Raw genomic sequence first — 72089 nt, 5'->3', positions numbered from 1 at the left:
AGATAGATCTATAAGCACATATCTATATCTTAACACTTGTTCCCGTTTATTCTCCCACATTAAGTGATCAATTTAATATGAGAAAATCATTTGGGTTGGTTAGATATTAGATTTTATGACATTACCTCTTTTTTGAAATCATAGTTGTCCTCGACTATGAGGTAGAAGAGATAAAGCCTTAGTAATTAGTCAATCTTACTTAGCGGGTAGAGGATCCCTTTTTACCCTACGGCATCTTTCCAAGATGGATGACTAGCTAATCCATTTGGTGCTTGGGAGACATAGCTTCCGCAAGAATGTCTGCTCTTTAGTCCATTTCATTCTCCCAAAGTAGAGTGACAAATTCTACTTGGTGTTTGAGAGACGTCATCATCACAAACATGATTCTAATCATGCATATTAGTTAAATTTGTGCACAATTAAAAAGAGGACTAGTATTATAAGACAAAAACATGAGTCATTTAAAAGAAATTTGTACATTTGCTTACTCTAATGTATCATTGTAAGCATTGACAAGGTTCATACTATCCTTAAGTTGTACTCCTTGCATCCATCTAGCATCTTCAAAAGGATAATTTTTGAACTTAATAAGATACCATCGGATAATCTTACCATGTCGTAGTCCCTTGTCTTCATGTCGAAGGACAGCTTCGGGTTGTAGCACCTCTTCTTGGTCTTCAACTTCGGGAGGGTCTTCAATGATTGGTTCAATTGGTGGCTCTCCTTTGTAGGGATTAAGTAGGCTTACATGAAAGGCATTGTGTATGAGCCAATGGTTGGGCAACTTGAGTTGATAAGCCGTCGCATTGATGGGCTTCAAGATTTGGAAAGGACCATAGTATCTTTTTGCTAGTTTAGCATAATACTTTTGATGGCCCGTAGGATTTTTGCCCATCGTTTGCCTTAATCGAGCCTTAGGAAACTTGAGTAAGACCCAATCATTTTCTTTGAACATTAAGGCTTTTCTGTGCTTATCAGCAGCATCTTTTTGCCTTTGTTGAGAGATGGATATAGCCTCCCTAATCTTTTAAAAAGATTCTTGTAAGTCACGGCTATACTCATCGGCGGCGAAGATCTTCCCATGTACTTTGAGTAGCAAGGGACTTTTAGGTCTTCCCTCAATGATATCAAAAGGTGCTTTTCCCGTAGAAGTATGTACAGCATTATTGTAGGCATACTCTACAAGAGGTAAGTAATTTTCCCATTGTGAGCGTTGATCTACTTTGGTAACATAAGTGTTGAGTAGATTGAGTATTGTAAGATTGGCTATCTCACTTTGGCCATCCATTTGTGGGTGGTAGGCCGAAGAGAAATTCAATCTTGTTCCTAGATTTTCAAAGATACCTTTCCAGAAATTACTGGTCATTCTAGGATCTCTATCTGACACGATGGATGTGGGTAATCCATGGTGCTTGAAAATCTGAGATATGAAGAGAGTTGCCATTTGATGTGCCTTAATAGTCTTTTTGACAGGAATAAAATGTGCTTGCTTGCTAAACCTATCGACTATTGTCCATATTCCTGTATTCCCATGGATAGACTTGGGTAATCCAAAGATGACATCCATGGATATACTCTCCCATGATGAATTTGGAATAGGCAATGGTTGGAGTAAGTGGCTTCCCTCTATCATACTTGGTCTTTTGGCATACTACACATGGATATAATTGGTCTTTTATCATGAAATCCATGGATATACTCTCCCATGGTGAATTTGGAATAGGCAATGGCTGAAGTAATCCAGGTGGCTTCCCTCTATCATACTTGGTCTTTTGGCATACTACACATTTTGATACATACTCTTCTATGTCCACTTTCATGGTAGGCCAATAGAAGTACGTCTCTACTCCTGGGAGAGTAGTTTGAATACCTCTATGCCCCGCATATGGAGGAGCATGGGATTCATACATAACTTTCTCACAAAGGGAATGGGTAACACATAGCCTATTGCCGTGGAGAAGATAACCATCCTGCAAGGTGAATGGTTCCTCTTTCTTCCCCAAAGCAAGGGCTGACATTATGTCTCTAAAGTCAGGGTTAGTAGCATACTCATCTATCATAGAGGATAGATCATTGTGAGTAGCTATAGACACCGCATTAACTTTTGGTCGTCGTGAAAGTGCATCGGCAACTTGATTGTGCTTACCAGCTATGTGAGCAATATGGAAATTAAATTGCAAAAGAAACTATGCCCACCTCATTTGTTTGTCGGAAATCTTGGTTTGCGTCATGAAATACTTGAGACTTTGGTGGTCGGTTCGTAGGATAAATGGAGTCCCCAATAGGTAGTGCTTCCATGTGTCTAGGGCATGTAGAACATCTAAAAGCTCTTTCTCATAAATGCCCAAGACTCGCTCATCAATATTGAGCCTTCGGCTCTCATATGCTATGGCATGCCCTTCTTGAAGCAAAACTGATCGAAGGCAATCACCACAAGCATCGCATTGGACCTCAAATGGCTTTGAGAGATCCGGAAGCACGAGGACTGGTTGGGAAGTAAGTTTCTCTTAGAGCTTTTCAAAAGCATTTTGCTCCTTAGTAGTCCATACAAACTTAACGTTCTTCTTAGTTAAGTCGTGTAGTGGTCCTGCTACTTGAGAGAATTTTTCTATCAAGCGTCGATAGTATGCACACATACCAACAAAGCTTCTTCGCTCATGTAGATTTCTTGGGTTAGGCCATACTTTTATTACCTCTAACTTTGATGGATCCATTTGGATACCATCTTTAGAGATAATATGACCTAGGTATTGAATCTTTGGAAGGAAGAATTCGCTTTGCTTTTGGTTGAGACAAAGCTTGTTCTCCCTCAATGCTTGAAAAATCACTTGGAGATGTTGCTTATGTTCCTCCAAAGACTTGGAGTAGATGATGATATCATCAAAGAACACTCCAGTGAATCTACGATATGGTCTAAAAATTTTCTCCATCAAATGATTGAACGTAGCTGGTGCATTAGTCAAGCCAAAAGGCATGACTACATATTCATAAAGACCAAACGTTGTGCAAAACGCGGTCTTTAAGATATCTTCATCCACTATCCTTATTTGATGATAGCCACTCTTAAGGTCAATCCTACTCAAGTAGGTAGAGCCTTGTAGCTTATCAAACAGATCTTCTACCCGAGGTACGGGAAATCTGTTTTTGATAGTGATATGGCTTAGTGCTCGATAGTCCACACACATACGGTATGTACCATCTTTCTTTTGCACTAAAAGGACTGGAGAACAAAAGGGAGAGGAACTAGGCCTCACCATCCCTTTGTCTACCAGTTCTTGTACTTGCCTCATGATCTCCTCTTGTTGAGCTTGTGAGACTCGATAAGGAGGCTTGTTAGGTGGTCAGCTTCCGGGAAGGAGCTCAATGCGATGGTCATCATCCCCTCGTTTTGGAGGTAAGTCCATAGGGATATCATCGATGAACACATCTTGGAATCCTTTTAGAAAATTAGACAAGTCTAACTCTTCTTGATTCCCATTATTTACCTTTGATGAAACATTAGTATCTTTTAGAGACTCTTTGACAAAAATCATGTACGCAGAAACTGAGCTCTTCATTGACTTATCAAAAGCAAGAGGATTTACAAGTGGAATAGTGCGACCACGCTCACTAGCATCTATATACATGTTCTTTCCCCTGTAGGTGAAGTAGATTTTCCTTTCAGGGAACTTCATGTTGGCAGCCATGCGATTAGACCATGGTGCCCCTAGGATAACATCCTCATGTTGGAGAGGAGAGATGAAGAAGTCTTCTTTGTCGACATAGCTTTTGACATGAAGCCTCAACTTCCCAATCAAGGGAGTAACGGAGGCTTGTTGTCCCTTGAAAGCTGCATCAGCCACTACTATATCTCCCATCTCAAAAGCTTGAATGCCCAACTTGGTGGCCAACTCTATTGATATGAAGTTGAGAGTAGATCCAAGGTCAAACAAGATAAAGGCATCATGCTCTCTTACCTTTCCCCAAGCATAAGAAAGTGATGATCCTTTGCAATGAGCATTCTCTTTTGGAGCTTCGATGGTAGAATCTCTAGGAGTCTCATTGCGAGCATTCTTCTTGGGGCAAGAACGATAGCCATGTCCTTGCTCGCCACACTTGAAACACTTATGGTCCTTGCGAAAAGCTTCAAGCTCTTCAGGAGAGAGTTTGTTTTTACCTTTGTAAACTCCCTTCTCTTTGGACCGATTGTTGTTGTTGTTGGAATTGTCTTGGGAAGTATTTTGAACATTGGTTTTTCCCTTTGCATCATTTTTATGTTTGTTTTCCATGGGCTTGACATTACGTCTAGCCCCTTGATGGAAATTGATGCGTAAAGAAACCATGGTGTGATGGATTACTTCGCTAATAGTACCAGGCCGTTGAGAGTTGATGTATTCGGCCATCTCTTCAGGTAATCCCGCACAGAATTGCTGCCTTTGCTCAGAGTCTATCTTTAGAAAGACAGTAGCCTTGAGATGTAAATCCCAAAACTTGTCTACATATTTGTGGATAGACTCATGGGAGAGGAGCTTCAAGATGCGCCATTCGGTAAGCACTTTGTCCTTTGCATCGCTTGCAAGGAATTGATTCATGATGGAAACTCGTAGAGTTTTCCATGTCTTTGGGGCTTCACCATTTCCACGAAGGCTAGCCCACCATTAACGAGCTGATTTTTGGAAGTGCATAACTACATGGCGTAGCTTGGAGGACTCTGTGAAGCCCTCATCTCCAAAGGCCGCATCAAATTGCTGGATGAAGGCCAACACTTTGTCCGTAGCACCAAAGGTGCCATCATAGGTGAGAAAAGAGATACTCTTTCCTCCCTCCTTGAACTTCTTTATCTTTTGTGACCTTCGCCATGCAAGAAATGATTTTCGATGTCCTCCCGTCTTGTATTCTCTAGGAGAATAGCCATAACTTTCATCGGAAGAGGAGGAAGGTGAAGAAGAAGGAGAAGAGGGTGACCTCTTCCTAGCCCTTTTCTTCCTTTGTTTCCTCTCTTGCCTTTCAGAGTGATGAGGAGAAGGACTATGTGTTGATCTTTTACTCTTGGGAGGAGTAGGCGATCGTCTAGACCGTCGTCTTCGTGGAGCCACATCTTCAGAGGAACTTAAGCTTTCCTTGCTTTCTTGCTCTTTGGATTCCTCCTCTCGAATGGGAGAGAGTCTTCTTTTTGCGGTCTCTTCAACAGGCCTCCTAAGTTCTCTCTCCTCTCGGAGAGGAAGGGAAATTCCATAAGCACGAAGTTGTTGAGTAACTTCGGCTTGCAAAGCAGGGTTGCCCATAGCTTGCTGCAACCTAGTGACGAGATAATTGACAAACATGGGAGCATCATCATTAGCAATGTTCATTCTACTCTCTTGATTATTGTCAGCCATGTTAACAAAATTTATGTATGTACTTAGTATATGCTTTGGCAATTCAAAACCTTAGTTTCCACTCCACTTAGCCTTTGAAAATCGGCTCTTAAGTATCTACACGCACGGCTCGAAGTGGTTAATTATAGAGAGTAGAGGAGTAGGTCTAACATAGCAGAGCTGCCAAGGGCTATCTCCTTTCGGACTTCTTATGGCTCAATAATGGTAAAGCCGTAGGAAAGTCTAAAAAGACTCCGTTATTAAGTCCAAAGCTCCCGAGGTGTGCACCATCCCCCACATAGTGGGCTCAACAAAACCGATAATAGATCCTAGTTCCACTTACCCTGTTATAATTAACAACATCAACCATTTATAGGCTACTTAAGGACCTCTCTTCTTAAGCAAGAAAAGAGAAACCAAATGCTCTGATACCAATGTAATGGAATTGGCCTATTTAACTTGAGAGTAGCGGAAATTAATGAGAGTACTTTTGAGAAATAACTTTGTGAGCATAACGGGTAAACATAATTAAAGATAGCGACATAATCATAGCAATTATTTAACTTGGCATGAACAATACTTTTGCAAGAGAGAGAATTTAGAGAACATGACAATAGTTGAGGACCGGATTTATGTGGAGCCGGTCCCCCCTCCAATAGGCATTTGTATTCTGATTTCTCCCATTACGAGAGACTTGTTACAATACAGTCTTTGTGTTCTTTGTGACCTAGGTGATGCAATGAATATGAAAAGCTTCATGCATCACAAACATAACATAAACTTGAAGAAAGCTCTAGCTATCCCAAGACCTCAAACACCTTTGAAGGTGGAGAGAGCTAGCAGGGAATGAGGGTAGGAAAGACGAAGAAGAAACATTTCGTAGGAGAAAGAATTAGTTCCTCACTTATCATAACTCTTGTTGCTAGCATACATAATAGCATAGTAATGAAGAACAAGGAGATGGAAAGCTTAAGCATTGAAGCATGGCTCTTGGTTGGATTTGCACTCCATAGCCAAGAGTGTTGGTGTAGGCTCTCAACCTCTACTTTCTGGGAGAGGGAGTTCTTGCACTTTGCATAGCAGACAATGAGAATGTTTGTGAGTGTGTGTGGGTGAGTACACCCCCTAAGAAACCCCCTAGCTTGCTTGGGTCAACCCCCCCTTGTAGCTCATGCTTGAAGCTCATTGGACCCCTCCAGGCCTAGCCAATCATAAGCAGGAGTCATTACAAGCAGTAGGGGTAGCCTTGAGACAAGTGTCCCCCTTTCCCCTTTGAGAGAGAGGGCTAGATAAATGCTAAATCAATTACTTAAATCTCCTAAATTACTATTGCACCCCTTGGGTGGCCAACCAATAGGCTTCAGGCATCTCATGAAGGTAACATAGGTAGGGGCCTGACATGTGTCCCTGCTGCCTCTTCAAGCTTGGGCCTTCCTTGTGTGTGTGAGTGTGTGTTCTCTCTCTATACCCTAGGAAAAGGGCTCGCCCCCCCTCTTGTAGGGATACTTTTTGACTTTTGGTGCTCAACCACCTTAGTCATCAAGCATGACAATGCACTTGAACTAGAGGTGTTCCCACAAGCATCTCAGGCAAGCATGTCAAAGCACCTCGAGCACCTTAATCAAGGAGCAAGTCAAGCACCTCAAGTATGTAGCAGGTCAAGCACCTTAATCAAGCACCTCAAGCATGACAAACACCTCAAGCACGACAAGCACCTCAAGCACAACAAGCACCTCGAGCTTGGGCCGGGTTTCCGCCTCAAGCTCAGCCCTAGCTTACCTAAGGTCAAAGGACTTTTACACACATTATTGGAGGTCTTCAATGAAGCTAACCCTAAGGTCTTATGCTCCATTGATTAGCCTTGCTCTCTTATAGACCATCTCTCATTTGGGCCCCTTTACCATTGGCCCCGGGGTGAGATAGATCTATAAGCACATATCTATATCTTAACACTTGTTCCCGTTTATTCTCCCACATTAAGTGATCAATTTAATATGAGAAAATCATTTGGGTTGGTTAGATATTAGATTTTATGACAAATTCAGCCCCCTCTCTCTCTTGGTCGACCCCTCATGCTATTTCCTCTTTCTCACTGCCCATTAGACCCCTGCAAGCTTAGCCAATAAAAATTAAGTAGCATAAGTGATAGCCTTATGACATGTGTCCCCCTTTCTCCTTTTTTGAGAGCTTCAGGTAATTAATTAATGCAACTAAACTCTCATTGGATGTCTTTGTCTCCTGGCCAATAGGAATGAGGCAAGCCATTGGGCTGTTGAATGCTCATTGGACCCCTTGAGAGACTGTCCAATAGTCTTCTAGAGAGCTTAATTATTGGTTCTTTTATCAAGTGTTTTTAAATGAAGTAAACTTGATTTACTCTAGTCTAATTGTCATTCGTCCACCTCCATGGCCATTCAACAGGATTCAGTGCACCTTGTGGGCATCTGGGCTAGGGAGCTGACATGTGTCCCTCAATCCCTTTGTGTAAAGGAAGCTTGTAAGTGTGTGTGTGTGTATTTCTCTCTCATCCCCTACTTGCAAGGATCGCCCCCTCCTTTGTAGGAATTTTGATGACTTTTTGGTACACACAGAAAGCATCCAATTTTCCTAGTGTTTGACCTTTGGACACAACCTTTGAATTTTGGAACCTTAGCATTTTGGAAGTCTTAATGGACTGAACCTTAGGGTCTTTAAAGCCCATTGTTGCACATTGCTCTTTTTTAGATGGCCCCCCCTTTGGATCCCTATTTTCCCTCCTTTAGATCCCTACTATGGCTAGTCTGCCAGCTTAACCAATATGCTAGCTTTTTCTCCCCTGGCACTTCCCCATATTAAATGATCAGTTTAACATGAGAAAATCATCTAGAGAATTAGATATTAGTTATTATGACAATGTTGTCCTCATAAGGTGCATAAAGCCTATTGATTGGACTCTCAAGGGGTCCAATGATAATTTAGCTAATTAAATTAATTGTTGTTAATGCATTTATCAAGTCCTCTCTCAAAGGGTAAAGGGGGACACTTGTCCCAAGGCTAGCATGGTTGCTTGATATACACTATGCATGTGATTGGCTAGGCTTGTAGGGGTCCAATCAACTTCTAGCATGAGCTACAAGGGGGGTCGACCAAAGAAAGATGGGGGTGTCCTTGGGGGGTATACTCGAGCTCTCACACACACTCACATGCTCATTCTTGCTTGGCAAAGTGCAAGGGCTCCATCTCCTTCTCAAAGCTTGTTGAGAAGTTGAGAGTCTACACCAACACTCTTGGCTATGGAATGCAAATCCAACCAAGAGCCATGCTTCAATGCTTAAGCTTTCCATATTCTTCATCATCATTATTATGCTATTATGCTATGCTATGCAAGAAGAGTGATGATAAGTGATGAACTATCTCTTTCTCATATGTTACTTCTTCTTCCTCTTCCCTATCCTCATTCTCCGCTAGCTCTCTCCACCTTCGAAGGTGTTTGAGGCCTTGGGGCTGAGGCCGGGGATGGTTAATGCTTTTAACAAAGTTTATGCTGTGCTCATGATGCATGAAGTTTTCCATCTTCATTGCATCACCTAGGTACTTCACAAGGAACACAAAGATTGTATTGTACCAAGTATCTATTTATGGAAGAATCTACAATACAGAAGCCTATTGGAGGGGGGACCAGCTCCACATAAATCCAGGCATCAATTGTTGTCATGTTCTCTAATTCTCTCTCTTGCAAAAGTATTGTCATGCCAGGTTAATTAAGTATAATGGTTGCATGTGTTGCTACCGCTAATTAAGTTCATCCTCTATGTTCTCAAAGTAGTCTCATAAAAATGCTCACTATAATTCTCTAATTAATTCCACTATTCTTAAAGTTCATAGGCCATTTCCATCACATTCTAACTAGCATACAAACTATGCTAACCACCATGCCCACTATGCTAACTAGCATACACAATATGCTAACTAGCATTCACAATATGCTAACTAAAACTCATAGTATGCTAACTAGCTTACCAATATTTTCTTGTTATGTTCGTTTACTGATTAACATGCTGCCATTTATGATTATTTTATCAAAGTTTGGTGTGATTGGATGTCCTTGCCCTGTGAGCTTGCAACACAATTTTGTTGGTATCCTTTGTTGGAAGGTGGAAGCTCTACATTTGGTCCCAGGGAGCAAGTAGCAGCAAAGCAGAGAAGATGATAGCTATGGGCATAGGGTAGCTAAATTGTTGTACGTAGTAGTTTCTTGTACTTCTAGTGCAGTGTTCGGGAAAAACCATTTTCCCAAACATACAAAATGCCTTTCCTTGAATTTTCCAAGAGGAAAATTTAGAAAATTAGGTTACTTTTTTAGGTTTTTACACTATTTTTACCTGTTTTGGGGCGGAATTTCTCCTTTTCCCCTTGCGTTCAACCGGCATTTTGGAAATTGAAAACGGCACGATATTAAGCTGAGACACATTTTTCCCGAACACTGTTCTAGTGGCAGACCATAGTCAGTACACTGGTTGATCATCGTCCCATCACATATCCCTCCTATCCTTTCCATAAAAGTGTCCATAGCTAATTTATGGAGTGAGTGGGGAAAAAGGAGTCTTGTAGCATCTTGCTAGTGTGCACAACAGGAGGTGCCGACGTGGCTTTTGTATGTGGTAGGGGAGGGGGAAAAATTATTTAGGGAGTATCTTTAATTTATGTGAGGCCTTGTTTACATTTGCAGAGGAGTGTGCCGGTCTTGACTTTAAGAGGGGGATAATCGGGCAATATCTAATAGCAAATTGAATTTCTTTATTAGTGAACCATAAATGTATGAACCACAAAAAAGGAAAAATGATTCCTCAATAGATTCTCTCTCTCTCTCTCTCTCTCTCTCTCTCTCTCTCTCTCTCTCTCGATTGGAGCCTTCTCTTCTCTATTCCTAGCACCCACTCTCCCTCTCTTTTGGAAGTGGACACACTCTCCCTCTTTTGGAAGTGGACACACTCTCTCTCTCTCTCTCTCCCTCTCTTCTGGCGCAATCGACAACGTGACTGCTCTCTCTCTCTCTCTCGGCGTGAAGTGGGCTCAGGAAAGAGAAGTGCCCCCCCCCCCCCCCCCCTCTCTCTCTCTCTCTCTCTCTCATGCACTTGAAGAAGCTGCGAGGCTCTGCTCGCGATGAGATGACATCGACCGCCATAGCTTAAGGCCAGAACTTTTTTGGGTTATCAAGCATGTGCAACCATGTCGTTTTGAAGTCATCATCATGTGCATAAGTGTCAGGCATAGTGTCAAATGAAGTTCCCGTAATGGTTGATAGATGATTAAGTGAGGGTCTTCTACTCAAAGCATCAGCTACAACGTTTTCTTTACCAGGTTGGTATTGAATGTTGGGCTGAAAGCTTTGAATAAAAGCGGCCCACTTAATATGTTTATCATCTATTAAGGGTTGAGAACGTAAATATTTGATACTTTGTTGATCAGTTTTAATGATCAAGTCAGTACCCATTACATAGTGTTTCCAAATTTTCAATGCATGTACCACAGCAGTTAACTCTTTATCATAAGTACTGAACTTTGTTTCAGACGGTTTGAATTTACAACTTTCGAAAGCAATGGGATGGTTATCTTGCATAAGGACTGCACCGATACCTTTACCACTAGCATCAGTGACTACCACAAAGAATGGTCGTTCAAAATCAGGCAATTGCAATACAGGTGCATCAGTCAAAGCATGTTTAAGTGCATTAAATGAGCTTTCTTGCAAATCAGTTCATTTATAAGGCGTGTTTTTCTTCAACAAGAGAGTCAAATAATGTGCTTTGTAAGCAAAATTGCGAACAAATTTCCTGTAATAGCTGCAAAGACCAATAAAAGATCGTAGCTCATGCAAGTTTTTGGGTCTAGGCCAGGATTGAATGGCTTCAATTTTCTTTGGATCGACATGAATTCCTTTACCCGATACAATATGTCCCAAGTATTCAATTTCAGACTGGAAAAATGAACTCTTTTCAGGATTCAAATACAAGTGATTTTGTGCAAGCAGATCAAATACACATGTTAAATGTTGCTTATGGTCTTCTTCAAATTTACTGAATACCAAAATGTCATCAAAAAATACAATCACAAAATCTTGATGGTCAATGAAAATTCAATTCATCATGCGTGTGAAAGTAGCTGGTGCATTTGTCAAACCAAATGGCATGACAAGAAATTCATAGTGTCCAGTTTGTGTTCTGAAAGCAGTTTTGTAGACATCATGTTCAAACATTTTGACTTGGTGATATCCTGATTTAAGGTCAATTTTGCTAAAGATGTTTGCCCCTTTCAGTTTGTCTAGTAGATCATCCACTCTAGGAATAGGAAACCTATTCTTAATGGTGATCTTGTTTAAAGCCCTGTAGTCGATACACATACGAAAGGTTCCATTTTTCTTCTTGACAAGAAGTACTGGAGCTCCGTATGGTGAACTACTAGGTCGGATTAGGCCTCGGTCAAGTAAATCAATTATTTGAGTTTGTATTTCCCTGTGTGCGGTAGGATTTACACGATAAGGTGCTCTACAAGGAGGTTCACTATCCGGTATGATGTCAATTTTGTGGTCTTCTGGGCGTGATGGTGGAATTCCAGGTGGTAGATCATGCATGAAACAATCTTTAAATTGTGAGAGAAATTCATCGTGTGTGGAGTTACGTGAAGTTTCAGTTTCAACAGAAATTTGATTTACCAATACTAGATATGTTCTCCCCCGTTTTCGAATTGCTCGTTTGGCTTGAGTGTGAGAGAGGAGTGGAAATTTTTGATGTGCTAGTGTTGCTTGGATGGAGAATTTTTTTATATTATGAGTGAGAGACATTGTACGTGTTTTATAATTAATCAACGGGTCAAATTCATGACGAAATGGCATTCCCAAAATCATATCGAGTCCATGCAATGGTGCTACCAAAAATGTACGTGCTTGTGTGAATTCACCAATGCAAACTTCAACAGTGACTTGAGTTTTACAATTAAAACGTTAATTATTAAAAACAGTTTTGATCTTATGAGGTGATGAAATTTCAGAGAGTGATAGTTGCTGTGCCAATCGTGTGGAAATGAAATCATGGCTACTACCATCATCTAGCAGAATGGTGACATTTTCACCCTTAACAGTGCCTTGCACTTTAAACAAGGTGTGAGGAGATATAGGAGTACCTGAGGATGGGTTGTCATCGTTATCATAATCAGGGTCATATCCCTCACCGTAGTTAACTTCCACTTCATTGTCGTCGGGTGTAGCATCTTCGATGAGGTTAAGAGTAGCTCCGTTGGGGCGGTTGTTGTTGAAGGGTTTTTGACTTGAATTCCTGTTGACTCCATTTGAATGGCCATTGGATTGACCATTGCCCTTAGCAGGACCATTTGGGCACTTATCTGCATAGTGACCATACTGAAAGCATTTAAAACACTTCACCTTTTTGTTACCATTAGAATTTGGAGGAAAAAGCTGGTTGAAAGGATGTTGGTCGCCTCGTTGCTGAGTGTTGTTGTGGTTGTTGCTCGTATGAGGTTGAGCAGTGGCAGGAGGATTGTCAAATCTTTGTCTTTTGAAAAAAGTACGGCTTTGGTGTTTACTTCTATCAGAGTTAGGAGAGAAAGGAGGTCTCTTGTTGCGGTTAGTGTTAGCAGGTTGATCAGTGTGAGAGGAATGTCCACTTTTCTTCTTTTCTGCGTTGAGAGCCAAATTAATGGCCTTTGACAGAGAATCAGGTTCGAACATATCTACTTCAGCACTAATTTGTAGTGCCAAGCCTGATATGTACTTTCGCTTCAACTTCCTGCGACTAACATGTTCAATAGCTTGCAATTGAATTAGACAATTCCAAAAATGGTCAGTGTAACCCTGTACATCTTCATTTCTACCCTGTCAAATTAAATCCCATTGACGTCGTGCTTTAGCTTTGTACTGTGTTGGCAAAAATTGGGGTAAAAACACTTTTTTGAATGCATGCCAGGTGCGTGGTCTTCTACCGTGTTGTTTGGTTGCGTTCCACCACAATGCAGCGCTACTAGTGAGATGATTTGATGCACACTTTACCATTTCACGCTCGGGAAAGTCTTCATCATGAAAATAGTCATCTTACTGACTAACCCATGCTAGAACCGTGCTAGCATCTTTAGTGCCATCAAAATCCTTGAAAGTGAAGGCTTTTCTGCTAATTTTGTTTTTCTTGGATGCTGGTGCAGATTCGGTGCGTGCAGAATGCAATAATTTATCTTCAAGTTCTTGCCTTTGCATGCGTTCATATATGAGTGACTGCTGCAAATTTTGAAGTTGCTCTGCAATCGTAGGTGCATGAGGAAGATGTGCCATGATTGTGTGCTTTTTATGTTTTTCTCTTCTTCTTTTTCTTTTTTTCTTTTTTATTTAAATAAATTTTTAAATAGTAATGCTTAAAAAGGCTATTTGGTGATATTCACAGATGCAATATACGAAATAAAATTAATTAAATAACAGAAATGTAATGTACTTAGCTGAGAAATAGTGGTGGCGTCCAATCCGGAATGGCGATGCGCCAGGAAATTGGTAGAGAAGTGGACGGTCCGACGGTGCGTCACCGAGCCAGTTGAATTTTGTAGCGCCCGATCTCCCTTACCCCAAAATGATAATAAAACTGACAATTTTACGGTATGGTTACCGCTCGATCCATGCCCTGTGTTGTAGCAAAGAGTTACTAATGATGCACGGCCTTTGTGGCTTCCAATTTATCACCGCCTGCTTCAATCTCTCGATGTGAGTCCTGGGAGACGAAGAAATGAAAGCGACCAAAAATCGGCCATAGGTTGTGATGAGTGGGCCATATCGCGTGCGGCTGGTATTCCAAGCAAAAAATAATTTGTATATGAAAATCTTCGGCTTCTGCTGGCTTCTTTGACTATTCGACGGCCGATCGGTGGGGGGGGGTATGACCACTCTCCTTAAGCTATATAGGAGTTTAAGTTATAAGGAAAGAAGGGCTTAATGGCCTGCCGGTTAAATCAAAAAGGAAACTTGGGGTTGTCACTACTTTTTAAAAAGTAGTGTGAAGTTGAATGCATGGGAAATTGAAGAGGCAGCGAGCTCACAGAGAGGGAGGTTGCGCCTAGAGAAAGAAATGGTGATGGTGACCTAAGAGGGCATTTTCGGCCCGAGTGCAAGAAAGCAAAAAGACTCAGACGACTAGGGCGCTCAGTTTGATGGTAATCCCGAGTATTTTAGAGGTGGTCGACAAAGAAGCTCTTCGACGGCAAAGGTTCCTTCCCGCGCAGACTCGAATAAAGGCAGATTTCAAGAGTGGTGTTAAGAGCAAGTTTTTGGGCTAAACTCTTTTGTCTATTCCCTTGCGTGCTTGTCGACTTGCTTCTTCTTCCACTTTCCCTTCTTTGAAATCCTCACAATTTCGTCGTAGCTTACGAATTCGATGACGTTGAAAAAGACATATCCGACCTTGATCGCCAAATTCTTTTTTTTGAAACCAAGACTCTTCCGAATCTTCAAGCTCTTCGATTTTCTTCAACTCTTGCTCCCTTTCTTGCCTTCACCATCCGCACGATTTGTTGCCGATTCACCGCCGATTAGCGACCGAGCAAATTTGAACGATTAAGCTTTGAATTTCCACGAATCCTTGAGTCTTTGTATTGCAGATTTGATCAATTGCAATTCGGAGATTGTCAATTTAAGGGATTCCGTCTTGAGATTGAAATCGGGTACCAATTTTTCCTTGAACTTGATGCTCTGATACCATTGTTGGGAGAAGAGGGGGAGATCGACCGCTTAAACTATTCAACACAAGCTTCCAAGCAATCACCATCAACCTGTCCACCTCTTCTTCCAATTTCCAAGCACACACACTCACACCTAAACTATGAGACACACACACACAGTAAACATAAAATTGACATAGACATGATTGTAAGAGAGTGTAAGAGATGTGTAAGAGATGGAGACTAGATTAGAGAGTACACAGCAAATAACCATAGCATAAGAGAGTAGAGAAGAGAATCTGCAAGAGAAAGGCCTAAATCTAGCCCCAAACTCCACGGCACCTCTCTTGTGGAGTTGGTATTTAATATATTATTTTGAGTTTAAGGTGCCAAAAATTGAGGCCCCTCTTTTACAACCACTTCACTTTTGTAAATGAGTGAAGCTCATTAGTTCTTGCATGACCCATAAGGGGAGTTCCCACTACAACTATTTACAGAGCCATAGTGGCTTATTGAAACGATGTTCTAAGATACTGTGCAAATATAAAATGGCCAAGAGTAATTGCCGTCGCCTCTTCATCAACTCCCCGCATTCCACTCTACAAAATCATCATCAACTCAATTAGTAAAATAAATAGACAGCACATATATAACCATTACGCCCAGCTATCCCAATTGCAGCTAACCACTACAACAGGAGGGTGCCCAGTCTCGTAACAAATATGTTATCTTTCTCTCTCTCCTCTCTCTAGAAAACATGTATTTCTCTCTCTCCTCTCTCTAGAAAACATGTATTTCTCTCTCTCTCTCTCTCTATCTATCTATCTGTGTATCTTGCTATCTCTCTCTTGAAAATACATGCTCATGTATGTGTGCATCTGTGTTATCTATGCGTATGTATGTATATTTGTGTTATTTCATTGTAATACTCATACATAATGCAGATACACAATTACACTTAATTACGATATGCAAACATAGTATATATACATACATAAATATCACAAATAACTAACACATTGTAATACTAGTAAACTTGAATGGAATACTTACTTGCGTGATCTGTTAAAGTCGATTCTTGTAGCGAGTTCTGGATGTGTTCTGAGCTGATTTTCCTCTAATCCATTTGTAGATATGATTGTAACTTTTGTTTCTCAACAAAATTAGTGTTGTTTAGTGATACACCTAATGGACATAAATGGTTGAAACTAGGACATGTAGACAAAAAATACGTGTATTTCTTTGGATGAATATATACACTTTTTGGTGACCCTTACCACAAGTGGTGTACCTTGAGACCAGTGGACTATAAGGACCACCAAACAATACCTTGTACACTCAATCCTTCTTGGTATCTAGGTTGGACAAGTGGTGGACCTTGTTAAAATTTTCTAATCACTCTCTCTAACATGGTGACATAATTTAGGTTTGATAAATTCATATCTATGCAAACTAATATCAGTTTAGGCTTGTTAATTTGAATTTGTTTGAATTTATGTACAATATAATGATTTGAGGTTTGCATATTTGAATTTAGGTGGGATAATGATATCTTTTTGTGGTAAACTTGAATTTAAAATCAATTTCGAATGGAATATTTTAAATTTAAGTGGTAAAATTTAAATTCTACAAAAAAGTTTGAATTTTAAAATTTGGACGGGATATTTTAAAATTTATGCGGGATATTTATAATTTGGGAGGGATATTTTAAATTTAGGCGATAAGATTTTGAATTTTAAATTTAGGCGGGTAGGATTTGAATTTATAGCAAGATCTCCCTTACATAAGAGAGTATAGGTTGGACAAGTGGTGGACCTTAAAGCCAGAGCATCCATGCTACTGGACATGATAGGTAGGAAATCTAGTTGAATATTGTATGTATAATATATATGTAATAGATCTAGCTTGGAGAAGTGGTGGACCTTGGAATAAAACCCCATGTAAAACATATCATGCACATTCCAAGTGGTGAGAAAAAATATCATTTAAGATATAGCCTGATAGGTTGGACAAGTGGTGGACCTTAACACCCAAACCTTCTTAATATAACGACATAGAGTAGAAAAGTGGTGAATCTTCAGACCAAACCACTCATGCTACTAAGGATAATAGGTTGGACAAGTGGTGGACCTTGAATGTATTTCAATGGATCCTAGCATCTTGGAGACATGGTGCAGCTTGCTTCTTGTCATGTTTCAATGGAGCCTATCTTGGACAAATGGTGGAGCATCCTTCTCTCCATGTTTCAATGGAGCCTAGCTTGGACAAGTGGTGGACCTTTGCTTCTCTCTATGTTTCAATAGAGTTAGCTTGGACAAGTGGTGGACCCTGGAACTAAACCCCCATGTAAAACCTATCATGGTCACCCCAAGTGGTCCGAAAGAATAACCTTTACGATATAGCCTTATAGGTTGGACAAGTGGTGGACCTTAACACCCAGATATTCTTAATATAATGACATAGAGTGGAAAAGTGGTGAATCTTGAGACCAAACAACTCGATCATGCTACTAGCGATAATAGGTTGGACAAGTGGTGGACCTTGAATGTAAACCCCCCATGTACGAAATATCATGGGTTTAAGGTATTTCAATGGAGCCTAGAATCTTGGAGACATGGTGCATCTTGCTTCTCTTCATGTTTCAATACAGTTAGCTTCGAAAAATGGTGGAGGATCCTTCTCTACATGTTTCAATGGAGCCTAGCTTGGACAAGTGGTGGACCTTTGCTTCTCTCTATCTTTCAATAGATTTAGCTTGGACAAGTGGTGGACCTTGGAACCAAACCCCCATGTAAAACCTATCATGGTCACTCCAAGTGGTGAGAAAGAATAACCCTTAAGATATATCCTTATAGGTTGGACAAGTGGTGGACCTTAACACCCAGATATTCTTAATATAATGACATAGAGTGAAAAAGTGGTGAATCTTGAGACCAAACCACTCATGCTACTAGCGTTAATAGGTTGGACCAGTGATGGACCTTGAATGTAAACCCCCCATGTTTCAATAGAGTTAGCTTCGACAAATGGTAGAGCATCCTTCTCTACATGTTTCAATGGAGCCTAGCTTGGACAAGTGGTGGACCTTGGAACCAAACCCCCATGTAAAACCTATCATGGTCACTCCAAGTGGTCAGAAAGAATAACCTTTAAGATATAGTCTTATAGGTTGGACAAGTGGTGAACCTTAACACCTAGATACTCTTAATATAATGACATAGAGTGGAAAAGTGGTGAATCTTGAGAGCAAACCACTCATGCTACTAGCGATAATAGGTTGGACAAGTGGTGGACCCTGACTGTAAACTCTCCATGTACAAAATAACATGGGTTTAAGGTATTTCGATGGAGGGTAGCATCTTGGAGACATGGTGCAGCTTGCTTCTTTTCATGTTTCAATGGAGTCTATCTTGAACAAATAATGGAACATCCTTCTCTCCATGTTTCAATGGAGCCTAGCTTGGACAAGTGGTGAAAGTTTGCTTCTCTCTATGTTTTTATAGAGTTAGCTTGGACAAGTGGTGGACCTTGGAACCAAACCCCATGTAAAACCTATCATTGTCCCTCCAAGTGGTGAGAAAGAATAACCCTTAAGCACTACAAGAGGTTGTGTGCTCTTGTGACGCTGTTAGCGACGGAAATACACTGGGTTTTTATAACCCCCGGCGTCGCTAGAACCGTCGCTAATAGCGTCGCTATAAGCGTCGCTATATAGCGACGCTCATAGCGACGGTTATAGCGACGTTTACACAGAAGTCTATAGCGACGCTCATAGCGACGCTACAGAGCCATAAATAGCGACGGTTATAGCGACGCCCGAGAGAATTTTTTTTTGGTGACAGGGCATTGAATGCCTTGCCACCCATCAACCATATTGTACTTGATTCACTTTTTAAAAAAAGTGCAAGGGTAGATAATAGACCCAAAATAGTCACCCACAAGACGGATTGTTTGCAAAATTGACAAGCGTAAAATTGACAATTGTACACATCATAGGCAAAATGAATTGATTGGCAAATGTAATAATGACAATTGTACAACATCATAGGCATAAAGAATTGATTGGCAAAATGAACTGCGGTGACAAATGTAATAATATACATGGTTCAAAAAGACGTATAAAATCCGTCTCATGATACATAAGCTATGAGAAACCCTAAACTAATGCTATCTAGCTACGGCTAAACTGACGTCGTCTAGTCAGACGTCTCATCGCGTCCAAGCGGTGTATCTGTCGGATTCTGCAAAAAAAGACAATAAGACAGCTTTCAGTAAGGATAAACATATAACAACATTTATAAAACAATACAAAAAATAGAAAAGAGTAAACCCTAATACTAACCATGCCGCCGCGAGAACTGAGAATGTCCATCATGGCGTTTAAGCCCTTCCTGCCTGCGTACTCGCGCTCGTACGGTGTGGGATCACGTCCTGTCATCGACCACTGTCAAAACATACAAAGAATTCATTATGTTAGAATAAAAAAACTCATAAACCCTAAACTATCGAACATAAAGAGCAATGAGAAAACACTTACAAAATCGGCCTCAAATGATGCCCATCCACCGCTCCCCAAGTGGTGCGAGCTCCCTGCCTCTACTCGCGCTCTGGCTGCATCCTTTTGTTGCTTCCACTTGTCAGGATTCTCGCGCGCTGCTTTCTTCGCATTCTTCCAATCTTCTTTGGCCAGCCAATCTGGCATGTTCCACCCATGCTTGATTGCTTTTTGCACTTCGGAACGCTTCTGTTTGCAGTATTCGCGCATTTGAATCTTCATCAGGTCTTCATTGAAGCGTTGATCCCGTGTTGGAACGGGAAACTCATCATGAAGTATGCTGATGACTCTGTTTTTTAAATTACTTGGTACTTCACTCCATTTTATTAGTATGTAGTGTCTAAACAGCTGAGAGCAAAGACCACGCATGCGCGAGATCACCTTCTTGCCGTCATCATCCATGATGATGCCGCCGCTGAAGTCGACAGAGTAAGGCAAGCCCTTTGGCCGGTGACGCGTGAACCTGGGTGTCCCGACAGGGGTCTCTAGCGGCGTGTCGATGGGGGTACGGACGTCAGGTGTCTCCACCGGCGTCTGGGCCCCGAAGCGAGGAGTGTCGAGTGGGGTGGCTCCTGGCGGAGTAGGTAGAGGTGTGTAGCTTCTAGGAACAGTCAGCCGTGCAAAACCTGGCGTAGATGGCAATGCTGTGGCTGGTGTGGGGGCGGGCAAAGAAGGGGAGGGTAAAGAGCCTCGTCGAACACGAGGCGGTGTGGAGGCATCGGTGGCGGAATCCCCACAACAACCACCACCGCCACCACTAGAGCGCCGGTGTCTAGACGAGTGTCAAGCTCGTCTCGTTGACGCCGAAGCTTCGGAGTGCGCCGAATGTTCCGAAATAGAGGGAGATGCGGATAGAGTAGGAACGCGCGATGATGCGCCAGAGCGATGACGCTCCATATACCACTGTCTCTGCTGCGGTGACAAAGAAGAAAGAAACTCCTCATCATCCATATCTGCATTAAACACACGAATATTTAAACTTAATATTGAATGAATAGAGTAGAAAATGACGCAAAGACCATTAAATACAATGACGTAATGACGCATATAAATACAATGACGCAATGAATTGAGTGATAGAAGAGGCAAGTCAAAAACTCAGAATTTTCAATCAAAAGATGTGAGCGCGAGTAGAAAACGGTGTTATACACCATGGAAGGTACTTAGAGAGCCAGAGCTTTTACAACACAGAGCAAAATTGTTCAAATACAATATTTGTGGCTTTAAGAGATCTCTCTCTCATCCTCGCATAACTCAGCATAACTTCCTATATCTATATAGAGCTCTCCGTTTAAACACATATCCTCTGTTTCATTTGAGCATCTTCTCTGATCTCCTCCGTTGATGCCGTTGTGATTGGCACATGGTAGCCTTCATACGTCCTTGCACTACGAGGGGCTACCTCTATGACGTACCACCAATTTGATGTAGACTTTGTAGGATGAAATATTACCTGCCAGAGCCACATACCTTACATGAGAGCTTTCTAGCACATAACTTGTAAAAGCGGGATGTTAACTATTTACATACTTACTTGTTCACAATGCTCGGGTAGTACGAAAGTGTCTCTTAGGTCAGTCCATTTCTTAGTAGAATCCACCTCAAGAAAAACAGACTCTCCTCTATGCACAGTAGCGTTGCGACCGTCCATGATTATCTTGAACCATTGCACGTTGAACAAGTCGACAAAAACTCCTCTGTAATCGATCCTCCAAATCTCTTGCAGCGTGCCGAAGTAAGTGAGTTCCGCCACCACAGGATCTGCATCAGAGGAACGTCGTCGACTAGACTGTTCAAATTTTGCCATGATTCCACAATCTTGAGTAAAACGCTTTTTGTCGATTCGTTCCACCCTAAAATGTCGACCTTTACACCATGATGTTGTGTATGACTTATACTACTACGAACAAAGATTATGAGTGGCCGTTCAAACGTTTAGAAATAAAGTCACTAGCTAGTCGTACATTGCAAACTTACCTTGGTCGCGCAACCCCGAGAGTACTCCCACTCTTCCTCAGTCACTTCGTCACCGCATTGTGCGCTTTTCAATTGGTTGTGCAACCATCTTAAGCTCATGAAGGTTGGTAGGCTCTCCAGAACCGTCGGATAGTGCATCGGTGGTCGTCTTCCCCGTCTCCACTCGATTCGTGCCCTTTGTCGCTCTTGCTTTGCATCCTCATATTGTGAAATCCACTTTTGCATCACTGGATTGTGAAGCATGCAAAATCGGTTGATTTTAGCCTCTAGATCTTCCGTCATCTTCTTCTCAACACCAAGATTGCACATGACAATCCCAGATATGCGCTCATCATCTATGGTTCGCCATAGCGTGTCTCGGGCTTTATCAAATCCGTGTAGCCACTCTCCAATGCACACTAGGGACTCTGATACCAACCAACCTTCAACCATGCTACCCTCCGGACGTGCCTTTTGACGCACATATCCCTTAAGCGTTTTCATGAAACGTTCTAAGAAGAACATCCATCTGGAATGAACTGTGCCAGCTATTTCCACCTCATCAACTTTGTGAACAAGAAGATGCACCTGAATGGTTAGCATGGTAGTAGGAAAATGTTTCTCAAACATGCACACAAGCTCCGCAGCATTTAGTTTGGTGAATGGTATGGAGTCTACGTTGATCTCCTTTTGTGAGATCCATTGCACCAGCTTTACAAGTTTGTAGATTGTGTTACGGATGTCAAAAGACAAACATCCCTCAATGGCAACCGGTAAAATAAACTATAAAGTATGTGCAGCAATGATATTAAAGTCCACATTTTATGCAATGATATTAGAGTCCACTATGAACGTACCTGACACATTTTATGCCAATCGTGTGACTTCAAACCGGTAAGCTTTCCTTCTTTAGTAAAACACGTTCGGAGCGAGTGCATTACGCCAGTGGGGGTCCGCACAGATCGAATGGTCTCTTTTACTTTGCGTTCTTGGGCTCCTGTGAAAATCCATGGTGCTTTAGGGAGTTTTATCGATCCATCAGACGCTGTTTGCGGCCAATATTGCTCCATACGATCCACATTTCTAAGGTCAACTCTGGCTCCCAAAGTATCTTTCTTACCGGTCAGATGGTCCCATAGTAGATTACCCACATTCTTGAATATGTTCATTGGATCGAGCAAGTGATTGATCATGAGTAGGGGCCAGTATGGTAACTCGTACCATAGAGATAGTCTCTTCATCCCTGGAGGCAATCCGTCATCGCACATCTCCTTCTGCTCTAACCATGCTTGTGCAGACATCCTTGGTGGCTCTCTTCCCAAAAAGCCGTCGCGTAACACATGATTCTTTGGAAGATACGCTTGATGACCTTCGTAGATTTGCTTCTTCAGTGAGGGCGCCCTACGTGCATTCAGTCTAGGTCCACATGTGACACATGCTCTGTATCCGCTTGTTTGAAGCCCTGCATGTATACACATGATAATAGATCAACTATGGGAAAAAACAAGATTTACAGTGTCTGAGTGAGGAGATAGATCACCTGAGCATTCTATTAGCCCGGGATAGTCATACATGTGACACATGCTCTGTATCCGCTTGTTTGAAGCCCTGCATGTATACACATGATAATAGATCAACTATGGGAAAAAACAAGATTTACAGTGTCAAAGTGAGGAGATAGATCACCTGAGCATTTTGTTAGCCCGGGATAGTCATGCATGGTCCACATTAGAATGCCTCTGATCAAAGCATTCCGTCGTCCTGTGTGTCGGCTCATATCCACCACCTCTATGCCAATCCACAATTGTTGTAGCTCTTCCAATAGTGGACAAAGATACACATCCATATTCCCCACTTTATATCGCCCTGGCACAATCAAGCTTAGCCATAGGTGCCCCTTCTTCGTAGTCAACCACGGGGGAATGTTGTAGTTGACGATGACAACGGGCCATACACTGTAAGATGTTGATCTTTGACCAAATGGATTTACACCATCCGCAGCCAGGCCTAAGCGCAAATTTCGAGCTTCCCTGGCAAAATCCGACCATGTTCCATCTATATGTTTCCAGGCCGCGCAATCTGCAGGAATTCGTAGCACACCATCCGAAGATTTATTCTCCTCATGCCATGATGCTAGGGCGGCCATGGACTTACATTCGAAGAAATGCTTGATGCGAGGAAGCAGAGGAAAATGTCGCAAAACCTTTTGTGGAATTTTTGTCCCGTGGAGATCTACTCGATATCTTTCGGAATCACATTTTGGACACTTCTCCATGTCTATGTATTCCCCTCTGAAAAGAATGCAGTCATTAGGACAAGCGTGGATAGAATTGTAATCCATCCCCAAGTTTCGCAAAATCTTTCTTGCTTCATCTCGGGAATCTGGCATCACATTGTCAGCTGGTAGTATGTGCTCTTTAAGCAATCTACACAACATAAAAATACGATACAGTCGTGTAAAAATGTATCAGATCATTATACATTTAGAGTTTTATTAAAGTAAACTAATTGTAATAGATCACCTGAAAAGTGCTGTGACGCTAGTGTCACTCCATCCAAACTTTGCCTGCATGTTGAGAAGAACCAGGAGTGCTTTCAATCTAGACATACGTGCTCCATTATACAATGGCGTATCGGCTTCACTTTTCATATCATCATAGATAAGCCTTTCTGAATCCATGATCGTCTCGATCATTTCATCAATCTCGGGCTCAAACATTGCCTCGTTGGGAATGTGCTCTGCATGATCATCCCCCGAGCTGTCAGAGGCTACATCTTGTGGCCTCACATATGCTGCTTGACCAAAGCGCCTGCGAACACGTCTATTGGGTTGCAAGATTGCTGCTTGTTGGCCAGCGTCAGAGTCCGACGAGTTATAATTGGCAACAACTCGATCTATAATAGATGGATCGAACTCTCAAAATTCGCGAACGTGCTGCAAAGAAACACGTCTTGTCCGTCGGACAGCATGCTTGCATTGATTACAAGGACATAAGACCCTCGTTGAGAGATAGGTGTTTCGGTTGGACGGTCCCACATCCTCGTCACTACTCATAATGAGGATAAAAATCTTATAACCTGGACAACAAATTTAATATTCTATTGGCATTCTTCGTCTTATCTCTCTCTCTCTCTCTCTCTCTCTCTCTCTCTCTCTCTTTACCTCACATTCTATAGTCATGTCCAATCCCCGCACACCTCGGTCTAGAGGTGCACGGAGATCAGAACCACCGGGTTATAATCTCGTCTTTATTGGTCAATACCTATATTTGTGGGTACAAGAAATCTACAGACCCACGTCTACATGATACTGCATGTAGTGGATAAAACCCCTTTGCCTCTTCTCTAGCTGTAGCACTTCACAGCATCTTAACATCTTTTCACTGTTCGTCTAACTCTAAACCCTAAACCGTAAGTAATTCTTGCGTGAACTCGATCTAACGTAAATAAGCGTAAATCTAACTAAAAATAAACCTAAATCTAATTTAACGTAAGTTTACATCTAACCTAATCTTTAACGTCTTTTGGGATAGTTTCCTACGACGTTAAAACTCTCTTCTTCTTGTGTGTGTGTGTGTGTGTGTGTGTGTGTGTATGTGTGTGGGTAAACCTAAATAAACCTAAATAAACCTAAATAAACCTAAATAAACCTAAGTCTAATCTAATATAACATAAATCTAAATCTAACGTAAATTATGTTATATTAAAAACAAAGAACTAAACTAACAGGGATTATAAGAACCTTAAAACTGATTTAACACATAATTTTTCACATAACTCGGCAAGAGTTGGCATTCTCATCACTAAAGATGTGAGAGTTAACTTCCGGCGGTGACGCTGCCTCATCTCCATCCACATCTGACGACAGCAATTGGCCCTTTAGACCGTTCTTGCTCTTGTTACTAACTTTGAAGTTGCTGTTGAATGACTAGAGGTTGTCTAGATGGTCATTGTGTCGGGGATGTAGTGACTCTTGCCGCCCTGAAGATCCACCTTCTTCCCTATCTTCTGAAGACATTTCACCAGTAATTTTGGATCGACGGAGCCCACCATGAGTGAAGGCAGCAATACCCTATATTCCATTGAGGGCTTTCTTCACCCGCTTCATGCAGGCATCGCAGTCTATGGAGACCTAAATCTAATCTAATATAACGTAAATCTAAATCTAGCGTAAATAAACGTAAATCTAATTAAAAATAAACCTAAATCTAATCTAATTTAACTTAAATAAACCTAAATCTAATTTAACGTAAGTCTACATCTAACCTAATCTTTAACGTCTTTTAGGATAGTTTCTTACAACGTTATAACTCTCTTCTTCTTGTGTGTGTGCGCGTGTGTGGATGTGTGTGCCAATAAAAAGAGATAAATGGTATAACATTTCTATCAACCATGCCAAGTATGATAGATTGGTTATGCCATTTCCCTCTTGAATAATAGGTCTTGAGTTCAACTCCTCGTCGGCTAGATCTTTAGGTCTTTTAATTTTAATTAGTTTCCTACGACGTTAAATTAGTTTCTCTCTCTTTCTCTCTCAATGTGTGTGCGTTTTTTTGTTTATGCATGTTTTCTCTCTCTTTTCCTCTCTCAATGTGTGCGTTTTTTGTTTATGCATGTTCTCTCTCTCTTTTCCTCTCTCAATGTGTGCGTTTTTTGTTTATGCATGCTCTCTCTCTCTTTTCCTCTCTCAATGTGTGTGTACATTCTTTGTTTATGTATGTGTGTGTGCATTTTTGTTTATGTTTGTACTCTCTCTCTCTCTCTCTCTCTCTCTCTCTCTCTCAAAAACACTATGTGTGTGTGTGAGAGAGAGAGAGAGGGAGAGAGAAAGAGGGGAAGGGAACATGAGAGTGAGGAGAGGGAAGGAGCATACCTGGCTCTCCTTCCTCTCCTCGTGTGTGTGTGTGTGTGTGTGGAGAAGAGAGAGAGAGAGAGAGCGAGAGAGAGAGAGAGAGAGGGAGAGCGTTACCTGCTCCTTGCTTGAGGGCGCCGAAAAACTCAGATCTGAGATCTGAGTTTTTGGGCGCTCTCTGTTATTTTTTTAGCCCAGTCGGCGTCGCTATGAACGTCGCAAATTTACAAAGAAATTTGCGACGCTCATAGCGATGCCGGGAATTTTTTTTTTGAGCGTCGCTGTGTGAGCATCGCTAATATGAATAGGCTCTTGTAGTGAAGATATATCCTTATAGGTTGGACAAGTGGTGGACCTTAACACCCAGATATTCATCATATAATGACATAGAGTGAAAAAGTGGTGTATCTTGAGACCAAACCACTCATGCTACTAGCGTTAATAGGTTGGACAAGTGGTGGACCTTGAATGTAAACCCCCCATGTTTCAATAGAGTTAGCTTCGATAAATGGTGGACAATCCTTCTCTACATGTTTCAATGGAGCCTAGCTTGGACAAGTGGTGGACCTTTGCTTCTCTCTATCTTTCAATAGCGTTAGCTTGGACCAGTGGTGGACCTTGGAAGCAAACCCCCATGTAAAACGTATCATGGTCACTGCAAGTGGTCAGAAAGAATAACCTTTAAGATATAGTCTTATAGGTTGAACAAGTGGTGGACCTTAATACCCAGGCATTCTTAATATAATGACATAGAGTGGAAAAGCGGTGATTCTTGAGAGCAAACCACTCATGCTATTAGCGATAATAGGTTGGACAAGTGGTGGACGTTTACTGTAAACTCTCCATATACAAAATAACGTGGGTTTAAGGTATTTTGATGGACGCTAGCATCTTGGAGACATGTTGCAGCTTGCTTCTCTTCGTGTTTCAATGGAGTCTATCTTGGAAAAATGGTGGAGCATCCTTCTCTCCATGTTGCAAGGGACCCTAGCTTGGACAAGTGGTTGACCTTTGCTTATCTCTATGTTTCAATAGACTAAGCTTGGACAAGTGGTGGACATTGCAACCAAACACCCATGTAAAACCTCTCATGGTCACTCTTAGTGGTGAGAAAGAATAACCCTTAAGATATATCCTTATAGGTTGGACAAGTGGTGGACCTTAACACCCAGATATTCTTAATATAATGACATAGAGTGAAAAAGTGGCGATTCTTGAGACCAAACCACTCATTCTACTAGCCTTAATAGGTTGGACAAGTGGTGGACCTTGAATGTAAACCCCCCATGTTTCAATAGAGTTAGCTTCTACAAATGGTGGAGCATCCTTCTCTACATGTTTCAATGGCGCCTAGCTTGGACAAGTGGGAGACCTTTGCTTCTCTCTATCTTTCAATAGAGTTAACTTGGACAAATGGTGGATCATCCTTCTCTCCATGTTTCAATGGATCCTAGCTTGGACAAGTGGTGGACCTTTTCTTCTCTCTATGTTTCAATAGAGTTAGCTTGGACAAGTGGTGGACCTTGGAACCAAACCCCCATGTAAAACCTATCATGGTAACTCCAAGTGGTCAGAAATAATAAACTTTATAGTATAGTCTTATAGGTTGGACAAGTGGTTGACATTAACACCCAGATATTCTTAATATAATGACATAGAGTGGAAAAGTGGTGAATCTTGAGAGCAAACCACTCATGCTACTAGCGATAATAGGTTGGACAAGTGGTGGACCTTTCTTGTAAACTCCCCATGTACAAAATAACGTGGGTTTAAGGTATTTCGATGGACGCTAGCATCTTGGAGACATGTTGCAGCTTGCTTCTCTAGGTTAATAGGTTGGACAAGTGGTGGACCTTGACTGTAAACTCCGCATGTACAAAATAACGTGGGTTTAACACTAGGTTGGAAACTTAAGAGGACATAAATGTGTCCTTTCAGGGTTTTGAAAAAAACCTCCAAAACCATAGTAGATCCACTCATTTTGTAAAATCTTTTCATGAGGTTATAGTTCAAGGCCTACTACACATGTAGAAAATAAGAAACTTGTAAAATTTCTCATCTTTTGGTCACACCAAGCCTACAAAGTTGATGGACCAGTACATTTTCATCAAAACAGTCATTTCTTACGTTTTGTTGCATAAAAATAAGATTAGGGATTTTTGTAGGACTTAAGATAAATTCCCTAGTTAACTTCAATGGGTTGGTGACTAGAACATATGATTTCTTCTCACTCACTATTTTTTGTTTTTCCAAAAGAAATAGGTACAAAAAAGCTGAATTTTTACCAGTCTGCAAACCTATCATCAAAGTTTCTATAGCCACGCTCAATACAAATAATATATGCATGTTTTCTTAGTTCCCTATTGTTCTTTAGGTTCATAAGGAGTCATGGAGCATGTCAAAAGAATATTACATCTCTTACCGAGGGGAATCTTGGGGACAAAGATGAAGTGCTAAATACAGCAAACATGAAAAATCTGGGCTCAACATTATGAGTTGTAGAATCCCATAGAAACTATTCAATATCTAGCCAAATTTGATCCTTATGACTAGATATGGTTACTACCTACAAAATGCATGTAGTTGTCACAAGAAAATAACAATATTGAAAAAGCTATACTTGATATATTAGAATGTTTCGTTTTCTTCTATAATTGAAAAAATCAACCATCGTTGTCTACTATGAAAAATAGAGTATTAGGTGCCCCAAAACTCAAGGAATATTAGGTTTATGTTACAATATGTGACGTAGAAAATCAAAACTGCGTTTGGATATCATGAAAGCCACCAAAAAAATCATAGAAGAGCTAAAATTGGCTAAAAAACAGGATTTGACAATTTTTGTAATTTGGTCATAACTTACAACTTTAACATTTATTTCTCCCTAGAAGCATCAAGACATGTTCAAGACTACTAAAGATAGTTGTGTAGCATTATAGACCTCACAAACATGAATTCTAGAGTGGTATAGTTGCAAAAAGTTGAAAAAAGCCAAAAACAGGACCTGTTTTTTCCCACAGTTTAGTTTGTGAAATGTTGTGCAAGGACAAGGTTAAAGATGGAATTGATATTCCAAAAAACTGTCGAGTTTTTTTCAGCTCATGAGACAAATTTCTAGATAGATAGAACCTCAAAATCCATTTTGAAACTCTTGACATAATTCAAGGAAAATGGTCACCTAACAGGACATAAAAGTGTCCCATTACCAACCTAGTGTTAGGTATTTCGATAGAGGCTAGCATCTTGGAGACATGGTGTAGCTTTATTCTCTTCATGTTTCAATGGAGCGTATCTTGGACAAATGGTGGAGCATCCTTCTCTCCATGTTTCAATGGAGCCTAGCTTGGACAAGTGGTGGACCTTTGCTTCTCTCTATGTTTCAATAGAGTTAGCTTGGACAAGTGGTGGACCTTGGAACCAAACCCCCATGTGAAACCTATCATTGTCCCTCCAAGTGGTCAGAAAGAATAACCCTTAAGATGTATCCTAATAGGTTGGACAAGTGGTGGACCTTAACACCCAGATATTCTTAATATATGACATAGAGTGAAAAAGTGGTGTATCTTGAGACCAAACCACTCATGCTACTAGCGTTAATAGGTTGGACAAGTGGTGGACCTTGAATGTAAACCCCCCATGTTTCAATAGAGTTAGCTTCGATAAATGGTGGACAATCCTTCTCTACATGTTTCAATGGAGCCTAGCTTGGACAAGTGGTGGACCTTTGCTTCTCTCTATCTTTCAATAGCGTTAGCTTGGACCAGTGGTGGACCTTGGAAGCAAACCCCCATGTAAAACGTATCATGGTCACTGCAAGTTTTGAAAAAGAATAAACTTTAAGATATATCCTTAGAGGTTGGACAAGTGGTGGACCTTAACACCCAGATATTCTTAATATAATGACATAGAGTGGAAAAGTGGTGAATCTTGAGAGAAAACCACTCATGCCACTAGCGATAATAGGTTGGACAAGTGGTGGACCTTGACTCTAAACTCCCCATGTACAAAATAACGTGGGTTTAAGGTATTTCGATGAAGGCTAGCATCTTGGAGACATGGTATAGCTTGCTTCTTTTCATGTCTCAATGGAGCGTATCTTGGACAAATGGTGGAGCATCCTTCTCTCCATGTTGCAGTGGCTCCTAGCTTGGACAAGTGGTGGACCTTTGATTCTCTCTATGTTTCAGTAGAGTTAGCTTGGACAAAGGGTGGACCTTGGAACTAAACCCCCATGTAAAACCTATCATTGTCCCTCCAAGTGGTCAGAAAGAATAACCCTTAAGATATATCCTTATAGGTTGGACAAGTGGTGGACCTTAACACCCAGATATTCTTAATATAATGTCATAGAGTGAAAAAGTGGTGATTCTTGAGACGAAACCACTCATGCTACTAGCGTTAATAGGTTGGACAAGTGGTAGACCTTAAATGTAAATCCCCCATGTTTCAAAAGAGTTAGCTTGGACAAGTGGTGGACCTTGGAACGAAACCCCATTGTAAAACCTATCATGGTAACTCCAAGTGGTGAGAAAGAATAAACTTTAGAATATAGTGTTATAGGTTGGAAAAGTGGTGGACCTTAACACCCAGATATTCTTAATATATTGAAATAGAGTGGAAAAGTGGTGAATCTTGAGAGCAAACCACTCATGCTACTAGCGATAATAGGTTGGACAAGTGGTGGACCTTGACTGTAAACTCCCCATGTAGAAAATAACGTGGGTTTAGGGTATTTCAATGGAGGCTAGCATCTTGGAGACATGGGGTAGCTTGCTTCTCTTCATGTTTGAATAGACTGTATCTTGGACAAATGGTGGATCATCCTTCTCTCCATGTTTCAATGGAGCCTAGCTTAGACAAGTGGTGGACCTTTGCTTCTCTCTATGTTTCAATAGAGTTAGCCTGGACAAGTGGTGGACCTTGGAACCAAACCCCCCTGTAAAACCTATCATTGTCCCTCCAAGTGGTCAGAAAGAATAACCTTCAAGATATATCCTTAAAGGTTGGACAGGTGGTGGACCTTAACACCCAGATATTCTTAATATAATGACATATAGTGGAAAAGTGGTGATTCTTGAGTGCAAACCACTCATGCTACTAGCGATAATAGGTTGGACAAGTGGTGGACCTTTCTTGTAAACTCCCCATGTACAAAATAACGTGGGTTTAAGGTATTTCGATGGATGCTAGCATCTTGGAGACATGTTGCAGCTTGCTTCTCTTCATGTTTCAATGGAGACTATCTTGGAAAAATGGTGGACCATCCTTCTCTCCATGTTGCAAGGGCCCTAGCTTGAACAAGTGGTTGACCTTTGCTTCTCTCTATGTTTCAATAGACTAAGCTTGGACAAGTGGTGGACCTAGGAACCAAACCCCCATGTAAAACCTATCATGGTCACTCCTGGTGGTCAGAAAGAATAACCCTTAAGATATATCCTTATAGGTTGGACAAGTGGTGGACCTTAACACCCAGATATTCTTAATATAATGACATAGAGTGAAAAAGTGGTGATTCTTGAGACATAACCACTCATGCTACTAGCCCTAATAGGTTGGACAAGTGGTGGACCTTGAATGTAAAGCTCCCATGTTTCAATAGAGTTAGCTTCGACAAATGGTGGAGCATCCTTCTCTACATGTTTCAATGGTGCATAGCTTGGACAAGTGGTGGACCTTGGATTCTCTCTATCTTTCAACAGAGTTAGCTTGGGCAAGTAGTGGACCTTGGAACCAAACCCCCATGTAAAACCTATCATGGTAACTCCAAGTGGTAAGAAAGAATAAACTATAAAATATAGTCTTATAGGTTGGACAAGTGGTAGACATTAACACCCAGATATTCTTAATATAATGACATAGAGTGGAAAAGTGGTGAATCTTGAGACCAAACCACTCATGCTACTAGCGATAATAGGTTGGACAAGTGGTGGACCTTGACTGTAAACTCCCCATGTACAAAATAACGTGGGTTTAAGGTATTTCGATGGAGGCTAGCATCTTGGAGACATGGTGTAGCTTGCTTCTCTTCATGTTTCAATGGAGCGTATCTTGGACAAATGGTGGAGCATCCTTCTCTCCATGTTTCAATGGAGCCTAGCTTGGACAAGTGGTGGACCTTTGCTTCTCTCTATGTTTCAATAGAGTTAGCTTGGACAAGTGGTGGACCTTGGAACCAAACCCCCATGTGAAACCTATCATTGTCCCTCCAAGTGGTCAGAAAGAATAACCCTTAAGATGTATCCTAATAGGTTGGACAAGTGGTGGACCTTAACACCCAGATATTCTTAATATATGACATAGAGTGAAAAAGTGGTGTATCTTGAGACCAAACCACTCATGCTACTAGCGTTAATAGGTTGGGCAAGTGGTGGACCTTCAATGTAAACCCCCCATGTTTCAATAGATTTAGCTTCGACAAATGGTGGAGCATCTTTCTCGACATGTTTCAATGGAGCCTAGCTTGGACAAGTGGTGGACCTTTGCTTCTCTCTATCTTTCAATAGGGTTAGCTTGGACAAGTGGTGGACCGTGGAAGCAAACCCCCATGTAAAACCTATCATGATAACTCCAAGTTGTGAAAAAGAATAAACTTTAAGATATATCTTTATAGGTTGAACAAATGGTGGACCTTAACACCCAGATATTCTTAATATAATGACATAGAGTGGAAAAGTGGTGAATCTTGAGAGAAAACCACTCATGCTACTGGCGATAATAGGTTGGACAAGTGGTGGACCTTGACTGTAAACTCCCCATGTACAAAATAACGTGGGTTTAAGGTATTTCGATGGAGGCTAGCATCTTGGAGACATGGTATAGCTTGCTTCTTTTCATGTTTCAATGGAGAGTATCTTGGACAAATGGTGGAGCATCCTTCTCTCCATGTTTCAATGGATCCTAGCTTGGACAAGTGGTGGACCTTTGCTTCTCTCTATGCAAGTGGTCAGAAAGAATAACCCTTAAGATATATCCTTATAGGTTGGACAAGTGGTGGACCTTAACACCCAGATATTCTTAATATAATGACATAGAGTGAAAAAGTGGTGAGTCTTGAGACCAAACCACTCATGCTACTAGTGTTAATAGGTTGGACAAGTAGTGGACCTTGAATGTAAACCCCCCATGTTTTAATAGAGTTAGCTTCGACAAATAGTGGAGCATCCTTCTCTACATGTTTCAATGGAGCCTAGCTTGGACAAGTGGTGGACCTTTGCTTCCCCCCATCTTTCAATAGAGTTAGCTTGGACAAGTGGTGGACCATTGAACGAAACCCCCATGTAATACCTATCATGGTAACTCCAAGTGAGGAGAAAGAATAAACTTTATAATATAGTCTTATAGGTTGGACAAGTGGTGGACCTTAACACCCAGAGATTCTTAATATAATGACATAGAGTGGAAAAGTGGTGAATCTTGAGAGCAAACCCCCAGGTAAAACCTATCATGGTCACTCCAAGTGGTCAGAAAGAATAACCTCATTAGGAGAAATATGAACCCTCTAGGGGCCCTTTGGGATTAAGGTTAATTAGAGGCCAGCCAATAGAAAGAGGGTGGTGGACACACTCTACAACTAAAAAGAGCTAGGTGTGTCATAGTTTGACCCCTCTTTCCCTTGGTTTGCCTAGGTCAAAACAACCTTTTAGAGGATAATACCATGTTCTTACAAGCCTTTAAAACCTGGAAAAGGGGGTGTGACAGTGAGGTGACAGTTGGAAAAGTGAAGATGACATGATGGTACAATGTTATTTGAATTGGAGAGGGTGGAAGGGGGGGGGGGGGGCTTCAATCTCAACCATTAGATCCTTTTTTCATCCAATGGATATCATCAAAAGGCGCCTTTCAACCTCCACCCTTCATCTTGAGTGAGATCTAGTGGCTAGGATGGGCTCCCCTCTCTTCAAAATGCGCCTTTTCACCTCCTCCCTTGATCTTGATTGAGATCCAAAGGCCGAGATTGAGCCCCCACTTTAAATGGCACCATTCAACCTCCACCCTTGATCTTGTGCAAGATCCAATGGTCAAGATTGCACCCCCACATCATATGGAGCCTTGCTCTTTTACCCATTAAACAACTTACACCTTCCCCTCCAATTAACCAATGGTCCATCTTCCAATGCCTATTTAATATGGGCCAAAGACCCCACAAGTCAGTTTCTTTTGAAAATTAACATATTCTAGCTCAAAACCACTAAGAGTTTTTTTGTGTCCCCTTAACCCCCTACCAATTAGAAACTTAATCCCAAACCTTACAAGGCCCCAAAGAAGTACAATATTTTCCTAATGTTTAAGAGATAGTCTTATAGGTTGGACAAGTGGTGGACCTTAACACCCAGATATTCTTAATATAATGACATAGAGTAGAAAAGTGGTGAATCTTGAGACCAAACCACTCATGCTACTAGCGATAATAGGTTGGACAAGTGGTGGACCTTGACTATAAACTCCCCATGTACAAAATAACGTGGGTTTAAGGTATTTCGATGGAGGCTAGCATCTTGGAGACATGGTGCAACTTGCTTCTCTTCATGTTTTAATGGAGTCTATCTTGGACAAATGGTGGAGCATCCTTCTCTCCATGTTTCAATGGACCCTAGCTTGGACAAGTGGTTGACCTTTCCTTCTCTCTATGTTTCAATAGGGTTATCTTGGACAAGTGGTGGACCTTGGAACCAAACCCCCATGTAAAACCTATCATGGTCACTCCAAGTGGTGAAAAAGAATAAGCCTTAAGATATAGCCTTATAGGTTGGACAAATGGTAGACCTTAACACTCATATATTCTTAATATAATGACATAGAGTGAAAACGTGGTGAATCTTGAGACCAAACCACTCATGCTACTAGCGTTAATAGGTTGGACAAGTGGTGGACCTTGAATGTAAACCCCCCATGTTTCAATAGAGTTAGCTTCGACAAATGGTGGAGCATCCTTCTCTCCATGTTTTAATAGAGCCTAGCTTGTACAAGTGGTGGACCTTTGCTTCTCTCTATGAAACGAATAGAGTTAGCTTGGAAAAGTGGTGGACCTTGGAACCAAACCCCCATGTAAAACATATCATGGACATTTCAAGTGGTGAGAAAGAATACCCTTTAAGATATACCATTATAGGTTGGACAAGCAGTGGACCTTTACACCCATATATTCTTAATATAATGACATAGAGTGGAAAAGTGGTTAATATTGAGACCAAACCACTCATGCTAATAGAGATAATAGCTTGGACAAGTGGTTGACCTTGACTTTAAACCCCACATGTAATAGATATCGTGGGTTTAAGGTATTTCAATGGATCCTAGCATCTTGGAGACATGGTGCAACTTGCATCTTTTCATGTTTCAATGAAGCCTATCTTTGAACAATGGGGTATCATCCTTCTCTCCATGTTTCAATGGAACCTAGCTTGGACAAGTGGTGAACCTTTGCTTCTCTCTATGTTTCCATAGAGTTATCTTGGACAAGTGGTGGACCTTGGCACCAAACCCCCATGTAAAACATATCATGGTCATTTCAAGTGGTAAGAAATAATACCCTTTAAGATCTAGCCCTAAAGGTTGGACAAGTGGTCGACCTTAAAACCTAGATATTCTGAATATAGCAACATAGAGTGGAAAAGTGGTGAATTGTGAGACCAAACCACTTATGCTACTAAGGATAATAGGTTGGACAAGTGGTGGATCTTGAGACCAAACCACTCATGCTACTAAGGATAATAGGTTGGACAATTGGTGGACCTTGAATGTAAAACCCCCATGTACGAAGTATTATGGGTTTAAGGTATTTCAATGGAGCCTAGCATCTTGGAGACATGGTGCAGCTTGCTTCTCTTCATGTTTCAATGGAGCCTATCTTGGACAAATGGTGGAGCATCCCTCTATCCATATTTCAAGGGACCCTAGCTTGGACAAGTGGTGGACCTTTGCTTCTCTCTATGTTTCAATAGAGTTAGCTTGGACAAGTGGTTGACCTTGGAACCAAACCCCCATGTAAAACCTATCATGGTCACTCCAAGTGGTGAGAAAGAATAACCCTTAAGATATATCCTTATAGGTTTGACAAGTGGTGGACCTTAACACCCAGATATTCTTAATATAATGACATAGAGTGAAAAAGTGGTGATTCTTGATACCAAACCACTCATGATACTAGCGTTAATAGGTTGGACAAGTGGTGGACATTGAATGTAAATCCCCCATGTTTCAATAGAGCTAGCTTCGAAAAATGGTGGAGCATCGTTCTCTACATGTTTCAATGGAGCCTAGCTTGGACAAGTGGTGGACCTTTGCTTCTCTCTATCTTTCAATAGAGTTAGCTTGGACAAGTGATGGACCTTGGAACCAAACCCCCATGTAAAACCTATCATGGTCACTCCGGGTCGTCAGAAAGAATAACCTTTAAGATATAGTCTTATAGGTTGGACAAGTGCTGGACCTTAACACCCAAATATTCTTAATATAATGACATAGAGTGAAAAAGTGGTGAATCTTGAGAGAAAACCACTCATGCTACTAGCGATAATAGGTTGGACAAGTGGTGGACCTTGACTGTAAACTCCTCATGTACAAAATAACGTGGGTTTAACGTATTTCGATGGAGGCTAGCATCTTGGAGACATGGTGCAGCTTGCATCTTTTCATGTTTCAATGGAGTCTATCTTGGACAAATGGTGGAGCATCCCTCTCTCCATATTTTAAGGGACCCTAGCTTGGACAAGTGGTGGACCTTTGCTTCTCTCTACATATATGTCCATATTACCATACTCTATTAAGCTTTGTAAAGAACTTCAAAAAATCAGCAAAAATCCAAGGATAACCTCTTCAAACGAAGGCTTTTATTATGAATTTTCCAAAGTTTTAAGATAACATAGCTTCATCGACACGCGCTGCTTCGCCATGCTAACTGCTTCTTCTTCCGGTGTTGTAAAGAGGTGAATGTCAACTTCTCCAAAGCTTCAACCTCTCTTTACAAGCTCATCCCTTCTCTAACTTTTCTCATCATATATCTCACCATTTGGTGAATGATTTTGTAAATATTTTTTAGTGATAATTACTAGCTACTAACCACTAACCTTATTGTAAAATGCACCGTCTACTAGAGTAGGCACTCCCCAATTATTCACTCAATCCTCTCTCCTTTCATCCTCAATAATTCTCTTCCCTTAAGCCCACATCCATGTGACTCAAAGGACAAGATAGACCCACCCTCATTAAAAAAATAAAAATATGCATAATATTTTATTCCTTCAAATAAACTTGATTAGGCCTAATCCTAATCGGGGCTTCTAAAACCTATAAATAGAGCCCTTGTCTCCCTTATAAAACATCCCATGATCACACTACACCACACCATTCTCAACACATAGCACACCACTCTTCAAGCCTAGTTGTGTAGAGTGTGTGCATTGTAAGTTCTCTATTCCATCACTACACATAGGTGCATGGAGAAGCTTGAAGTTAGTAATGCCATCTAGAGGAGTGGAGTGATACTATACTCTGCAATCACACTTGTAGCCTACTCTTGTCCATAAATAAGATTCATAGTTTTGGGTGCAATTGTATGCTGCAACTACGACTCTTCTCTCCAAATTGACTTGATAAGTTGGCTCATCAGGTGGTTGAAGGTATATTGTCCTTGAAGTTTGTTGTGCCATTTCATGCTTGGTGGTTTGAGGGCTTGTTTAATTGTTTGCCAAAACTTTCAATTGTAAGAGGGTGCTCGGTGAGAGGGCTCCCGTGACCCTAAGACAATTTGTGTATTGGCAACAAGGTCAAGTATTGTGCTGTCTCTCTATTTCTCATCAAGCTTTGTGTGCATCTAGTCTTTAAGGCTAAGAATGAGTTGCTCAAGTTGATTTGTGCGCTTTACCTCTCTCTGGCATGGTAAATGTTTGTGTTTGGTGTGTGTGGCTATCTTGCATTCCCCTCTCTTTGTGCATTTGAGTACAAGGAGATATCACGTGCGTTCTAGTTCGCATCTACAACTAGGTGGGGCCCCTTTTCTTGTTTGGTTTCTGGTTGTGGGTTGTTGTTGTCTCTGATTGTGCTTGCCCCAGCCCTAATTGAGTAGCACGGGAGCCTCGAAGGGTGTTTAGAGGCCGCTCTTCTTGTTGCCCGCCCCGGACCGCCTCAAATTGGTGCCCCCCACTGAGGAATGGCTTGTGTATGTTTTGTGTAGGTTCAACCTTTAGCATAATCAAGTAGCTTGTATGAATTACGAGAATTTGTATGATCCCTTCATTCCCATTGCAAGGCAAAAGGTACACATAATTGTTAGTACTAAAGTGCAATTTCAGCGAGTAATTCGTAGAATTTTAGGTCCTCTTAGGTTGACCGAGATAAACGCTTCAGTAAATCCTTTTATTTTGCCTCTCATTAGGTACAACCTTATTTTGGACGTCTATGTTTTTGTTTTGTTTTAAGCATTAGGTCATGCATAGACAATGGATAATGGCCCAAGAATAGAGGTGAGAGAGAGTGAGACTTGTCATGTTTCCTGATGAATAGGATTAAGGTCCAGTAGGCAGAAGAGGCTGAAACCAGACCGAGAGCTTGTGCTAGGAATTCAACCTTTGCAGGCTCAGTTGCTTAATGTTTCTGCCAAAATAACTGTTGACTTTTTTCAGGACATATCTGAAGAAGAGTCAATTGGTGAAGATCAATCAGAGAGGTCACCAGGCCAAGAGGATCCCTCACCCTACAAGGCTCCCTCACCCTCTACAGTACTTGTCAAGAAAAATACAAGAAAGAGGAATATAGACTTCTCAGATGATGCAAATGTCCCAGAAAGCAGTCCCTGTGCAACTAAAGGTAAAGCCAAAGAGGACGTGTCTTCTATGGAAGACCCAGCTTCAACTGATGAGAGGTTGCTCGATTTTGCATCATCTTGTGGTGCTAGGGACAAATTTGATCTAGTTCATTCTATGTTTGACCCAAAGTTTGACATTGAAGACCTGTTAGCTCAGCACAGTGAATTCTTGCAGTCCTACAAAGATAAATTTGAAGTGATGGTGCACGTAGGGAGGGTTGTTCTGCCCACGATGACTGTTGTGCATTTAAATGACTGTGGTGTAAAGGGACAGGGACTGAAGAAGTATAGGGAATTACCACCTGCTTGTCGACATTTAGCCTGCCCATTGCACCAAAAAGAGTGAAAACTTATTCAGGAATCCTTTGGCTTTATGATTTACTTGAAGAGCCTCTTTGGATTCCTCATGCAGAATCCTGATGAGGTGTTAGAGGAGCAGGATGTAGCACCAGATGAAGAATGCGAGGAGACAACACATATACAAGAAGTCGAGGAGGTTGAAGATACAGTCGACCTTGAGGTTGAGGCAATTGAAGTACAAAGAAGTAAGATGCTCTCTGTGAAAACCACAGAAATCAAACTACCTTTGGATGTCAGTAACTTCACTGAGAAGCATGCTCAGATGATGCTGCCTGCTGTGCCTGACTTCAGGATTGGAGATAGGACCTATATCTTTTTACATGATGTGCAAAGCATCTTTTATTTAAGTAAAGACTTCTCCCAGGCTATCATTTCCAGAGTCCAAGAGGAGAGGAGTGGATTTGTTTCAGAGGATAGTAGTGATGATGAGGCAATGGAAACATCCAGCAATCCAATGGAATGCCTCCGAAGATGCTTTGAGAAAGCTGAAAAATACAAGGAGACACTACCTGATGAAGCCACCTTCCAAGCAATAAGACAAAGCCTAAGACCATCAACAAGTAACAAAGAAGTGGAGGATTGGTTTAACCATTTAGGTCAAGGGTCAACTACATCTATAGACCTGTGGCAGGAAAACCTCTTTCTGCAGGATGAGAGCTTCATGGTAACTCTCTCTCTCTCTCTCTCTCTCTCTCTCTCTCTCTCTCTCTCTCTCTCTCTCTCTCTGTGTGTGTGTGTGTGTGTGTGTGTGTGTGTGTGTGTGTGTTTGTGTGTGTGTGTGTGTGTCACTTACTCTGACATGATATGTGCAGTCTTGGATTACTGACAAGGATGACTCCCTTCGGCGGCGGACTCGAGAGTATCGTGGAAGGGATGCGGCCCTAGCACAGTACCTTTCAAAGCTTTGCGAGTCGCCGATAGTAGTTTTTCACAATTCCATGTCACAAGAGGGTTCAATAGCAACTTACACATTCAAGACACTATCACGCTTCTTGGGTGGACCCGTGCTGCCCAAAAGTGCAGATAAAGTCATTCTTGTGGACAAAGTGTTTGCTAGAGATTGTTTTGGTTACTACCCTGGCTATACAGGTGGTCGGGCAGCGTATTACTACACTTACACAGCAATGGCACTAGCTCTTGGTAGACAAAACCTAGATGAACTTTTAGAGTATGGCAAACATCTCATGATTCGTTACAAGGGTGATGTGCCAAAAAAAAAATTTGAACCTTCAAAATCTTGATACACTTCAAGTCGCAATTGTATAAGATCATGTATTACATGAATTTTGCACAATGTCATCCACTCAGAGTATCTTTATCCACTTGTGGTTCACATACACCATTGTCTCTCTCCACCTTCGTTGACTTTCACGAGCACCGGAGTTGTTGTATGTCATTGATCTTTTAACTTTTTGTTGTTGTAAATGTCTGATGGCTTGTGCTGTTGCTGAAGAGGCCAAGACTTCTTTTGCCTGCATTCGGTGAATGATTCTACGATAGAACCATTCAAATAGTTCTCTCAAACTGTTAGCCTTGATTCGAGAGCCACCATGTTGTGTGTGCTTGAAATAAGCATTTCTCGCCATGTAATGAGACTTTTCCATCCCTTGGGTATTCCATATTGCCGAGTTCCCATACTTTTGTATAAAATATGGTAAATGATTGAAGATGATGTGCTGGATATGAAAACAGATTAGTTAGAATGTTTTACACTCACATAGTTGCACATAAAATAGAATCAAATACACGATAATACCATGTAGTGAGTAATCTGGGTGTCTGTCCATGCTGTCTTGAATGATTTTTTGAGAAGGTTGAGATTCTCCTTGAACTTGTTCATATCACCTTGTGACCAGTCATCTTTGTCGCACATCAAAAATAGGATGTCTATTGATCGCCAAACCTCAGCCTTTGCGTTACGAGTAGTTGGTTCTTGGTCTTTGACTGCAATATGTAGATTTTTCCAGCTTTGATACTCTACCTTGCTAACATAAAATGTGTTATATATTTGTCCATGTTTTGTTAGCTTCGGATCTCTTGTACCTTGGGGTTTAGATAAAAACCTCCGTGCCTTCACCCCACCGATGGATGGTTTGCATGGGACATCCTTCTCAGCAGTTGATCTCTTTTCATCCCGCTGGATTTTCACATTGCCACCATGAAGCCCCATATCCGATAGTACCAATTCTAAGCACTGCAGGGCTACTTATCGCTCTGCTGAGTTCTTAATCTTCCAAGCAAACTCGATATATAAGTAGACCAATTTCTCCACAATTCTACAAAGGGCATGCATTGTACAGATGTGGACATTCACAAGTGGTATTTTCAAAACCGGTCAAAAAGCAGGGTCCTCAATGTGACGTGTTGGATCTTTTCTCCACCACTTTGGGTCCATGACCTTTGTAGGCTCCATGCAGAACAAACACAGCGACTTTGCCATTGCACCCATTCCAAAATTATACATGCATTTTAATGTTTTGAGGTCACCTGCAAGATGCCACTGAACTTGAAAGTCTCCCCTTCCATCTAGACGTAGTACCTCTCCCTGGTTAGTCTGTCTATCAATCACCTCCGGAATATTAGTTCGATGGAACACCCAATATAGAATCTCATGATCTTCTTTCTTTACCTGCAACACAAAATAAATGAGACTTAAGTAGATGTGAACATTTGAGCTTACCTGAGAATCTCGCTTACCTCAAACGCACCAAGCCACCATATGTTAATTGTAATTGAACACTAAAGTACAAAGGATCATCACTGGGACACTTTGAGAGGGCTCTATTCATTAAAGTAATAGTAACACGCTCTAGCTTTTTCTCTTTAACAAGCTCACACTCATCCAGTTTTAACACAAAATGTAATACCCCTCGTGACTCTTCAAATGTGATGTTGTAAAACTCCACCATTCTCTTCTGTAACATCTGCAGGTCCATAAAAATATTATTGAACTCATCATATGCCATGTTTGCTCCATGGCCACTGTAAGTTGCTTTAATATGAAAGGGTTGTCCAAGATAGTCTCCCTGTGCCTCGTTAAGCTGAAGCCTCTCTTTCCAAACACTTGAGGCTGATGGTAAAAGTTTGGATTTTATACCCTTCTTAACAAAGACAGATGAGACAGATTTTTGTATAGCCGAATATCCTCTTTTGCTTACACCAAGTGAATCAAGTGTGCCTTGTATCTCTTTTGTAGGCACTGAGTTCTCTGAAATAAAGCGGTCCACTACATTTCGTTGTAGGACCTTAAACTTCTTGTCATGTACTATATTTGCTGCCAGGCTTCTACTTATGAGTGGCTTCAATCTCTTTCCTATATTGGCTTTGGGTTAATTTTTTCCTTGTCAGGATAGATTTAATCTCTTCATGAAGACAATGCATAAGTAAATAACAGAAAATTTGCTTCACTAACACTATTTAGGCACATGAAAACAATGCATAACAAGAAAAAACAAAAAGATTACTTAACTAAGACAATGTAGCCAACCAAGAATCATCACCTTAATGCTCGGATTCTTTTCTTGAGACCTCCGGATGCAACCTGCAATGTTTCAATATTACGCAATTTCTTCTTTCGGATACGACCACCCAAGATGGTGTCCTTCATTTGACAACTTCGTACCTTTCCTTTCAGTTCTTGTACCTCTGTTTTGTGTTGCAAAATGGTAACCTGATCTGTAGAATGTAAATGTGAAAGGCGAACAATCTCACATTGTTGAGCTTGGAGAATGCCCTTATAAGTTTCATCTTCTCTTGTAAGAGATTTACAATAACCTAGAAGGCCCTTTTCTCCATCACCAGCAATGGTCAATAAGCTTGTAGGACTGACAAACGGTGGAGACGCATTAGTCATTCGATTCTTAGGGTAGAGAGAGCCTCTCGTCCAGATATCTATGTGTTTAGCTCCTTGCTCTGAGCGTGTCTATGAAAGCAGGAGGTATATGTGTGTTTGTTTTACTACGCTTAATCAATGGTTGGTACTCATTGTCCAAATCAATGTGAAGGTGATATTTTTCTCATTTGTGGGTAACATTTGTGCCATTTGAGGAGTGCGCCATTAGCCAAATGTGTAGGTTTAATGGAAAGTGAATAGCGGCTGCGCATTTGTCCCTCCATGTTAGCCTCATTCCCTCCATATTGATGAGGTTCATTCAATGCAACTGAAAAGAAGATTATCCCTCAATCACTACGAACGAATGTTCAGAAGAGTAAGGAATCTACTTAAAGTACACATTTTGAACTTTTACCATGAAAGACCCAGCTCTATTATTTGCCATCTTTTCTAGAGAGAGAGTGCAAAAAATACATTCTCTTAGAAGGCCCTCCAAATGACCTCCGAAATTTCCAAATGCGGCCAAGATCTGAGAACGCGCGTGTTGAGGGCGAAAATGGCCACTTCGTGCGGGTTCGGCTTTTTTTCCCCCAAATTACTTCCGTCGATACCTGCGTGGGAATACGCGTGGGAAAATTAGTCTTTCGAAGCGTATATCCACTGTCATATCGACGCAGGTATCGACGCATATATCGACGAATGGTAAGTACGTCGATATGAGCATGGAAAGGCACGGGCGTCGATAACTTTGGGTTATGTTGTATATATATGTCCATGAAAGGTAGGGAAAGGAAGCAATAGGCTCCTTTCAGCGGGTCCAAAGCAAGGGCATACCTCTAGATGCAATTACCTATGCTTGAGCAGCTTGCTGTCCGGATCATCGTCCATCGGTACACATTGATTGCGGCATATGTCCAAGAGGGGTAAGGCCAAGAAGTTGTGGGCTGCTTTTAGTGGATGCAAAGCAAGTGTCCTCCTCCAAATTCAATCACGTATGTTTTTTTGGGAATTCATTGGTCGACGTCTACGCTTAATGGAAAAACTTTCTTGAGGAGCTTCCAGTCTGGAACGACATCTCCGGGAGTGCATTGATCATAGTTCCAAGAAGGGCATGGGGAGGAAGGTGGGATGTTTTCAAAACAAATGCAAAGCAAGTGCATGTACACAAAAGGTGGTGTACTTGAGAAAGTGCATAAAGTGCTTAAGGAGCCTATCAATCCAGAATGTCATCTTTGAGTGCTATAATTGCGGCATAAGCCAATGAAAGGTAGGGCAAGGAAGCAATAGGCTATTTTGAGTGGGTCTGAAGCAAGGGCATCCCTCTGGATGCAATTACCTATGCTTCAAGAGCTTGATGTCCGGATCATCATCCATCTATATGGATTGATTGTAGCTATGTCCAAGCAATCACGTATGTTGTTTTTGGGAATGCATTGATCGAAATCAACGCTTAAGGGAAAAAGTTGAGGAGCTTCTAGTTTGGAACGTCATCTCTTGGAGTGCAATAATGTGGTGTGCTTGAGAAAGCACAAAAGGCACTTAAGGAGGTGTCAATTGAGAATGTCATCTTCTTGAGTGCATTGATTGCGGCATATTCCCATGAACGGTAGGGCAAGGAAGAAATAGGTTGTTTTCAGCGGCTCCGAAGCAAGGGCATCCCTCTGGATGCAATTACCTATGCTTGAGGAGCTTGTTGTCCAGATCATCGTCCGTCGATACACATTGACTATGGCATATGTCCAAGAGGGGCAAGGCCAAGCAGTTGTGGGCTGTTTTAGTGGATGCAAAGCAAGCATGTTCCACCAAATGCAATCGCCTATGTTGTTTTTAGGAATGCATTGGTTGACATCAACGCTTAAGGGAAAAAGTTGCTTGAGGAGCTTGCAGTATGGAATGTCATCTCTTCGAGTGCATTGATTATGGGTTGTGGCATAGTTCCAAGAAGGGCTCCGGGGGAGGAAGTTGTGGGATGTTTCCAAAACGGATGCGAGGAAAGTGCATGTACACAAAATGTGTACCGGAGAAAACGCAAAAAGGGTAGGACAAGGAAGCAATAGGCTTTTTTCAGTAGGTCCGAAGCAAGGACATCCCTCTAGATGCAATCACCTATGCTTGAGGAGCTTGCTGTTAGGATCATCGTCCGTTGATACACATTGAGTGCGACATATGTCCAAGAGGGTCAAGGACCAAGAAGTTGTGGGCTGTTTTTAGTGGATGTGAAGCAAGTTGTTCCTCCAAATGTAATCACCTATGCTATTTTTGGGAATGTGTTTGTCGACATCTTTGTATGATTGGGTGCTTCCCTCTTAGTGAGGTGTGGAACTCAGGGTTCTACAGACTATAGACCATGCAAGACAGAGCGAGAGAGAGCCACATCCACTTGTGATTGTGTGTGTGTGTGTGTGTGTGTGTGTGTGTGAGAGAGAGAGAGAGAGAGAGAGAGAGAGAGAGAGAGAGAGAGAGAGAGAGAGCCCTTTTCGACACGATTGGAAGCTTCATTCTTCATGAGGTGTAAGCCTTGGTGATTTACCGATGATGACCTGTACACAGACATCCAAGATTCTGTGTGTGTGTGTGTGTGTGTGTGTGAGAGAGAGAGAGAGAGAGGGAGATACGTTCTAAGGTTTGGAGCCTACAGCAAAGGCCTTGAAAATTGTGTACAATTTGATCTGTTCCACCCATGCTTTATTGCTTTTTGTACTTCAGAACGCTTGTGCTTGCAGTATTCCCACATTCGAACCTCATTAGGTCTTCATTGAAGCGCTCCACTACAAGAGGTCCTTCACATTAGCGACGCTGGCACTGCGACGCTCAAAAGTGCAAATCCATGGCGTCGCTATGAGCGTCCCTATTTTCTTTGTTGCATAGCGAAGCCAACAGGGATAAAATATAAACCGAGAGCGCCCAAAACTCAGATCTCAAATCTGAGTTTTGGCTCTCAAGCAAAAAGGTAAACCTGCGCTCTCCCTCTCTCTCGCTCTTTCTTCCCCCCCTCCCCCCCCCCCCCCCCCCCCCCCCCCCCCCCCCACACACACACACACACACACACACACACACACACGAGGAGAGGAACCAGGTATTCTTCTTCCCTCTCCTCTCTCTCATGTTCCCTTCCCCTTTTTCTCTCTCTCCCCTCTCTCTCTCTCTCTCTCTCTCTCACACACACATTGTGTCTTTGAAAGAGAGAGATCAGAGAGAGAGAGAGAGAGAGAGAGAGAGAGAGAGAGAGAGAGATTAAAAAAGTAGAGAAAATATGAAATGAAATGTTATATTAAGATTTAGGATTAGGTTAGGTTTAAAATCACATTTAAAATTAATTTGGATTAAGATCTAAGATTAATTTAGATTACATTTAACTTATATTTAAAATTTACGTTAAATTTAAAATTTGGTTAGACTTAAGATTAGATTAAGATTTAAATTACATTTAAGATTAGTTTAGATTACATTTAGGTTTAGGTTAGATTTAGGTTTATGTTGAGTTTAAGATTAGGTTAGATTTAGATTTATGTTAGATTTAAAATTAGCTAGGTTAGATTTAAGTTAGATTACATTTAGGTTTAGGATTTAAGATTGGATTAGATTTAGGTTTATGTTGATCGAGTTTAAGATTATATTAGATTTAGATTTAAGATTAAGACAAGATTTAAGATTATATTAGATTTACATTTAAGTAAAGCTACATTTAGGTTTATGTTAGATTTAAGATTAGATTTGATTTAGGGTTTTGTTGAGTTTAAGATTAGATTAGATCTAGATTTATGTTAGATTAGATTTAGGTTAGATTTTAGGACATGTCAATGAAGGCTTTGCCCAAAGAGCAAACACTAGGTACACAACAACATGTATATTCCCATCAGAATCTGACACCTGTTAACTCACCCACTAACCATGTTCAATTAGCTCAGAATCACCATATGTTCAATTAGGTTAGATTTAAGATTTTAGTTTTTATATTAAAGTCTACCTTTGGGATTACGGAAAAAAAATTAGATTTAGGCGAACAATGATCCCTCTCTTCTTCTCTATGGATAGGACCTTAAGTTGGAAAGCTTTCAATGGTATGATACTCAGATTGGAGGCCAGCATGTAATGTGCTACGTAATCCCTCAAACGAGGATCTACTGTGAAGAGATGTTAAGATGTTGTTGATCCGAGCCTATCACAAATTTTTGTTTACTATATTTTGATGGTTTTCCTTGATTCTAGAGGTTTACAATAAAAGAAAGAGTGAGAACAACCTCTTGGAAAAATTAAAAAAATGATTTGATGGGAATTTTTTCTTGATTAGTTCACAGGAGGTGAAAGGTAGAGGGAGAACCTAGTGGTAAAGGGAAGGGAAAATATGTAAATGTGAAAAGAAAACATATGATGTGGTTGTGGATTCATGCACCCATGATTCAAGGGTCATGAGTGGCTCATATCATCCTGGCTTTGGAGCCATATGATGATTCCAACAGATGGGACCCAAGTGGAAGACTTGGTAAAGGAAGGAACCAGACACATGATTTTGCTGGATTTTTACAAAATACTTCCACTCCGATCCAAGATAAGTTGTCTTCATCAAAGTTGTAGCTGATGAGCTGGAGATTCTGACCATATTTTTTTAATAATTTTTGCATCTACGATCTAGGAGAAATGGCCAAAATGGCGGACGCCAGTTTTTTCAACTGTGGTGGAGACCACCCCCTCTACCTTTACACACACACCCTTCCTTTTCCACATTGAGACCTTCTCGAAAAATCAACCATTAGTCTTCTCACCCTCCCCTCCTTCCTCCTCTCTCTCAAGCTCAAAAAACCATCACAAATTCCTCTTCTAATCACCTCTCAAGTCATGCTTAATCTTGTTGTAATTCATAAGTTCTCGTTCAACCCCTTTCTATTATTACTAGATATGTATTGATTTTATTTCGATTCTTTACATTTTAAAATAAGGAAGCTCTTGGACTCAAGCTATGGAGGAAGGAGTGAAGACAACACAAGTGATGATGGAGCCAATTAGTTGCAAATTGGTCAACAAATCACTTGGAAGGAGCTTCTTCATTGGTTGAATGTCCCTAATCAAGCTTCATTTGTACAAATTACACTTGGATCTTAACCTCACTCCTAATCACTCTCTTTCCTATATAAAGAGGCCTTCCCCTTTGTAATTTCAAGCCTCCCTCAGCCCCATTGAGTCTTTGTATCACTCACCCTGAGCCCATAAAGCTCATTCATTCACTCTATTCTTGCACATTCTAGAGTGCAAATTGTTTCATGCTAGTAACCTCCCATTCTCTTACTTATGTTAATTAAGAGAAATCTTTTATGTGTGTGTGAGAGTGCTTGATGTGATTTTGGCTAATCCTTGAGTGGTTGTTTAGTAATCTACATGCTATTTGTGTTGGGAGTGTTTGAAGTTATCCATTCCTTGTACACACACTAAGGTTAATGCTTCATTCATAGTGATATCTCTCTCTCTCTCTCTCTCTGTGTGTGTGTGTGTGTGTGTGTGTGTGTGTGTGTGTGTGTGTGTGTGTGTGTGTGTGTGTGTGTGTAGCGGTCCTAGTCCACGCTTCCAAGACTAGGTGGTGCCCTCATCTCATTTCCCTTGTGGCGCAATGGAGTTTGTTTTGGTGTAGAGGCCGCCATTCCAAATTTCCTTCGTCATAAATTGGTGCCCCCACGGAGGAGTTCTCAAAAAGCGCTCTGTCAATCCTATGAAGGAAGATCCATCAAATTCTCCGAGACTTCCACTATGGTCTCCCCAAGAAGCTCGAGAAAAGAAGCATCTTTATCGACAAACGGCACGTATGTGGGTAAAGAGAGTTAACTACACACACCCTTCTTTGCTTCAAGGAAAATCTTGTAGTCATCAAGTCCCTAGGTCAAAGCATTGTGTTGAGTGCTTTGTTGCTAGTGTGAAGACACTTCCTTTGAAGTCTCGACTTCAGGTGGTGAAAGCACTCTCAAACTCGGGTATTAACAAGTTTTTGGAGGGGGAGCTACACATCAATGGGGTGCGGTATTGGCAAGAGGCTACATATGGTGATGCACTCCAACTACTACTAGCAAGAAGGCTCAAGGTGTTGAGAGGGTAGCCATTGAACCCTATGAACTCTACAAAGCTGAAGATGGTCACACCAAAGCTAGGATAATCACTGGTGAGAAAATTCTTCGCATCTCTCAAATGGTGGGATCCAAGAGAGCTCAACTTCAATGAAGTGCTTCATGGAAGTTTGTATTTAATGCACCAATGAATAATCCCATTTTCTACAACTTTCAATCAGTTCAGAATATTAGGGTGAATGTGCGCATTGATAGAAAGATTTTTTTCCAACAAAGATTGGTCTTCTATTTTTGAGCTGAGAGGTTGAGAGAGATAGTCTTGTCCCCTGACCCTATAATATTTCCTATTTTGGAGTATAATGTATCTTTTGATGTTCACATCTTCATCTTGCTTTAAGCATACTCCATGAATCATAGGGATTTATATGGACCTTTCCAACCTCTTGCTAGACAAACTGTGCATATAATAGCTAGCACAAAGCTTAAGTTCCAAAACATCATAAGGAAATTACTAGGCCCTCCTCGTCTAGCTCAGATTAATGCATCTATCAATCCATTTATTCTACGCTTAATAAGATATGATTTGGGCCTAGACGTTTTCATCTTTGTGTTCTATTGAGAGGAAGGCAACCCATTTTATGATGGCTTTCCCTAATTTTTTTGGGCGTAGTGGGGAAAATGCTGGGGATTTTTTGGATAACTTGGAGATGGCTTTCCTTGTCTCTGGGAGGGATGACGAAGCATTGAAATTGAGAGATTTTCCTTTGGTGCTCAAAGAAGAAGCTAGGGTATGGTTCCAGGCTCTAGATCCAACCCAAAGAGCTGATTGGGAGGGATTGAATCCTTAAGAATTGCTAGGGAAAAGAATAGAAAGATTCTCTATCAAGCCCAAGCTGGCGAGCTAGCTTTGGGAGGCAATATCACAACCATGGAAGCTTCTCACATACCTCCAAATGTGCGTAATGCACCAGATCTCAATAGAGGTCAACAAGAAGATATGCTCCAACAAATAAACAATCTCACAAACCAGCTAGAGGGGTTGAGAGTAAATCTTATGCAGGGTGCAAGAAGGCCTATTGAGGGAAATGGTGGGAATTGGCCACCAATGCGACGTCAAGCAAGGGAAATGTTGTGTTGCAATTGTGGGGAAAATGGCCACTGCATGTATAATTGCCCTCATCCCAGAAGATATGACTACCCTGTCAGAGGTCCTCGACAACAAGTAAGTCCTCCCCGTGCTAGAGCTCAAGCACAAGAGCAACCGCAACCTCAAATTTTGCAGCCACCTTGTGCTCAAGCTCAAGCCCCTGCTACTCAACCAAATGTGAGCATCATAAGGATGGAGGAGGTCCTCAAGGGCAGAAGCAGCCAGGAAGAAATAGCTAAAGGAAAGATGAAGATAGATGAAGTGGCTACAATGCCTATCAAACGTGTGCGTGTCCAAGATGAAGTAAGTAAAGAAACAAGCAAGGATGCAAGCAATGAAGCAAGTACATCTCGGGAAACTAAAGATGAAGCCAAGAAGAGAAAGACCCGTACTAGGTCTCAAATTGACATCTTTGATTTTCCTATGGGATCTCGGACACAACCTTATGACTTGACAGATGATGTGAGCTCTCAAGGACCAAATATTACTTGGCCACAACTACTTCATATCTCCCCAAAGCTTCGACGACAATGGTAAAAAATGGTGAGCATGAGGGCAAAGCGAAGTAAGCTAGTAAGTGTAATCAAAGCATATGGTCTCAAGGATATAGTGCCTTTGGTGGAGGCTCAAATCAAGGGACAACGAATTCCAAAAACTTACATTGACAGTGGAGCAGAGGTTTGTGTCATGACAGAAAAGCTAATGCATCAATTGGGTTTAGAGGTAATGGAATCATCAAACTTTAGGGCAAAAATGGCCAATAATGTCTCTGTCACTTGTGTGGGTGTAGTGAAAGCTTTGAGAGTTTCTTTTTTTGGAATCACTATAGAGGTTGATGATTATGTGATGCCAGTAAAGGGAGAAGGATACCCCCTTATTTTAGGACGACCTTGGCTCATGGGTATAGGAGCTAGGCAAGATTGGGCAACAGGAGACTTGGAGTTGAGGCCTCGCGTGGGTGGCCATAGTCGGAATGTGGTTTATAAATTGAAGAATGTGCGACAAGAGAACCTTGAACTAGAGACGTCAGCTGATGAGTGGAGCTCAAGTGGATGCTCCTCATCCATGGACGAGGAAGAGAGTTCAAGTGAAGAGAGTGATAGCACTCTCGAAGTCATAGGCATCACCATAAAGGAAACTACCTCATCAGAAGACAACCCAAGGATCCAAATGGAGAATGTGTGGGATGCCAGCCTAGAGAAGATGTTATCCAAGGATATAAAGGAGGAAGAAAAGGAGGGTTATGTAAATGTTCTCAAGAAGCATGCATCATTGTTTATTTCTAATTACACTCACATTACAGGTGTCACTGCAGTGAAGCATCATATCCATCTAAAAGAAGGGAGCAAGCCAGTAGTACAAAAACTAAGAAGATTAGGAGTTGTGCAACAAAATGCACTGTTGTCCGAGGTGAAGAGACTCTTAGAAGCAGGATTCATATACCCAGTAGAAGATTTAGAATGGGTCTCCCCAGTAGTAGTGAGGCCAAAGAAGAATGGTAAATGGCGAGTGTGCGTGGATTACAAGCCACTAAATGCTGCAACAAAGAGGGACCACTTCCCTCTCCCATTTGAAGATGAGATTCTAAATGAAGTAGCAGGCCATGAGTGATACACAGTGTGTGATGCCTACTCTGGCTACTTTCAAATATGCATTGCAGAGGAGGACCAGAAAAAGACTACTTTCATCACACCATGGGGCTGTTTTGCATTTCGAGTCATGCCTTTTGGTCTCACCAACGCTCCAGCCACCTTTCAACGATTCATGAACATGGTCTTCCAACCTTACTTTGGTAAGTCCATAAGGGTTTTCATAGATGAATTTTGTATTTACAGCTCCAAAAGTATGCATCTCGGCAAGATTGATGAAGGATTTACTCGTTTAGCTAAGCTGGGTGGACAACTAAACAAGGACAAATGTCACATTGGGGAAAGCAAGGTTACACTATTGGGGCATGTAGTGTCCATTGATGGAATCGAGGTAGATCCTGAAAAGATAGAAACATTGCTAAATCTACCTTCCCCAACTTCCATCAAACAATTAATCTCTTTCTTGCAAAAGCTAAGATATTTGAGTAGATTCATACACTTACTCTCCCAAGTGATATTTCCTCTACAACAGCTGACTCGTCAAGAGACGCTTGTTTGGAGTGAAGAAAGTGATGGGCATTTTAGAGAGATTAAAAAAATGTTAGGGTCACTTCCTGTAATCCTCCAACCTTGTTGGGAAGAAACATTCTTTGTAAACCCTAGTGTGGGAGAAGAGGCCATTGGTGCTGCCCTCCTACAAAAAGATCCAAAAACATCCTTTATGAGGCCTGTGTATTTTGCTAGCCGCCTCATGGAAAACACAGAGAAGGCCTACACCCTGATGGAACAGCTAGTGTTAGCTCTCATGTTTGCGGTAACCAAATTTCGGCCATACTTGCTGCCGAAGAGGTTTGTAATTATCACTGTGGAGGATATGTTTCCCTATGCACTACAACATATGGAAATCTCTGACAAAATAGCAAAGTGGGTGGTGCGACTTCAAGAGTTTGATTATACAATTCAGGTTGAAAGAACAACTCGAGCATGCTTAGCCGACATTTTAACAAACAAGTGCTATAAAAAAGTTTTCCTTTTGAAGAGAAAGGAACTTCCACCACCTCCATCTCTAGAGGCTTTGGTCAATGCTTATAGCCTCTACTTTGATGGAGCATACAAGAGAACCAAGGATAAGGCAGCTGCAGGCATCGTGGTCTTATCTCCATTGGGAAAGAGGATCCATGGTGAAGGGATCACTCTAGAAGATGTCCACTCCAACAATGAAGCAGAATATCAAGCTCTAATTCATGGCCTTTGTTGGTGCCTCGATAATTCAATTAAGAGATTAAATGCTTTTGGTGAGGCAAATGCAAGGTACATGGGCTTGCAAAAATGCCAGTCTCTCTACTAAAATGAGAGAATCCAAAGCTCTTATGAGGAGATTTAGGGAGGCACAAGTACATCATGTGCCAAGAGACCAGAACAAGGATGTAGACCACCTAGCATCATCGAAGTTAAATGAGTCAATAGTGGAAGCAGTGGCCATCAAACTTCCACTTCAACAAGGCAAGGAGGACTTAGAAGATATTATGCACATTCTGGAGCAAGGAGAGGCTCCTAAACACTTGAATGCAGGGGAAAGGCGATGGTTAGCTAGGAAGGCTACCAGGTATCGCATAGTAAATGATAACTTGTATTGTCTTGGTAAGCATGGTGTGCTTAGGATAGTGCCTTTGAAGAGTGAAATTGAAGAGATTTTAAAAGCTTGTCACGATGATATGTGCGGAGGACACTTTGCACACGACGTCACTAGTAGAAAGGTTCTACAAGCTGGGTTTACTTGGCCAAGTCTTCATCGTGATGTCAAATACTGGTGTCAAACATGTGATGAATGTCAGAAAGCAGGACCACGACGGCTCATCGCTGAACCTCAGAACCCAATAAAGGTATATGGGCCCTTTGAGAAGTGGGGAATTGATGCCATAGGGTCTCTACCACGCACTCAGTCAGGTAAAGAGTACATCATCCTGGGAGTAGACTACATGACTAGATGGGCTGAGGCTATGCCGACCAATAGAATTAATGCTAAGGATGTGAGTCAGTTCATCTTTGACCACATCTGTTGCAAGTTGGAACCCCTCTTGAAATACTATCTGATAGAGGACCAGGGTTTAGAGCAGACTTGGTAGGAGAACTCATGCAGAAGCTGAATATTCAGCATCAACACTCTACTCCTTACTACCCTCAGTGCAATGGTTTGGTGGAAAAGGTAAATGGAATAATTTGCAAAATTCTCACCAAATAGGTACATGCCAGGCGCCAAGATTGGGACAAACACCTGAATGGAGCTCTATGGGCCTATAGAACCTCCTTCAAAACCACATTAGGGTACACACCCTTTCATTTGGTTTATGGAAAGGAGGCGCTTCTGCCCATTGAAGTAAAGTTAAAAAGTCTTCGAATATTGGGTAGCCAGGTAGGCTCTCAAAAGGAGAAAGTACATCAAAGGATCATGGATCTAGAGAGGCTGCAATTGGATCGTGAAGAAGCCATCAACCACTATTCTCAAGAAGCAGAGAAGCGCAGACAAAATTTCACCAAAAAGCTAGCATCCAAAGACATCAAAAAGGGATCTCTCGTGCTTCGATATGACAATCGCTTCGACAATCGAAAGGATGGAAAGTTTCTTTTTCGATGGGAAGGCCCGTTCTTGGTCACCAAAAAGTTCAAAAATGGCTCTTACAGACTTCAAGACATTGATGGTAAAGTGCACAAGACCAGGACAAATGGATGGCGTCTAAAGCCTTATCACATCAGGATAAGGTCAGCTCAAGATCAAAGAAAGTAGGCTATAGGCATAAATACCCCTAGCCAGGTTTGGGGGGGCTATGATCCGAGCCTATCACAAATTTTTGTTTACTATATTTTGTTGGTTTTCCTTGCTTCTAAAGGTTTACAATAAAACAAACAGTGAGAACAACCTCTTGGAAAAATTTAAAAAATGATTTGATGGGAATTTTTTCTTGATTAGTTCACCGGAGGTGAAAGGTATAGGGAGAACCTAGTGGTAAAGGGAAGGGAAAATATGTAAATGTGAAAAGAAAAGATATGATGTGGTTGTGGAGCCATGCACCCATGATTCAAGGGTCATGAGTGGCTCATATCATCCTGGCTTTGGAGCCATATGATGATTCCAACAGATGGGACCCAAGTGGAAGACTTGGTAAAGGAAGGAACCAGACACATGATTTTACTAGATTTTTTAAAAATACTTCCACTCCGATCCAAGAAAAGTTGTCTTCATCAAAGTTGTAGCTGATGAGCTGGAGATTCTGACCATATGTTTTTTATAATTTTTGCATCTACGGTCTAGGAGATATGGCCAAAATGGCGGACACCAGTTTTTTCAACTGTGGTGGAGACCACCCCCTCTACCTTTACACACACACCCTTCCTTTTCCACATTGAGACCTTCTCGAAAAATCATCCATTAGTCTTCTCAACCTCCCCTCCTTCCTCCTCTCTCTCAAGCTCAAAAAACCATCACAAATTCCTCTTCTAATCACCTCTCAAGTCATGCTTAATCTTGTTGTAATTCATAAGTTCTCATTCAACCCCTTTCTATTATTACTAGATATGTATTGATTTTATTTCGATTCTTTAGATTTTAAAATAAGGAAGCTCTTCGACGCAAGCTATGGAGGAAGGAGTGAAGACAACACAAGTGATGATGGAACCAATTAGTTGCAAATTGGTCAACAAATCACTTGGAAGGAGCTTCTTCATTGGTTGAATGTCCCTAATCAAGCTTCATTTGTACAAATTACACTTGGATCTTAACCTCACTCCTAATCACTCTCTTTCCTATATAAAGAGGCCTTCCCCTTTGTAATTTCAAGCCTCCCTCAGCCCCATTGAGTCTTTGTATCACTCACTATGAGCCCATAAAGCTCATTCATTCACTCTATTCTTGCACATTCAAGAGTGCAAATTGTTTCATGCTAGTAACCTCCCCTCCTCTTACTTATGTTAATTAAGAGAAATCTTTTATGTGCGTGTGAGAGTGCTTGATGTGATTTTGGCTAATCCTTGAGTGGTTGTTTAGTAATCTACATGCTATTTGTGTTGGGAGTGTTCGAAGTTTTCCATTCCTTGTACACACACTAAGGTTAATGCTTCATTCGTAGTGATCTCTCTCTCTCTTTCTCTCTCTCTCTCTCTCTCTCTCTCTCTCTCTCTCTCTATTTCTTTGTGTAGTTTTCCTAGTCCATGCTTCCAAGACTAGGTGGTGCCGTCATCTCATTTCCCTTGTGGCGCAATGGAGTTTGTTTTGGTGTAGAGGCCGCCATTCCAAATTTCCTTCGTCACTGTGAATTGCTACAGCTAGAGAAGAAGCAAAGGGGTTTTGTCCACTACATGTACTATCATGTGGGTGTGTAGATTTCTCGTACCCACAAATATAGGCATTGACCAATAAAGACAAGATGCTAACCCAGTGGTTTTGATCTCCGTGTACCTCTAGACCAAAGTGTGCAAGGATCGGCATGACTAGAGAATGTGAGGTAGTTTACAGTGTGAACAGAGAGAGAGAGAGAGAGAGAGAGAGAGAGAGATAAAAGACGGAGGATGCCAATAGAAGATTAAATTTATGTCCAGGTTATAAGGTTTTTACATTCATTATGAGTAGTGACGAGGATGTGGGGCCATTTAACCAAAACACCTTTCTCTCAACAAGGATCCTATGTCCTTGAAATCAATGCAAGCATGCTGTACGACAGACAGCACGTTCACGAATTTGGCGAGTTTGATCCATCTATTATAGATCGAGTTGTTGCGAATTATAACTTGTCGGACTCTGACGCTGGCCAACATGTAGCAATCTTGCAACCCAATAGACGTATTCGCAGGCGCTTTGGTCAAGCAGCACATGTGAGGCCACAAGATGTAGCCTCTGACAGCTGGGAGGATGATTATGCAAACCACATTCCCAACGAGGCAATGTTTGAGCCCAAGATCGATGAAATGATCGAGACAATCATGGATTCAAAAAGAATTGTCTATGATGATATGAAAAGTGAAGCCAGTACGCCATCGTATGACGGAGCATGCGTGTCTAGATTGAAGGTGCTCCTAGTTCTTCTCAACATGCAGACAAAGTTTGGATGGAGTGACACTAGCGTTGCACCGCTTTTCAGATGATCTAGTATTACAATGTGTTTACTTCAATAAAAAACTCTAGATGTATAATGATCTCATAGATTACTTACACAAGTGTACCGCATTTTATCGCTGTGTAGATTGCTCAAAGAGCACATACTGCCAGCTGATAATCTGATGCCAAATTTTAGAGAGGAAGCAAGAAAGATCATGCGAAACTTGAGGATGGATTACAATTCCATTCTCGCTTGTCCTAACGACTGCATTATTTTCCGAGGAGAATACATAGACATGGAGAAGTGTGCGAAATGTGATTCCGAGAGATATCGAGTAGATCTCCACAGAACAAAAATTCCACAAAAGGTTTTGTGACATTTTCTTCTGCGTCCATGGACTTACATTTCTTCGAATGTAAGTCCATGGCCCCCCTAGCATCATGGCATGAGGAGAATAGATCTTCGGATGGTGTGCTACGGATTCCTACAGATTGCGTAGCCTGGAAACATATAGACGATACATGGCAAGATTTTGCCAGGGAAGCTCGAAATTTGCACATAGGCCTGGCTATGGATGGTGTAAATCCATTTGGTCAGAGATCAACATCTTACAGTGTATGGCTCTTTGTCATCGTCAACTACAACATTCCCCTGTGGTTGACTACTAAGAAGGGGCACCTGTGGCTAAGCTTGATTGTGGCGGGGTGGTATAAAGTGAAGAATATGGATGTGTATCTTTGTCCACTATTGGAAGAGCTACAACAATTGTGGATTGGCATATAAGTGGTGGATATGAGCCGACACACAGGTCGACAGAATGGTTTGATCAGAGGCATTCTAATGTGGACCATGCATGACTATCCCGGACTAACAAAATGCTCAGGTGATTTACACTCAAAACTCAAACACTAGAAATCTTGGTTTTTCTCAAGCTTGTCTATTGTCATGTGTATACATGCACGGCTTCAAACAAGCGGATACAGAGCATGTGTCACATGTGGACTTAGACTTAATGCATGTCGGGCACCCTCATTGAAGAAGTAAACCTACGAAGGTCGTCAGGCGTATCTTCCAAAGAATCATGTGTTACGCGACGGCTTTTTGGGAAGATATCCACAGAGGATGTCTGCACAACCATGGTTAGAGTAGAAGGAGATGTGCGATGACGGTTTGCCCCCAAGGATGAAGAGACTCTCTCTATGGTACAAGTTACCATATTGGCCCAGACTCATGATCAATCACTTTCTCGATCCAATGCACATATTCAAAAATGTGAGTAATCTGATGTGGGGACCATCTGACTGGCAAGAAAGATACTTTGGGATCCAGAGTTGACCTTAGAAATGTGGATCGTATGGAGCAATATTACCGTAGACAGCATCTGATGGATCGATAAAACTCCCTAAAGCCCCATGGATTTTGATGTGAGCCCAAGAACACAAAGTATAAGAGACCATTCGATCTGTGCGGACCCCCACTGATGTAATGCACTCACTCCGAACGTGTTTCACTAAAGAAGGAAAGCTTCCCGGTTTGAAGTCACACAATTACCATAAAATGTGTCAAGTATGTTCGAAGTGGAATCTATCATATTAGTGAGAATTGTGTAACAAATTCGTGTGTGGATTTTAATATCATTACTAGAAGTATTTTGCAGTTTATTATACCGGTGGCCATTGAGGGATGTTTTTCTCATGATGTCGGTAACACAATCTACAAACTTGTGAAGTTGGTGCAATGGATCTCACAAAAGAAGATCAATGTAGAGTCCATACCATTCACCGAACTAAAGGCTATGGAGGTTGTGTGCATGTTTGAGAAACACTTTCCTACTACCATGCTAATCACTCAGGTGCATCTTCTTGTTCACATAGTTAATGAGGTGGAAATAACTGGCACGGTATATTCTAGATGGATGTTCTTTTTTGAACGTTTCATGAAAACGCTCAAGGGATATGTGCGTCAGAAGGCATGTCCGGAGGGTAGCATGGCAAAAGGTTGGTTGGTATCAGAGTCCCTAGTTTACATTGGAGAGTAGCTAGACGGTGTCAGGAGTTTTTTGGAGCAAGGGATTGCGCATATGTACATACACATGCATGGTGCATCAAATAAAGAATTGCCCATTTTCCAGAGCCAGGTGGTTACGTGGGGCCCACATGTGTACAGGTAGGACAGCATGTACATAGTGCATCGATTTTAACTATCACCAGTACCAGTATGTTTTTTCTACAATAATGAGGAGTTTATAGCGCGTAAAAATTCTCGAGGAAGCTATCCATGGGCCGACGACATGAGGTAAGTAGGTGCGTCAGATGGCATCTAGTGGCGTCATGAGGGCGAACGGGGTCAATATTTGCACGCGGATGAGGACGCACACAACGTGGGTGTTTTCTTGTGAGAGTTATGCAGAAAGTTCATCATTAGGACCACTTTTTGGGGCCACTTCACGTGGTTGTGAGACGCATTATTGACAAGAAATGAATGCCAGGTGTGCGGATGATGCAAAAAGGTGACAACTATGCACTGCGAGGTCAGTTTTTGGCCCGTTCGGGGTCCGTTTGAGGTCATCTAAAAGGCCAAGGGTACCCAAATAATAAAGCTAAGTGTGGGAACTGAAAAAACAGAGAGAAGACTAGAAAAAACGTGGAGAAGAGAGGAGGAACAGCCGCAGGTGTGTTTTTGCTCATTTTGGAGCTTGTTTTGGTCGTAAACTGCTCATCCGAGGTCGGATTTGAGCACTTTGACATTGTAGACTGGGGTTTTGGGCCATTCCAGACGTGATGGTGCTGTTCATTTTGCCAAATTCCTCACTCTTTTCCTGCTGTTTTTCTGTGTAAGTTTGTCCTATGAGCGAAGTTTCTGCTCTAGTTTGTGATTGTATCTGGCTTATTTTACCCATATTGTGTGAGCTATTTGCCCCATTGGTGTTGGGCCAAGCTCAATTGTATCTAAACATCAGAAATTATCCTCTTTTGAGCTGAGTTTTTTGGGGGTGTGTGTGTGTGTGTGTGTGTGTCTATGTGGAGTGGGCAAGTAGATAGTCTCTCTCCTCTCACTCCAGAGGTGTGTTCCCTGTCTCGGCCAGGTGTGTTGTCTAAGCCGAGTGGTTCCCCATAGTGTGTGTGTGTGTGTATCTTCCCAAGAGTGTGTTTCGGGTCGTTATAGAGGCGCTGTGTGTATTTTCATCCCGCTCACATTCTTTTGGCACCCCCACGGAGGATCTTCTTCGAGTACCTTCTGCTTCGAGCTTCAACCTTCGAGATTCCGGATTACAGGTTACAGGTTACAGGTTACAGTGACAGGTACAGGTACAAGTGATTCACACAGGTACAGGTAGCTGGAGTACAGTGATATACTAGCAGTGATGTCACTTGCAACTGTTGTGGGTATGCATCACTTGGCGCCTATTTGAGCGCATTGTCTGCTGGATTGTACGTTACTTGTGGAAACTGCCATTGTATGCATTTGTGGAGCCATACTTGGTTGTATTTGGCAGTCCCAACCATTTCTCAGACTTGGTCTGGAAGATACTCATTTTTGAGACTTGACTATACGTGATTTACATTAGCCTTCGTGTGAGGGTCGGTAGCGTGAGGTTTTTATTGAGCTGGGGGATTCTCAAATGTAGAGATCCTTTCAGTGATACAGGTAGCTAGAGCACCCTTTTTGTGACCTCGCCATAGGCTATGTACTAGTGAGTCCTACTTGATGCTCGGGTTCTATTGTTGACAGTTTATGCATACATATACAGTCTATATTTTGGGTTCCTACTACTCTATTTCTGGGGAAACTCTGGCAAAATTTTTCCAAGTTATGATGGCTGGTTTTTTGGTCTTATGAACCATTTATGCTGTTATGCTGCTGAAATTTTGGCAAAATCAAAGGTTAAGTCAGTTGTGCTTTAATGGATGATCAAAATGGCCCTCAATTCACTCCATTTCATTTAACTCAAAGAATCCAGATAAATGTTCATGTGTCCAGGAAGATTTTTTTCCAGCAGCGCATAGTCTTTATGTTCGGGCCAAAAAGATTACGAGAGATCTTGGAATGTCCTTTGCCTGTTGTAATTCCGATGATCAACTATGAAAACTCATTTGATGTGCATGTGTTTGTCCTTATCTAAAGTTAAGCTCCATTGAAGTTTTTGGGGATTGGGTAGTCAAAAGTTTTGGGTTCTTGCACATGTGTTCAAAGGGGTTCTCAAAGCATTGAAACTTGGGTAGCCATGGCTTTCTCTTATCCGGAGATTCATGGAAGAAGTGATGAAGATGTGGAAGAATTTTTGGAAAAGATGGAGGTTGCCTGCATTAGCAACCAGATTCATGACCCTGCGCAGATGTTACGCCTTCTCCAAATTTGTTTGAAGAGTGATACACGAGTTTGTTCTAAAGCATTTGAAGAAAAGTTGCGTGTGGCTGATCCACCTGTAAGGTTGAGTTGGGACAATCTACGACATGGGTTGGAAGTGGATTTTGTGAAGATAGAAGATCCTGACAAAGTGTGGCAATAAGTACAGGCTTTGGTGCAAAAGGAAGGTGAGCCAGTAGATGCGTACATACGTAATTTTTCATTGGCATGGGAGCGAATGTGCAAGGCCTTAGCACCACAGGTACCCCCGCCTGACATGATGAAGAAGGACAGGTTCTTAGCCGGTCTTTGGGAGAATATACATTGGAGAGTGGAGCTAAATAAGCCTAGGACATATGAAGATGCACTAGAGGTATCAAGGAACAAAGAGTGGAAGTTGAGGAAAATGAGCCAGTTAGGGGTGGAGTCTTTGCCCATGAGGTCTGAATTTGAGCCTATAGAGTCTTTACAAGGTCGCATGTCAGGGGTTCATCACGAACCAATGGTTCCTGTTACTACTCAGGTTATGCCAGCAGTGGTCACTACAGCAGTGCAAGATGATGGGCTAAGGCAAGACATGAGGCAAATGGTAGATTTGATGAAGAATATCAGCCTAAACATGCTAGGTCAGGTGGGAAATAATCGAGGTCGAGGGAGGTTTGCAAATCAGCCAGGAGGTGAAGAAAGGCCTAGGAATGGTGTTGGACAAAGCAATGGTAGGTTTTGGAGGCAGACGCCCACATGTTATAATTGTGGAGAGTTGGGTCACATCAGCCCGCAATGTGATAAGCCACCAAGGATGGGGGGAGACATGTATCCATTGCCAAGCCAGGTGCTAACTAGGTCAAATGATTATGGCATCGAAATTAAGGGAGACGAAGGAACCAGTGGACTGACCTAGGAGGAAAAGGAAAAGACAAAAGTGCTAAGTGTAGTCACCTTGGAGAAGGCATCAAAGCTAGAGGATACATTAGTGATGCCTATTGGGAAGAGGACCACAGAGGATAAGGAAGGAAGAAGTGCCCCAGGTCCTAGTAAGAAGATAGGAAAGAGCCATGAAGGCAAGGATGTCAAGGCCAAGAGGAAAAGGAGAGCTCGTCGAAAGTTTCATGTTTCAGATTTTCCACTAGGGGATGGGCAATTAAGCTATGACTTGAAGGAGGATCTGACAAGCAGGAAGGCAGATGTTACTTTTGGGCAGCTTATAGAGATGGTGCCTAAGCTAAAGCGACAGTGGAAGAGGATGGTTAACCCAATGGAGAAAGAGCTAGAGAGAGGTTCAGTAAAGGTGTTGGCAATGGATGAGCTACCAGACATTTGTCCAATAGTAGATGTGTGGCATAAAAGGTAAAATTTGGGACAAGGTTATGTGGATGGCGGAGCCCAAATATGCGTCATAACACACTCATGCGTTGAGAAGATGGGTCTCACAGTGGCTGGGGTGTCAGGTTTTCGGATCAGATTGGCAAACCATCAAAAAGTAAAATTCTTGGGTGTTGTAAAGAGCTTAGAAGTGGAGGCATATGATGCAAAGGCAGTGGTTGATTTTCATGTGATGCTAGCAGGGTTGGGAGCATATCCTATTATACTGGGCAGACCATGGTTACGTGCAGTGGGAGCTGTTCAAGATTGGCGACATGGTACGATTAGCCTCTATGGAAAGACAGGTACCAAGAAGCTTTATAATATGGACACAAGGAAACGATTAGAGGAGCTTTATGAAGATGAGGATGAGTCTAGTGATGAAGTCTCGTCCACGATGACAGATGAGGACAGTGATAGCGCTACTAGCAGTGATGAGGATGTTGATGTTGCATTTCTTTTGATGGACAAAGAAATACAGGAGTTTGGTTTAGTTGCATTTGCGAATGAGGTTGAAGATGAAAGTGAAGGGCCTTATGAAGTGATTGAAGGGCTGATGCAAACCAAGGTTGAGTTGTCAAAGAAGCAGGAATTGATGACACAAATGATCAGTGGAGACCTCTCAGCTATGGAGAAGGATATATATTTGCATATGCTGGCTAGTTTTCCTGATTTGTTCATTACTTCATATGAAGAGATCAGAGGGTTCAAGGGTGAAGAGATGCATATAGAGCTGAAAGAAGGTGCTAAGCCAGTGCGACAAAGGCTAAGAAGGATGGGTCAAGAGCAAATGGAAGCCTTGCGAGAAGAGGTGGACAAGTTGTTGAAGGCAGGGTTCATAGTCCCTGTGGAGACCACAGAATGGGTGAGTCCAGTAGTAGTCAGTCCAAAGAAGGATGAGAAGTGGAGGATTTGTGTAGATTTTAATCCCTTAAATGCAGCCACTAAGAAGAACCCATATCCTCTTCCATTCATCGATCAGATCTTGGATTCAGTGGCAGATTATGAGAGGTACAGTGTGTGTGATGGTTTTTCAGGCTATTTTCAATTGAAGATTGCTCTTAAAGACCGCACAAAGACCACTTTTATTACGCCAAGGGGCTGCTATTGCTACACAGTATTGCCATTTGGGTTGTCAAATGGACCTTCCTTCTATCAAGAGAGAGCAAATTGGGTGTTGGAACCATTCATTAGTAGTTGTGTTAAAGCTTTTATGGATGAATTCTGTGTTTATAGCAGTAGGTCTAGTGAACACCATGAGAAGCTACAGATGGTATTGGCTCGATATGATGAATGTGGAGGACAACTAAATCCAAAGAAATTTCATCTAGCACAGCCAAGGGTGAAGTTATTGGGCCATATGGTGTCAGAAAATGGCATTGAGGCTGATCCAGATAAGGTTAAGTCTATTATTCTTCTTCCATCACCTACGAGTACGAAGCAATTGGCAACCTTTATACACAAAGTGAAGTACATGGCAAGGTTTATTCCATTGTCTTCTCAGATTCTTTATCCATTACAACAAGTGGCAAAGCATGATCCATTGCAAAGGGATGACAAGTGTGAAGAAGTGTTTCAAGAGGTGAAAAAGGTGTTAGGGGGTTTGTCATCCATGCAGGCTCCTGATTGGGAGAAAGTTTTTTATGTAAATCCCTCAATAGGGGATGATGCCATTGGAGCCATGCTATTGCAAAAGGGGAGGGCAGCCATTATATGAGGCCAGTGTATTGTGCAAGCCGAGTGAAGTTGGTAGCGGAGAGAAAGTTCTCGGAAGTCGAGCTAGTGATGGCCAGTGTAATATTTTCTTGTCGATGATTTCGTCATTACTTGATACCACGGCCTTTTGTTTTCTTGACGAGTTATGCCTTTTTACCACAGTTAATTAATGGTACTAACATGTCAAATGTGGTGAAGAAATGGGTAATTGAGCTGTAAGAGTTTGAGTTCTCTTTTCTAGTGGAAGATAGTACAAGGGCTACCCTAGCTGATTTGTTGACCTACAAGGAGAATCCCCTTATTGTTAAGGAAGAGGTGGTGAGAAAGGTAGTTGAAGAAGTGTCACAAATCAACAATGCACATGTGTTGTTCTTTGATGGTTCATACAGAAAGAGCCATGATGTAGCTTTAGGGGGTATAGCACTTTATGATCCAGAGGGGAAGCTAGTATCCAAGACAGGGTTCAAATTGGATGCTCATAGTAACAATGAGGCTGAATATGCTACTCTGGAAGCTGGGTTACACATTTGTTTGAAGCATGGGGTTCGAAGGTTGAGCATAAAAGTTGATGCCTTGTTAGTGGTGAAGCAAGTGCTGGGTGTGTGGAAGAGCAAGAACACCTCATTGAAGGAAATGTGCTTCAGAATTAAAGGCCTGTTAAAAAAGTTCAAAGCATGGAGCATTTGAACGTGCTCTAAATGGAGAGGCACATGAAGCAGCTCAAGGCATGATTGGGGAGCTATTTGTGTTGAGGACCACTTTACCTCTTTATCATGTCCGGGAAAGTTTGGCTCAAGAAGAGGAGTTTTTGCTAATAGGAATCATTCCAAAGGAGATTCAGAAGTCTAAGAAGTATGGATTTGTGCGTAGAGCATACAGGTACAAATTGATTGCTGATGTCTTATACATGAAAGGGGCTGATCTCGTGTTGAGACGTGTACCTTGGCGGGAGGAGCTTTAGAGAGTGTTGGAAGAGAATCATGAAGGCACATGTGGTGGCCATTTTTCTCTAAAGATCACCTTGCATAAGATTTTGCAAGAGGGGTATGTATGGCCTAGTTTTCACAAGGATGTTCACCATTGGTGTATGTCTTGCAATAGGTGTCAAGCATTTGGGAAGAGAGTGTTGAAGCCAGAGCTACAAAAAACCATTATGGTGTTTGATGTGTTTGAAAATTCGGGGATTGATGCAATAGGCCCGTTACCTATCACAAGCAGGGGCAAAAGCTATATCTTGACGGCAGTGGACTATCTCTCTAGGGGCAGAGGCTATAGTAGTAAAACAGATCACTGCAAAGGATGTGGCAAAATTTGTGTATGATGAAATATATTGCAAGTTTGGGGTGCCATTAGAGCTACTTTCAGATAAGGAGCCAAGATTTAGAGCTAAACTGCTAGACTTTTTATGCACAAAGATGAAGATTAGGCACCAGCATACCACTCCTTATTACCCGCAGTGTAATGGCTTAAATGAAAGATTCAATGGTGAGTTGGTACAAATTCTTTCTAAAGTGACAGAGCACCAAGGAAAGAATTGGGATTTGGAATTGCCTAGTGCATTATGGGCTTACTGTACTTTGGTGAAGACAGGTACAGGGTTTACTCCATTTCATTTGGTGTATGGAAAGGAAGCACAATTGCCTGTGGAGGTAGAGTTTCCTGCGGTCAAGATGTTAGAGAAGTTTCTTGGGCCGCCTAGTGATGCATTCAAAGAGAGGCTCCTGCAGTTACAAGAGGTCCAGTTGGATAGGATGAGCGCATTGGAGCATTATGGACAGATGCAGGATAAGGCTTTGGCAAAGATAAATGAAAAGGTCAAAAGTAAGGGTATCAAGAAACATGACATGGTTTTGCGCTACAACAGTAAGCTGGACAACACCTTCCAAAAGAAGTTTCAAATTAAGTGGGAAGGCCCTTTCAAGGTAGTGGAGTGTTTTCCAAATGGCACATATCAGCTGGCTAACCTGGATGGTGTTCTACATAAGTCAAGGGTAAACGGATTGCGTCTTAAATTGTATCATGCTAGATTCATGATGGTGCAGCAAGATGAGCTGTCTGTGGATAAAGCAGTGTTGGTGAGGGATGAGGAGACATGTGATGCGGCGAGTCTCATATCTCTCTTTGTTGCTACTGATCATGAATGATCTAGCAGGCTAGGGGAGGGGAAAATTATGTCAGGAGTTTTTTGGAGCAAGGGATTGCGCATATGTACATACACATGCATGGTGCATCAAATAAAGAAGTGCCCATTTTCCAGAGCCAGGTGGTTACGTGGGGCCCACATGTGTACAGGTAGGATAGCATGTACATAGTGCATCGATTTTCACTATCACCAGTACCAGTATGTTTTTTCTACAATAATGAGGAGTTTATAGTGCGTAAAACTTCTCGAGGAAGCTATCCACGGGCCGACGACATGAGGTAAGTAGGTGCGTCAGATGGCATCTAGTGGCGTCAGGAGGGAGAACGGGGTCAATATTTGCACGCGGATGAGGACGCACACAACGTGGGTGTTTTCTTGTGAGAGTTATGCAGAAATTTCATCATTAGGACCACTTTTTGGGGCCACTTCACGTGGTTACGAGACGCATTATTGAAAATAAACGAGTGCCAGGTGTGCGGATGATGCAAAAAGGTGACAACTATGCACTGCGAGGTCAGTTTTTGGCCTGTTCGGGGTCTGTTTGAGGTCATCTAAAAGGCCAAGGGTGCCCAAATAATAAAGCTAAGTGTGGGAACTGAAAAAACAGAGAGAAGACCAGAAAAAACATGGAGAAGAGAGGAGGAACAGCCGCAGGTGTGTTTTTGCTCATTTTGGAGCTTGTTTTGGCCGTAAACTGCTCATCCGAGGTCAGATTTGAGCACTTTGACATTGTAGACTGGGGTTTTGGGCCGTTCCAGACACGATGGTGCTTTCCATTTTTCCAAATTTCTCACTTTTTTCCTTCTGTTTTTCTATGTAATTTTCTCCTATGAGCGAAGTTTCTGCTCTAGTTTGTGATTGTATCTGGCTTATTTTACCCATATTGTGTGAGCTATTTGCCCCATTGGTGTTGGCCCAAGCTCAATTGTATCTAAAAATCAGAAATTATCCTCTTTTGAGCTGAGTTTTTTGGGTGTGTATGTGTGTGTGTGTGTCTGTGTGGAGTGGGCAAGTGGATAGTCTCTCTCCTCTCACTCCAAAGGTGTGTTCCCTGTCTCGGCCAGGTGTGTTGTCTAAGCCGAGTGGTGCCCCATAGTGTGTGTGTGTATCTTCCCAAGAGTGTGTGTTTTCATCCCGCTCACAACGGATTTGATAAAGCTCGGGACATGGTATGGCAAACCATAGATGATGAGCGCATATATGGGATTTTCATGTGCGATCTCCGTGTTGAGAAGAAGACGACGGAAGATCTAGACGCTAAAATCAACCGATTTTGCATGCTTCACAATCTAGTGATGCAAAAGTGGATTTCACAATACGAGGATGCAAAGCAAGAGCGAGAAAGGGCATGAATCGAGTGGAGACGGGGAAGGCGACCGTCGATGCATTATCCGGAGGGTTTGGAGAGCCTACCAACATTCATGAGCTTAAGATGGTTTCACAACCAATTGAAAAGCACACAACAGTGTGGTGAAGAAGTGATTAAGGAGGAGGACAGTGACGTAGCACTGTGCTCCAAGTGCGATGGAGATTGAGGTTGCAATTGCAAAGGAGGTGATCCGTCTCTGCTCATAGATGCTACATCTATGAGCAGGAATGGATCACCTCTTTCGCGATTGCATCCTCACTCTCCATCCCACTACAAGTTTCATCCTTTTACAAGATACGTAGAAGTCTTACAATGTTTTCGTATGCACGGGGGGAAGTCACTGAGTACCCCAATACAAGCATATTCCAAACTTAGCAAGGAAGATTCTCCCAAGACAGATGCTGAGAAAGAGGAAATGATGAAAGTGCCATATTCTTCAACAACTGAAAGTTTGATGTACACTATGATAGCCACAAGACTAGACATTGCACATGTAGTGGGAGTGGTTAGTAGGTACATGGCAAACCCTAGCAATAAGCATTGGGAAGCAGTGAATAAAATCCTCACATATTTGAAGGGTACAACTAGCAAGTGTTTACACTTCGGAAACAACGATGCATCTATTGTAGGTTACACAGATGTGGATTATGCGGGTTGCGTAGATCGTAGAAGATCCACATCTGGCTATGTGTTCATGTTTGTTGGAGCAGCTACCTCTTGGATATCGTGTCTCCAAGACTACATGTCTTCATCACCACTGAGGCAGAATATGCTGCGACGTCTGACGCGAGAAAAAAAGACATACGGTTAGCTCGTCTAGTGGGAGATTTGGACATTCACAAGGTTCTAGTACTGAATTTTGATAGTCAGAGTGTCATTGCTTTGGCAAAGAATCCGGTGTTTCACTCAAAGTCAAAACACATAGAGGCTAGATACCATGTCATACGAGATGTATTGGCTGGCAAGTGCATCAAGCTTGTCAAGGTTCACATGACGACAACCGTGTTGATGCTCTCATGAAGAGCCTAGCCTTAGAGTAATTTACACATTGCATAGAACTTATGGGTGTAGGATGAACCTTAGGTGATGCTTCATCAACTTTGTATAGACTAACTATACTGATGCCACTATTGGCCACCATGACCTTCAAGTGGGAGGTTGTTGGAATGTAGGGCAGGTGGCCCTAGGAAACCTCCCTTACTTTATTTCTCCCTAATCATTATAGGGAGAGCAAGGAAGAGAGTTGACCACTCTCTCACGTTCCTCTCCACTAACCCAACTCTCCCTCTCTGTGTATCATCCCCTTCCCCAATCCTCTTTTCCTTCCCTCTCTTGCACACTCCACACAATCACCACATCACCTTTGTAAAATCCTAGTGCTTTCGAGTAGCTTCCTGGAATCATCCACTGTTGCATGTCTTTGATGGGTAGCTTTAGTACCCATATTTCTCACATGGCTTGCTGTTTGCAAGGTCTTTGATTTTTCTTTTTGCGATTGTTCTTTCTCCTGGTTGAGTTGGTTGTCTTCCATTGATATCCTGGCTTCCTCTTTGTAGAACTCTTTGGTTGAGGTGAGTAGAATCAGGATATTATCGTAGGCTTTTTGGCCCAAACACTAGTGTTTCCTTGAAAGTATCCCTGAGCAATGATTGAATCATTTGATGTGACCCACCTGATGACCTTTGGGTGTTGAAGTTGAACCCATGCTTGATGTATCAAAACTGGGTCTTTTACTTTGATGTGCTCTTTGGATACCAACACTTGGTTGATTCTCTTTGGATTCTTTTGGAGGCTTTTTTGTGATGAAAACTTTTATTAATAGATTTTTGGCTTAGGTTTCCATAGTATTGTCGATGGTGTGGCTCTTGATGTAGATGCTACGTTTGAAGTTGGGTGGAGTCTCATCGAAGATAAAGTTGTCTTGCAAGGTTGATCTGCTTTTGATTAGTACTTTAGCTTTACCTTTTTCCATGAGGGCGAGTCATTTCTTTACTACCTGGGTTTGAGATGCATTTGTGACTTTTGGTGTTGTTGTTAGCTTGTTGTGGTTGTCAAAATAAGATTCTCATCCAATTGTTTGTCAAGATCAAACTCTCTTTGATATGATGGGAATCGGTTATATAGAATGTATCCTTGACCTCCCCAATACTCAACTTGAGTACATCTTCTGCCACTCCAAAGCTAGAAATTGGTGTTTTTGGATGTATGTACATCATTTCTTCTAGCTTGATGATTGGCAGCTTTCCCATCATTATCAATGTGCCATAAGACATTAGATTCTTTGTTGCATCTAGATTTATCATAGTTGAACATGTGATTTTAAGTCCTGTTTTTTTGCATATGCTGAATTTGATTGCTATTGGAGACAACTGATCTTCTGTGTGATCCTTGTTCTTCTTTTATTCTTGATTTTGTCGAAGATTTGATGTGGTAATTGGAGGAATTGCTTCTTCATCTACTTTTATTCCGCTCTTTTTGGAGTTGGATTCTTTGAAACATCTTTTGTTGATTCTTTGGGTATGTCAATGATGACATAATCTTGCGATTGCTTCTCTTCCTTCGTATGTGAGTTTGCACCATGCTTTGTGACAAAGTGGTTTGTATTGCCTGTTCTACTTTCACACTCACAAGTTTCATTAGCTTCCTTCAATACCTTTATTGTAAAGCAGGGATTTGTGTCATAGCCATGCTCCTCACAAAATTTTGTAGTCATTATTTTTTTTACGCACACATCTAAGAGTAGCCAGTATTTGCTCCCATCCAAAGAATTCAAACAAATCTTCTACTAGGAATGGTTCTCGAATGTAAGCTTCATCCTCTGTTGATATCTCTAGGATGCAATCCTCTTTCTTGAGATTTCACATTCTGATGCTCCGCACATCCAAATATGCGCGTTCTTCACCAACCAAGCAGGAAGTTGTGTTCCAGAATCAGTAGTTACACCAAAGTCTTCTACTGGGGTTTGGTTTATATCTCTGTAAGTATGGTCCTGTCATTAGGAAGAGAATGGGGTCTAGGAGGGCCTCTTTATTTGGCAGTTTAAGGAAGTCAAACCTTAAGTAGTGAGAAAGTAATTAAAGGACAGATTTTGAATTAAAACATGCAAAATGGCTAGTTTATTTGAATTCAAAGTTTGCCCCCAAAATGGAATTTAAAATCTAGTGGGTAAAACCATATCATGTAGCATATCTATGGAAAGAGCTCAACGTGTAGATTGCAGATCTATGATCTGTGCTCAAATTGGAGATTGTATGTGGGAGTTATGGAAGGCCGAAAATCATAAAATTGTCCACCTCCTTTTTGGGGGGGAAAGTGCATCCTTTGACCACTCTTAACAAATCTCTTACACACCCACCATTCTTGCACACATGGCATACACCTACTCATCAAAATGTTAATCACCTCCATAAGCTCATGGAAAATAAAGAGTCCCTCCTACACCCCATCGTCTTCCTAATGTTAAGTTTAATCGCCATGTGGCCGCCGACCGCCCATCACTAACTGCTACTAACCCTAAGTGTACAACTATACACTTGTGTGAGCCACTAACACAAAGTAGACTGTGTATTGTGCCTTAGTGCATAAGATAGAGAAGAAAGAAAGGGGACACACAGTGTGTGTTGGCTCCCCCTCCAATCTGTGTGTGTGGCTATGGTGGGGTGTGTGTCTGTGTGTGTATCTGCATGCGTGCGTGCGTGTGTGTATATTTATCTTCCTCTTCCATTGTGTTCTCCGCTCCTCTCCTTCATCTGGTATCAGAGCTATTTCATTCTCAAAATCGCTTCTGCACACGCGTGCGCACTTTCAAGGATGCAAACAGGGTTTCAACTTCAGCATTCGCAAATTCAACATTTCGAGAGCGTTTCCAGTAGGTGTCTTGTGGTTTTAACCCCCTC

The sequence above is a fragment of the Adiantum capillus-veneris genome, chromosome 11 (genome assembly GCF_014529385.1).
Source record: "Adiantum capillus-veneris isolate H3 chromosome 11, ASM1452938v2, whole genome shotgun sequence".
NCBI lineage: Eukaryota > Viridiplantae > Streptophyta > Polypodiopsida > Polypodiales > Pteridaceae > Adiantum > Adiantum capillus-veneris.
This window is presented reverse-complemented; position numbering follows the sequence as displayed.